Source organism: Lontra canadensis, unplaced genomic scaffold (genome assembly GCF_010015895.1).
Source record: "Lontra canadensis isolate GAN:19392208 unplaced genomic scaffold, GSC_riverotter_1.0 scaffold99, whole genome shotgun sequence".
In the NCBI taxonomy this organism is placed as follows: domain Eukaryota; kingdom Metazoa; phylum Chordata; class Mammalia; order Carnivora; family Mustelidae; genus Lontra; species Lontra canadensis.
The window spans coordinates 1,878,025-1,941,364 of NW_022631093.1; the positions used below are offsets into that span (position 1 = coordinate 1,878,025).

General features: G+C 44.8%; 1 protein-coding gene across 5 annotated transcripts; it reads left to right on the plus strand.

Annotated features, from left to right (window-relative positions):
• Nucleotides 1–7,574: 7,574 nt before the first annotated feature.
• Nucleotides 7,575–48,912, plus strand: LOC116855138 (solute carrier family 22 member 4). Of its 5 annotated transcripts, XM_032837583.1 has the most exons (11): nt 8,108–8,196; nt 21,873–21,942; nt 23,000–23,103; nt 24,476–24,630; nt 32,997–33,168; nt 37,657–37,783; nt 40,864–40,964; nt 42,067–42,281; nt 43,290–43,472; nt 45,966–46,101; nt 47,440–47,878. In XM_032837583.1, exons 2-11 carry the CDS (start codon nt 21,910–21,912, stop codon nt 47,651–47,653), a joined length of 1,440 nt encoding a protein of 479 aa, XP_032693474.1. In that variant the 5' UTR covers nt 8,108–8,196; nt 21,873–21,909; the 3' UTR covers nt 47,654–47,878. The 5 variants fall into 5 exon arrangements, with proteins under 5 accessions (XP_032693472.1, XP_032693470.1, XP_032693473.1 ...); XM_032837579.1 differs by lacking the exon at nt 21,873–21,942 and having other exon boundaries at nt 7,578–8,196; XM_032837582.1 differs by lacking the exons at nt 21,873–21,942; nt 47,440–47,878 and adding an exon at nt 43,606–43,641 and having other exon boundaries at nt 7,579–8,196; nt 45,966–46,038.
• The last annotated feature ends 14,428 nt before the right edge of the window (nt 48,913–63,340 follow it).

The following is a 63,340-nucleotide window of genomic DNA, read 5'->3' on the forward strand; positions in this document are numbered from 1 at the left end:
TTTGCTCTGACTTTCCTTGGCCTCAGAATTAAATCTAACACCAAGTAACAAGAATGTTTAATGTCGAGCACAGTGCAGCCTCTGCCAGCCTTTCCCAACTCATTCCTCTGCCTTCCTCCACTCCTGGTTAGTGCTCACAGGGGAAGGGTCTGAGCTGGATCGGATTGTTCCGGTGCCCAGAGGTAGCCCATGAAGCCACATTTGTCCACTGCAGACCCTCTTGGCCAGAAGGAGCAGAAGCAGGAGTTCATCTTATCAGCGAGGCTGCCGGGGCCTGCCTCCCTCACACTCCCAAGCAGCACCCAGTGAAGGGCAGCACAGGCTGTGTCCTCCCGGCTCATACACAGCTTGGATGACGGAATATGACACCTCCCCCTCACTGCTTCAGTCTGTCCAGGCCTTATGGCAGCCACAGATGTCCAAACTGGCCCAGTCTCAATGCATTGCTCACTTCCCACTTGCTGCTCCTGGGCGTCTCGGAGCCTGAGGCATGGAATACATACAGAAACCTGCTCAACACTCACACGTGTGCCATCTGAAAGTGTGGGGAAGTTAACACCCAAAGCAGCACCCCTGAGCCCAGGAGGGATCGAAACCTATGGATAAATGTTGCCTACTTCTGAGCCTGAGATGGATATTTCTGAGACACTGTCCTCCAGTCTCCCACAACTGGGACAACCCTATGCTGCACCTTGTAGCTTTTCTTCTCTGTTTCACTCTCTTCAGTCCCTTACTCTTGTTTCCGTAGGTCCATTCCCAGATGCAAGACTGATTTTGAAGGGAGGGATTCTACAACTGGAACACTCTCCTTTCAAACAGGGTTAAGGAGCCCATTACTGTTAGTAAGTAGGCTGGTAATGATCCCTGGTACTACTGGGTGGCAAAACTCCCATTCATGGAAGATAAGAAAGAGAGATAAGTGGAAAGTGAATAGTTGACTGGCGTCAGTGTTTTTGAACCAGGGGTAATATAACCCACCCCCCCTCCAGTGGACTTTTCTGATGCCTAGAGATCTTTTTAAAAAAGATTTTGTTTATTAATTTGAGACACAGAGAAAGAACACAAGCAGAGAGAGGGGCAGAGGGAAAAGGAGAAGCAGACTCCTCGCTAAGCAGGGAACCCGTCGAAGGGCTCCAACCAGGGAGATCATGACCTGAGCAGAAGGCAGACATTTAGGGTGCCTGGGTGGCTCAGTTGGTTAAGCAACTGCCTTCGGCTCAGGGTCATGATCCTGGAGTCCCAGGATCGAGTCCCACATCAGGCTCCCTGCTCAGCAGGGAGTCTGCTTCTCCCACTGACCTTTCTCCTCTCATGCTCTCATTCTCTCTCTCTCTCTCTCTCTCTCTCTCTCAAATAAATAAATAAATAAAATCTTAAAAAAAAAAAAAGAAGTCAGACACTTAGCCAACTGAGCCACCCAGTTGCCCCCAAATATCTGCTTTTCAAAAGAAAAATAGCTCTCTGCTACAGAAGACATGACCTTGCTCTGGAACTCTAGAGATCTGTACTGAAATCTTTTATTACAGCTTATCAGAGACCACCCAGCATTCTTATCACCAAGCACCACTGATTTTGCTGGATCATGTGAACCAAATGGAAGGGAACCTTGTACTATAGTTGGACACAGTGTAAAGCTCTATCTTGCTCTGGGCTTCACCCACAACTGGGAGCCTTCCAAGGCACCCAATAAATGGGTCAGAGTAGTATTCTCATCAAGCCCTATGACTTTATTACTAGTGGAGGGGACAGGGTACAACGACTTGACTTTCTCTTACGGGGAATCGCGTGGCATACTCCACACTACTGGTCCTCTGGTAACTTGCCATATTATTTTGAAACAAATTGCTGAAGCTATTAGCATGTGTATGTCTTACTAGGACATCTAGAGCACTTGTTTATTCTTGCTTATTAAGTCCTATTAGCATTATGTCATCAATACAGTGGCTATCATGATGTTTTAGGGAATATCAAGGTAGCCAGTCACTAAGTACTATATTGTGACAGAGAATAGGAGAATTGACATAGCCCAGGGGCAAGAAAGTGAATATGCGAGTGCCTGGGTGGCTCAGTTGGTTAAGCGTCTGCCTTTGGCTCAGGTCATGATCCCAGGGTCCTAGGATTGAGCTACACATCAGGCTCCCTGCTCAGTGGGGTGTCAGCTTCTCCCTCTGCCTCTGCTGGTCCCCCTACTTGTACTCTCTCCCTTTCTCTTTCTCTCTCAAATAAATAAATAAATAAAATATTTGGAAAAGTGAATATGTACTGTTATCCATCCCACAGAACAGCAAATCACTTTTGATTCTCCTTACTGAAGGATTTTGAAGAGAAAATCCATGATGTTGGTGCTACTCTCACAATTCCTCCCAGGATATGGTATTACTTCGGATTTAATAAAATGGTCAAAAATGTGGACATGTTAGAGGCTTCTATTTGTCCCTACCTACCATAATGGCTCTTATTTAATAGGGCAGAGAGTAAATATTAAGTTCTTGATAGAACCTAGCTATCCCAGCTATGCACTTAGGGACCAGGTATACACTTAGGCACTGCTACAGTATGGATCTTTACATCCATTAGACCTGTTTGAATGAGAACTCCATTAACTACCTGGCTTTCATGAGCCTCCAGTCTAACTGGGGGACCATGATGGGGTTTCCCAAACCCTGGGAGCAAGGCTGGCTCATACTCTGAATCCAACAGCTCCAGAAAGGTCTAGGACTTTCCCTTTTCCCAGGCCAGAGTTGTTCTGGTAAAGGATCACCACTATAGACTGAACTGTGTCTCCCCCAAATTCATATGTGGAAGCCCTAACCCTCAATCACATTTGGAGATGAGGATTTTGGGGACTAATTATGTTTAGATGAGATCATGAGAGTGGGGCCCTTATGATGAGAGTAGTGCCTTTAGAAGAAGACACATGAGGGAGCCCATAACAAAGTGGCTGTCTACAAACCAAGAAGACTCTCATGAGAAACTGAATCTGCCAGCACCTTGATCTCAGACTTTCCAGCCTCTAGACATGAGAAATAAATTTCTATTGTTTAAACCTACTAGTCTGTGATATGTTGTTATGACAGCTTGAGCAGACTACGATAACTGCGGATCCCTTGTGGGAAGAGATTAGAGAAATAATTGTGATATATACTTTTGGCACTATAGGAGAATTGGCCTCCTTTTCAATCAATAGGCTCTGAGCCTATGAACTGGCCTACATCTGGGAAATTAATGAGAAAATACTCATTCCCATTGTGGTAGCATCCATCAGCCTTCTGCTTCTTAGTTTTTGCTTTTGGGGGTGAGTTTGTTATACAAGTCAAGTAACACTTGGTCGTCTGCCCATTCACTTAACTCCTAGGAACACTGTGGTAGATTAGCCATCACCATCACATGGCTATGGACCAAGCATGCTGGTTGCTACTTTGGTCTTGTAACAACCTCCACCCTGCCTCTGATGATTGTGTCGCCATCTAGCCTCTGCTATTCTAGAATCTTATCCTCACTGACACTAGGAATCCTCACCTGTGTATTTTGTACTGCCTTAGAGAAGGGAGTATTCTCAGGACGTGCCTTGGGAATGCAATATGGTGATATGTTCTCTGGTCTGGCATGATAAATACAATCTAACATTCTCACTCCCCTGAGCCTTCCTACTCCTTTCATAATCAGTCAAGAAAGTTCTGGCATCTCCAGCTTCTTTCAGTAGGCCATAATTGTGTCCAAAGAGCCATCTTGGAAGCAAATGGATATGTTTTTCTGTATCCTTGCTTCGATGTTAAACCCAGCATTATGACAGAGTGCTCCTACGTCAATAAAGTCCCACATGTTACTCGTGTTCCTACCAAAACATAGGGCTTGTTTTTCTTTTTTCTTTTCTTTTCTTTTCTTTTCTTTTCTTTTCTTTTCTTTTCTTTCCTTTCCTTTCCTTTCCTTTCCTTTCTTTTTCTTTTCTTTTCTTTTTCCCCAATGAGTATGCCACTTCCCTGTGGATCAGGGTCTATATTTCCCCACCTGGGCTGTGCTGAGACTTCACCATAGTTGTTGGTCTGGAGGCAGTGGTGGGGGGTGGGCAGGGGAGGATCTTGAGGAAGATAAGCATCATCTTTGGAGCCCCTTGCCTCTAGAGGAGTCTTAGCAGGGATTCCCATCAAGGAGAGGTTACTCTCATATAGGAAGAAGAAGAGAGCTGCTGCTGCAGCTGCTGCTGAACTTGAAGGTTTAAGAGAATCCAGGAATTCAAAATGCCCACATTAATTTACCAAGTGTTTCTGTTTAGAAATTTCAGGTTTTTCAGGATTCTATGCATTTCCTATTAGGGGCATGACTGTCAGAGAACACCTATCAGACCTGTGCATGCAGAGGTGTATGGGTGACTCAGTTGGTTAAGCAATCAACCCCCCCACTTTTTAAAGATTTTATTTACTTATTTGACACAGAGAGAGACAGCGAGAGAGGGAACACAGGTGGGGGGAGTGGGAGAGGGAGAAGCAGGATTCCCACTGAGCAAGGAGCCCCACGCAGGGCTTGATCCCAGAGCCCTGAGATCATGACGTGAGGCAAAGGCAGGCATCCAATGACTGAGCCACCCAGGTGCCCCAGCAACCAACTGAGCAATTTCTGTTCAGATTGTGGTCTCAAGGTGATGAGATTCAGTGAAACCCCGAGTTGGGCTCCTTGCCAGGTGTGGAGCCTGCTTAAGGTTATCCCTCTCCCTTTCCCTCAGCCTCTCCCACCCCCCACCCACTCATGCTGTCATGCTCTCAAGCTCTCTCTCTTAAAAAAAAAAAAAAAAGCTGTGCATGCAGTCTTTTTATGTAGCTGTCCTACTCTTACAGTTAAATCAGTTAAATCCTGGATTTGATTTCCAGTACAATCTTCCCTGAGGCCACAGGGAATGAGGGCCTTGTTAAGAGCTGCCATGGAGGTTTCCAGGCTTAACACAGTGTGCCTTCAGTTTACAGATGGCTGACCTGGGCCTATCATTTTCTCTGTGTGTGGGGGGGGGGGTTAAGCTTTTATTTATTTATTTGAGAGAGAGAGAGAGAGCACATATCTGAGAGAGAAAGAGAGCAGGAGGAGGGGCAGAGAGAGAGAGAGAGAGAGAGAATCCTGAGATTACAACCTGAGCTGAAGCCAAGAGTGGGTCACTTAGCCAAATGAGCTACCCGGGCACCCTGGGCCTATCATTTTCTTTCTTCAAGGCTCTAAAGCTCTTAACAAAAGCCATTCAACTCCATGATCCTTATAATCACAATACATTCTATGTGCCATAATTGGGGTTTCTTGACTTTGGCACTTTTGAAGTTTTGGGCCAGATAATTTTTGTTTGTAGTGGGGGGCTGTCCTGTGCATTTTAGGATGTTTCATAGATTGCTGGCCTCTGCCTACCAAATGCCGGTAACACTTTTCCTTCATTGTTGTAAAAAAAAAAAAAAAAAAAAAAGGTATCTCTAGGAGCACCTGGTTGGCTCAGTCAGTTAAAGTTCTGCCTTTGGCTCAGGTCATGATTTCAGGGTCCTAAAAATCCATGGGTCTATATAAAAATACATGATCAACAATATCAAAATTTGAAGTAAAGATAGGATCAATATTATTAATTTTTTCCTTTGGCTTTAGGATCTAATATATTTCAGCATAACATAATTACTGACCTGGGTTCCAATAACCTGCTCAGTTACACAGTCTTTGCTGGCCTTACCTTCTTCCCTGTTCACTCTTCCTAGCCCCTCACTTCCTTTTCCTGGGATCACTACTCGAAATTAGCTATCTCCACATAAATTTTTATCTCAGACTTTGCTTTTCTTTTGGGGGAAAAGGGAAGGATGAAATTCAAGGCAAGTAAGACAACGATGACATAGATTATTGTTTAAAGGAAAATTTTAAAAAGATTTCTTTATTTCTGCAGGGGAGTGGGGAGGGCAGGAGGAGAGAGAATCCCAAAGCAAACTCCCCACTGAGTGTGAAGCTCTTGGGGGGTGGGGGAGTGTCTCATGCAATCCCAACACCCTGAGATCATTACCTGAGCTAAAAATCAACAGTTGTGTACCCAACCAACTGTGGCATCCAGGTGCCCCAAGGATACTTTTTAAAGTAAAGAGATGTGCTATTAATAATTTCATACGACTAACAGGCATAAATCAGACCTGTCCTGGTGCAGAAGGACATATGGTCTTTTTCCTTTTTTAAAAAGATTTTATTTATTTATCTGACAGAAAGAGACATGGCAAGAGAGGGAGCACAGGCAGGGGGAGTGGAAGAGGGAGAAGCAGGCATCCCCTCCCCTCCCCACTCTCCTGGGAGCCTGATGGCCTCTGGATCACAGGACCCAGGGATCATGACCCCAGACGCTTAAGGACTGAGCCACCCAGGCACCCCAGACATATGGTCTTATCACAGAAAACAGGTTCCAGGGGAGTGAGAAGCCAGCTTAAGTGGAGGCGTCAGACTGCAAGCTATGAAAACCAAGGAAGAAACGTCCCTCAGTCTCCTAACCGGGGCCTGGAGAAACAAACACCCTTGTACACAATCTCAAAACACCTGCCAATCTCATCTGATTGCCTCATGAACTCCAGGACCCAGAGCACAGTCTCTGGCTAGCTCACGCAATAGCAGAGGGCCCTAAGCCTGGGCACTGAGCAATGTGTCCCTGCTCTGGTTTCCCTGCCAGATCTAGCCAAGCTGGACCTTCTCCTCCCCGCCACCCGCCCTTCCCAGAGAGGGGGTAGTGCCTTTTGCAACCCAGAGGCCTTCCAGTCCAAGAAAACTCTGGCAGTCAGCCCCAGTAAAGAACCCTGGGGCATGGGGACAATGAAGAGATCCAAATCAGACCCCAGAAGTGGTGAGAGGAGAACCACCATGACTGTGCTCTAACGGCCAGGCTCCGTGTGCAAGTCCTCTCTAGAGGCCCCGGCGGGATCATGGGACGACCCGGCGGCCCCTGCCCCCACCTCCCTCTGTCAGAGCCTGTCACTGACGCCGCGTGACCTTGCTCATCCCTTCCGGGCTCTGGGCTTGTTTTCCCCTTTTCTAAAGGTGAGGCTCCGGGCTACCCCGAAGATGTTTTCCCCGAGAGGCGCCGCTTGGGTGACTGAGCCCAGCCCTCCTCCGACTGTGGGGAGTGAGCGCCCTGGCGCCTGGCGCCTGGCGCCGGCCACCTGAGCCGCGTGAGTGCCAGCGCAGAGGTCGCACTCCCGTCACCCCTGCGCCTGCAGAAGCTTGCCAGGAGCACCAACTCCACGGACTCGCCCGCCCGCGCTCCGCTGAAGGCCCCCTGAACTCAGACTTCGGACTGGAAGGGCCAGGGAGAGACCCCTGTCCCGGGCGAGGCCTGGGGCGACGCTCTCCCCTGTGGGACCCAATACCGCGGCTTGGGTCTGGGAGCTCAGCATTTGGGGTCGCGGGCGACGCGCGGTGCGCGGGAGCCGAGTTTCCATTGCCTCAGGCAGGCTACACCCCTCGCCGGGTCAGGCTCGGCAAAGGGGTCGCGGGGGCAGAGGGGCGGAGCACGAGGCGAAGCCCGCCGGGAGCCCCACCCAGACGGCGCTGGCTCCCTCTCCTCCCCGCCCCTGCGGGGATGGGGGTGTGGTCCCGAGAGCCTACAGTGGCTTCCAGCTTTGCGCCTCGCTCCCGGGAGCGTTCGAACGCCCGCAGCCTGTTTCCCCGGGACGCTTACCCGGCCGTGCGCCCCAGTCTCCCGCAGGCTGTCTGGCCGCCGGGAACGCTCCGGGCAAGCCCGCGACCGCGCGACTCTGTCCGGGGGCCGCTCTCAGCACCCCTTGTTGCAGCCGCGGAGCCGCGGTGGGCAGCATGCGGGACTACGACGAGGTGACCACCTTCCTGGGCGAGTGGGGGCCCTTCCAGCGCCTCATCTTCTTCCTGCTCAGCGCCAGCATCATCCCCAACGGCTTCAATGGAATGTCTGTCGTGTTCCTGGCCGCCGCTCCGGAGCACCGCTGCCGGGTGCCGGACACCGCGAACCTGAGCCGCGCGTGGCGCAACCACAGTATCCCGCTGCGGCTGCTGGACGGCCGCGAGGTGCCTCACAGCTGCCGGCGCTACCGGCTGGCGGCGATCGCCAACTTCTCGGCGCTCGGGCTGGAGCCGGGGCGCGATGTGGACCTGGAGCAGCTGGAGCAGGAGGGCTGCGTGGATGGCTGGGAGTTCAGCCAGGACATCTACCTGTCCACCATCGTGACCGAGGTGGGTATGTGAATGACTCTCCATCTGCTTCAGACTCCTGGAGACTCCCTGGCAGTCCCTGGGTGAGCGTTCCCCGCTTTCCCTCAAACCTGAGTGGCTGGCGAGCAACCTGGGTGAGCCGTCTAACATGTGTGGGCCACCCTCAAGAGCAGGACTTCTGTGAGGCTTATTCATGACGGGTTGGAGGAGATGGCGCAGGGACTGTTGTCACCAACTGTCTTTCCTTTACGAGTTTCACAACAGAGGAAATTGTTTCCCAAGAGGCCTGTCCCAACTGCTCAGATGTACAGTCCCTGTCAAGTTCCTGCTCCCCACATGAGGAGGGGTCTGGGGATCTCTGCTGAGCCCAAGTGCAGACACAAAGAGCCTTGCTGCCTGGTGTGCGATAGGCAGGTCTGACCTGTTTCCTGGCCACAGACTTCTCCAAGCAGCAGGGGGTCTACTGTTCTGCCATCCACCTTTTGGGGAGGCTTGAGGTCCTGTCTTGGGGCTCCAATTTCTTTGAAAAGGAGCAGAGGCCCTCCTGATGGTGACTGGGTTCAGGGGACCATAGGAGCCATAAACCCAGCCCCAATGTACTGATAAGCAGACCGACTCACTCAGACCCCTTTGAGCACAGGATCCAGTGGTGGACAGGGGTTTCAGATTATGCCATTAGCCCCTTGGGATTCTAAGTGGTTTGGTGGCAGGTTTTCTAAGTTTCGGGAGTCAGGCTACACACACACTTCCTCCCCTATACTTCTTGCTTTGCATCTGGTAAGGGCCATGAGATGCTGGGTCCATTTGAGGAGGGTATACCTAAACTAGTTTCCTGCTTTTCCTTATCAGGAAGGTAGAATTTTCCCAGTTTCTTTTCCCCCACTCTATGTTCCTCCCAAGAAAAACCTAAGTGTGGTCCCTCGTAGCCCTTATTTCTTTTCCCAACGTGGCAATTGTCAGGCACCACAACTGGCCTTGTGCGGGCACCAGACTGTAGACATCTGGGGTTTGGGGCCTGCTCTCAAAGCTCAGATGCCCATGGGGCACACTGCCGTGTTATAGAGGGGGGCTAACTTCCACCCTGCTTGCCAATCGAGTTCTGGAGCCTGAATTCAAATTCTGGCTGGCTTGCTGTGTGACCTGGGACAATATATATTACCCTCTCTGTAGGGATAACAGGGTGAGGAAATACTCCAAGAAGAAGAGATAAAATTTGACCTGAATCTGGAAATATGAGTAGACCTTGTCCAAGCAAAGAACATGGCAGATTTTGTGGTTGGAATTCCCATAGATCCAGGTAGCTGGTGTTCAGGGAATGGCAGATGTGGCTAGAAATGCCTACAGAAATCATTTCACAGTGGGCATTGCAGGAATGTTGAGGAATTGATTTTACTCTGAGGAGAGTGAGGAAATAGGAAATAATAAGGGTTCTAAGCAAGGGGTAACATGGCCATAGTTGGCAGAGGCTTACTCTAGCTGCTATGAAAAACAACAAGACCAGTGAGGAATCTGCAGGAGTTTCCTTGGCAAGAGCCTGGTGGCCAGCTAGGAGTGGTGACTACAGAGTCTATAGGACCTGTGAAAAGTGGGCTCAGCCTGTGGACTACCTCTGGATCCCCCCAACATTGGCACCACAGCTACCTTGGGCTGTGAATTGACCCTGATTCTCTGGTGTTGATCCCCTAGCAGGGGCTTCTGGTGTGTGCCCATCCTTTGCCCACAGCCTGTTCCTGGGGCATCTAAGATTGGGGGCAACTCCCTCCAACTCAATTCCTGGAAGTCTCATCGGAACTTGAACTGGAGCTAGCCCTAGTAGCCACAGCACTCCCCAACAACTGGTTTGACCTGTCTCTTTTCCCTTCCTTGCTGGTGTCATTCATGTCCGGGAGAAGAGTGGGGTAGCTGTTGGCCTCCAAGGCCATAGCTCTCCCTGTTGTGCTCTGCTCATAGTATCCTGTGAGCACCTCTGGGGCCACATATCATCACATGTTCACACTAATGCAAAATGGTTTGCTTTTTTCAGCAGCCTTTCCCTTCTTTGCTTCCTTTTTTGGGTTGTGGGATAAAATAAGAGACAAATGGGTGCTGCTGTTTGGGAGGAAGAAGGGGAGAAGCACCAGGGTAAGTAGGGGGAGGTGGCTCTCCCCAGAGAGATGGTGGCCCAGGGAGAAGTTCTGGAGTCAGACTGGAGGGCCGGTTCTGATCCCACCCCTAGCCTCTTGGCTCACCTCAGCAGGTTACATCACTGCTAAAAGCCTCAGTTTCCTTAACTGTAAGAGGGGATCCAAGTGTATGAAAATAGGCTCAATATGACTAATCATGAAGGAAATATAAATAAAAAACACAATGAGATGTCCCCTCACATCCATTAGGATGGCTCCTATCAAAAAAATACAGAAAATAACAAGAGTTGGCAAGGATGTAGAGAAAGGGGACCCCCTGTGCACTACTGGTAGGAGTGTAAAAAGGTGTAGCCACTGTGAAAAACAGTATGGTGGTTCCTCAAGAATTTAGAAGAAGAATTCCATTGAATCCAACAATATCACTTCTAGGCATAGATACACAAGAATTGAAAGCAAAGTCTCAAATAAATATTTGTATGTTTATGTTCATAGCAACATTATACACGACAGCCGAAAGGTAAAATCATCCCAGATATCCATCAATGGTTTAATAGATAAAGAAAATGTGGCATATAGATATATTGGAATATTATTCAGCCTTACAAAGGAGGGAAATTCTGACACATGCTAAAATACAGATGAACTTTGAGGACATTATGCTAAGTGAAATAAGCCAGTAACAAAAAGACAAAAACTGTGTGATTTCACTTACATGAAATAACAAGAAGAGTCAAACTCATAGAAACAGAAAGAAGTAGTTACTAGGGGCAGGGGGGAATGGGAGTTATATAGGTCAATGATATAGAGTTTAGATTTGCAAGATGAAAAGAGTTCTGGAGATTGAATAACAATATGGATATAGTTAACTCTACTGAACTGTATACTTAAAAACCATTAAGATAGTAAATATTGTGTTATGTTGTTTGGGTGGCTTTTTTGGGTTTTTTTGTTTGTTTGTTTTTTACAATTTTAAAAATCAGGATTATAAGCGTGCATAGCTTCTTTGGGTTGTTGGAAGGACTCGGTGAGGCCATGCTATAGTCCCCAGCACCAGCAAATGGGCAGCATCCGCCAGTGTGTGAGGAGAGGTAGGGCAGGACCCCATGGCTGTACACATGGGCATCATGGGAGCTATGCTAAGGTCAAGTTGCAGCCAGTATCATGGGTGATGAGTCTTGCCACAGGCTGAGCCCCTTTCCCCCTGAGGAAGTTCCAGGACCTACAGAATAAGACATAGTTCCAACCCCACACTGGCCAGTGCCCATGGGAGAAGTGGCCCTAGTTCAACCATAGGTTCAAGCCCAGGGGCCCTGAACAGGTTCTCTGTGTCCCACCTGGCACGATACAGGTAAAGGGACTGTTATCAAATTGTTTCTGCTTTACACCTCTCTGCAGGATCTCCCAGAGGACATACTCTCTGGGACAGCTGAACCAACACCTGACCCCCACAGGGATGTCAAGTTCAGCCAGGAACCCAAGGATGGCATGTTCTGCTATGGAAATGCCTTTCATAGAATGCCGGGAGGCAGGAGTCTGGTGTTTGAGCTGGGACTTGCTTGAATGCATCTATCTGTCTGTGTATATGTATGTGCATAAGGTGGTTTCCTTCCTCAGGGGTTGTTTGTGAAGTCCAATTTACTATTCTTGTGTAGTCACTAAGAATTACATTTTTAAAAACTTCATTTTGATTTAATTTTTGACAGAAATTTTTAAAAATAGTACAGGGAATTCATATATACCTTTCAACCAGCTTCCCTTAATGTTAATAATTACATAACCATAATTCATGCATCAAAATCAGGAAATCAAGGTTGGTTGAAGTACAATTAACCAAACTACAGACAGTATTTGAATTTCACTGGTTTTTCTAGTAATGTTCTTTTCCTGTGTTTAGATCCAAGCCAGAAGCCCATGTTGTATTTAGTTGACATGTCTCCTTAGTCTCCTCCAGTCTGTGACAGTGCCCCAGTCTTGCCTTATCTTTCATGACGTTAACAATTTTTATGAGTCTATCAGTTATTTTGATGAATGTCCCCTGGCGTGGATTTGCATGATTTCTCTCATGATAAGATTGAGCTCGTATACTGTTTGGTCAGAATATCGTAGAAGCCATATGTCCTCAGGGACATATACTGGTGGGTATATGGTCTCAATACAGCTCGTTTGTCTATTTCTAAGATTTTATTTATTTATTTGTCAGAGAGAGAGCACAAGCAGGGGAAGTGACACACAGAGGGAGAAGCAGTTTCCCTGCTGAGCAAGGAGCCTGTTATGGGACTCGATCCCAGCACCCTGGGATCATGACCTGAGCTTAAGGCAGCTGCTTAGCCAACTGACCCACCTAGGTATCCCTCGGTACAGTACAGTTTGTTAATGGCAATGTCAACCTTGGTCACTTGGTTAAGTTGGTGTCTGCTGGGTTTCTCCACCCTAAAGTCACTATTTTCCCTCTTCATAATTGATAAATATCTCAGGGAGAGACTTTGAGACTCTACAGGTATCCTGTTTATCCTCAAACATTTACCCACTGGTTTTAGCAACCATCTGAGGACCTTCACAGAAACAAGTAGCAGGTGGTGTTTGCCTAGTGGTGATTTTGCATCTCCCACATTCCTTCTACATTCCTTCCAACTTATTAATTGGAATTCTTCTCTGCATAAGAGATTCCCTCTCACTCCACTTATTTATTTACAAAATTATTACTTTATATAAGTAGAGACTCATGCACACTTATTTGATTCCATGAGTCACCATCTAATACTATCCTTATTTATCCTGTTGCTCCAGCTGGTCTATCTTGACCCAAGTTATTTTTTACTTCAAGGATAGAGACGGTAAGAATCCAAGGAAAGGTCCTTCTTCTGTCTCTGGAGTCAGAGCTGGAGGAACCTGTATTTTCCCTTGCAGGGTGGAGTGCCAGGCACCTCTTAGCTACATTGTCTGTAGGCTGGCAGCACAGGAATGGGAGCAGGGACTGGTGAGATCTGGCTCCATAGATTGGGACTGAAACTTCTGGTGAGGAAGGAAGGGACCCCAAGCATCCCCAGTCTGTCTGATATGGAGTCTTTGTTGCTGAGACCTACTGCAGTGGCGAGACCAGTCTCAAGAGTGTGGCTCTCCATATAGCCCTTCGGTGCCACAGACCCCAAAGAGAAAGGGACTTTGTGTGAGAAAACTCAAAGGCCTCCTGCCCTAAGGCTGAAGGAACAGAGAGGGCAGCAAATGTCCTGCTCTCCAGGGGACCTAGATTTATCAGGAGGGCCACAGGGCAAGCAATAGGGGTGAGCCTGGCTGGTGGCATGGGCTCTCCTTCCCCTCAAACATGCCCACTTTTCTCTTGGAACATCATTAGGTAGACCTGACCCCCTTCAGTCCATAGGTGGGGAAAATGAGGCACTCACTTCTGAGCTGAGTACTGCTTCCCCTCACCCCCATGAAAGCCTTTTTGTTAAGGACCAGCTTTCTGTGACAGGTTCCTAGTGGCGCGAGGCAGGCATATTGCTTCATCACATGGACTTCTGTCCTCTCCAGCAGGTGGCTGCCTCCTTTAGGAACCCATGAGTGGAGCTCCTCGTGGGTACACCCTTGAGATTGATACAGCCTTCAGCAAAGGGGCTGGACCTCTAGAGGCCTTGTACCATCTTTCCTGGGACCTGGGGTCAGGGCATGGACAGAGCAGGACACAGTGATTCTCCACCCATAGCCCAAAGGTATGAGGTAGGAAAAAGGGGGTCTCCTCTGTTATCAGGGCACTTATGGGAGGCTTTGGGAGTAGCAAAGGAGGGATGATGAGACAGACCAAGGCCAGTATCTAGGCCACTACATGGGACTGCATAAGGAAGCTCCCAGGGATGTGAATCCTCTGAGGCCTGGGTGGGCTCTGGCAAAGGTAAAAACTTTGAGTAGTAGGCAGTCTTAGACTGTATTCTTTCTGTCAGGCCTACAAGCCACCAGGAAATACTGCTGGCTGGCATGGGGACTGGCCGCTCAGCTGTCAGGACAGCCTGAATATTAACGACATTCATTCTCAGACTTAGCTCTCTGTCCGATTCCAAAGGGGAGAAGGTGTCGGGCCTCCGCTCAGCCAACAGAAGCAAGATTTTCAGAAAGGTCTTTCTAGAAAACAAGTAAAGGACACTCAAGGGTTTTCCTTAGCTCTGGTATGAATGCACTTCCCTGTTTGTTTATCATCTGCATCACCCCGAACCGTTTGCTTGTTGCCTCCCAGCTGTGTTCCTCTGACAAAGGCCACCAGGATCTGGGTGTGCTTTTGTCTGGAGGCTACTTCACCCACATCTCCTGCCAAGTTTCTGGGTAAACAGACTTTGTCCACCCCCCTCCTGGTGGGCAGCAGAAGCCTCACACAGAGTGCAAGAGGTAGGATGGTGTACTGACCAAAACAAAACTTTGGCAGTGTCGGTCAGAGGAGCTGCGGGTGCCTCAGGCCTCTGCATGGACAGGAATTTGTGGCAGGCTAAATTCAGTTCATGTTCAAGGCTAGCACAGGGCTGCTGTCTTATCCAAAATCTCGGTCTAGTTTTAAGCATGCTTCTGGAGCCCAAAAGAAAAGCAAGGATCCCCATTTGGAGTATAGTGACAGTGGAGAGAGAATGGAGGTTCTTGGGAAAGGCTTGAGCCACACGCCCCAGCAATGGGCACAGATAGCCCAAGGCCAGAGGCTTTTGCCGTGTATTTGTAGGACTGGAGGGTGGATTCACAGCGGCACCTTCCAGAATTTCCTCTCCATGCCCTTTATTTATGTTCCCAGAGCGGAACTCGGAGACCTGTTGCAGATCCAGCACCGGGATGGAAGGGGGAGAGCCCCATCTCTGACTGTCCCTTCTCCTTCCCTCCTCCTCTTCCTTCCCTTCGCTACCATCCTCACCATCCCACTCAAACCCTCTGGGTCTTTTGCTTTGGTTCTGCCTCCAGTGACCACAGAGCTCTCCACTGAGGCCTCCCCACCTAGGCTGCCTTTTCTTTATCTCTAATCTGAGAAGAAAGGATACGAAAACATTTTAAGGTTTAACCCACCTCGATCCTGTGAGCTCTGAGCAGTAGAGACTGGATTACTGGTGAGTATAACCAATAGAATCTCTTGGTTCAGCTTATCCCAGATTGTTTGTAAGGGAGATGTTCCACCCAGGAGAGATGATCCGAAAAGACAGGGTACCACCCTCATCCAGGATCCAAGCCATAAAGCAGGGTGTCTCTCCGAGGGCTACTTTGCCTACCACCAGCGCTGGGGCAAAGGTTCAGAGATTTTGTCCAGGGGGACATGTAGTCCATAAGAACAGAGAGTTCTGAAGCTGTCCCCACAGGAAATAATTTCCTTTGAAAGAGGTTGAAGAAGAAAAAAACTAATCTGTACAGCTCAGAAACTCACTGAATTTCAAGTAAAAGAAACAAAAAGAGTTCCAAACACAGACACTTTATGGTACAACTGCTGAGAGCCAAAGACAAAGGGAAAGTTTCAAAAGCAACAAGAAAAATATGACTTGTCACATACAAGGGAATCCTAATAAGTTTTACATTTGACTTCTCATCAGAAACAATGGAGGCCAAAAGGCAGTGGAATAACATATTCAAAATGCTGAAAGATAAAAAGATGTCAACCAAGAATATTATTTCTAGCGAAATTATCTTTCACAAATGAAGTAAAGACCTTCCCAGATACAAAAACAAACAAAAAATATGGGGAGAAATTTTGATAGTTGTGCTGTCTTATAAGAAATACTTAAAGAAGTTCTTCAGGAGTTAAGTTTTTTTGTTTTTTAAAGATTTTATTTATTTATTTGACAGAGAGAGAGATCACAAGTAGGGACAGAGGCAGGCAGAGAGAGACAGAGACGGGGAAGCAAGATCCCTGCTGAGCAGAGAGCCCGATGTGGGGCTCGATCCCAGGACCTGAGACCATGACCTGAGCCAAAGGCAGAGGCTTTAACCCACTAGCCACCCAGGCACCCTAGGAGTTAAGTTTTTTTTTAATGCACAACTTAAGCTCTGAAAACTAAAAAACATCTTTGAAAGAAATTAAAGGAGGGATGCCTGGGTGGCTCAGTCGGTTAAGCATTTGCCTTCCGCTCAGGTCATGATCTCAGGGTCCTGGGATTGAGTCCCACCTTGGGCTCCTTGCTCAGTGGGGAGCCTGCCTCTCTCTCTCTGCCTGCTGTTCTCTCTGCTTGTGATCTTTCTCTCTCTCTCTCTCTCTCTGACAAATAAATAAATAAAATCTTAAAAAAAAAAGAAATTAAAGGAGACCTAAATAAATGGAAAGACATGTCATGTTCTGTTCATGAAGCAGAAGGCATAATATTATTAAGATGGCAGCACTCCTCAATTTGACCTATAAGTTCAACAAAAAGGTGTTCAGCATCATTAGTTGTTAAATAAATGAAAATTGAAACCACAATGAGATACTTCTTAACACCCGTTGGAATGGTTAAAATTAAAATGACATACAATAACAAGTATCGGTAGGAATATGGAGAATTGAAACCCTCACTCAGTGTTGGGATTATAAAACAGTGCAGCCACTTAACTGTTTAGAAAACAGGGAGTTTCTCAAAACTTAGAAGTTCCACTCCTACGGATATACCCAAGAAAAATGAAAACATATATCCATGCAAAATCTTGTATGCAAAAGTTCGTAACATCATTATGCATAAAAGCTGAAAAGTAGAAACAACCCCATTGTCTAGCAACTGATGACTAGTTAAGTAAGATGTGGTCTACCCATACAATGGTATATTATTCAACCATAAAAACCGCAAAGAAGCAGCGATACATGCTAAAACAAGATGAATGAACCTTGAAAATATTATGCCAAATGAAAGAAATCAGTTACAAAATACTACATATTGTATATGTTCCGCTTCTATTAAATGTCCAGAATAGGCAAATCCTTAGAGACGGCAAGTATGCTAGTGGTTGCCAGGGGCTGGGGGAAGAGAGTGGGGAGGGACTGCTAATGGGTGTGGGGTTTCTTTCAGAGGTACTGGAAATGTTCTAAAATTAGATAGTGCTGATGGTTGCACAACTCCTTGAATATACCAAAAACCACTGAATCGTACACATTACAAGAACGAATTTTATGGCATGTAAACTGTATTTCAATGAAGCTATTATAAACAAAAAGAATAAAAATGCCAGGTTCCCTTCCCCATTTGCCCCCTTGCCCGCCCTATCACCACAGTGGCCAGGAAATGTCTTGTTTGTTCACAAAAAAGTTATGAAAAAGAGTGGACATGTGTTCTATTATTAACTACTCCCTAGTGTTGTCCTGGAAAGAAAAAAAAGTGTAAGATGACACAATAGAAACGTATTTTTCATTCTTAAGTGGACTATTGCTAGCTTTTCCTTCACAGTCATCTTTGAGATTGGTATCCATTTATAAAAGGAGTTTACACTTTGTGTCAAAAGTTTTTTCAGTTTTCGGTCATTGACCGAAGTTGTTATTTCTAAGAATTACTGTTTCTTAGTCAGGTTTAAGTGTAACCTGCTTCACTTACTTATTCATGCTGTTTATTCTAAGTCATGGTGTTGCTGTGAGGACAAAGGCAATAGCGCCGTGGAAAGGGAACTACCATTTCATGATGACTGAAATGTGTCAGACGCTGTGTCAAACACTCCACTTATATTTCCTGTGCTGTGCTCACAACCCCAGGAGGGGGTATTTTTTTTAAGATTTTATTTATGTATTTATTTGACAGAGAGAGAGAGAGAGAGCATAAGCAGGGGGAGTGGCAGGCAGAGAGAGAGGGTGAGGGAGAAGCAGGCTCCCCACAGAGCAGGGATTCCGATGTGGGGCTCAATCCCAAGACCCTAGGATCATGACCTGAGCCACTGAGCCACCAAGGCGCCCCACCCAGGAGGGAGTATTATTGTCCTGTCTCTGAAGATGAAAAAGGAGGCCGATCCAGGTGAATGAGTGCCTAAACTCACACAGCCAGAAAGAAAGTGCCAGGGCCCAAAAGAACCTGTGCTCTTCTTTAAGCATCAGACTGCCTTCTGGAGTTCTCAGTTCTACAGAGATCACAGGGATGATTTATCATTATGGTCCTTCAATGTCTTTGGTAAAGGCTAAAATCGCAGGACTGGCTAGTTGGAGAGTTCAAGGTTGAGGGTGATTTCCAAATGTGATACCTCGCATTTCCCAAACTCATTTTCCATTACCCCAATAGTTCAGCATTCAGCACTCATGCATCAACAATTTGTGAAGAATCCACCACCTGCCTAGCCTTGTGCAAGCGTTAGTTATTGAAAATGAGTTCAGGTTTTAGAATTCTGTCCATGTAGAGGAGGATGAGGAGGGGGTGCCTCTTTTCCTGTCTAGCCAGAGAGCAAGGGCACAGTGGCCCAGAACAGAGCCCGCCTCGCCCAGGACAGCCGGGCTCATGCATGCACATATGCACACCTGATCTGTCCTGTAAAGTATGCTTGACCTTGAGCTTTGTGGAGGTAGCAACCATGTCCATTTTGTGCCCCACACAGAGTCTGGCCCAGAGCAGGTGCTCAATGACAGGTGAATAAATAAGCAATTCATTTTACCATCCACTAGAACTTGGGCTAGTTGTTTCATTGCTCTGGGCCTTCATTTCCTCATTTGCAAAATAGGGATAAAGAGAGTACCCATTTCACATGGCGGCCTTGAGACCCCAAGAAATAATACAAGGCACACAGTGAGCACCCAATATACTATAGTTATCATTTCTGTTATTACTGCTAAGCAGCATGAGAGGCATACTCTTCAATGCTGAGAGTGACCTCCTGTCTTCTAGTACCTTGTGACCTGGGTTTTTGTTTCTTAAAGCAAAGCTGAAGGCCAGATGGCCCTTGTACAATTTTGGTTGCACAAAGAGCTTTCTCTGCTGTGTTTATGGAATTGTTGGTCTAATACCCTGAGGATAAAACAGACATAGTAACCCTAGGAAGGCATATCCAGTGCACTACCCTGCATAGCTTGGGGCCAGTGAGTTCCCACAATCCACTCTCTGTCCAGTGTGTGTGTGTGTGTGTGTGTGTGTGTGTGTGTGTGTGTGTGTGTTGGGGGAGGTATTATGTTTTAGAAATGTTGGCGCTTGGCCTGAAAGCACAGCTACAGAGCCATGCCAGCCAGCTCCTCCCTAGACTGTCCACCACGAGTCTCTGAGCAGACCACATGTATGTATTTGTGTGCACATGTGTGTATGCATATACGCAGAGACCCAAGGGACAGCTCTGTCTTATTTAGGAAAAGACTGTCTTCCACTGGGTCTAACACTGTCATTGTTAGCCCCAGGGACTTCTCTGGGCTCTGGCTAGTGGGGCCCCCAAGACACATCCCTCAAATCCCAAGGGGCTGGACACAGGTAGGGCCTGGGCTTCACTAGAATAACCCCATGGAGAAAAGGGGCCTTTTTCAGGCTGGCAGCTGATTTACCAGACTCCAGTCCCATGAGTTACAGCTAGCGTTGGTGGTATAGTGGTGAGCATAGCTGCCTTCCATGAGTTACAGCTGGAATTTGTATGCCAAGCCTGTGTCCTATTCCCATCCTTCGAAGCTTTCCAACAAGATTTTTTGGGCATAGTAAGTTCTCAAGAGACGACCTAACCTTGGAACCAACCATTAGTAGCCATGACATCAGCTGCCTCCCTCTGTTGGGTATGAGCAGGATTTCCAAAATCCAACAGCACCCACCTGGAACAGGTGGCTGCACATGGCTATCTCCTGTGCCACATGATGCCGATGGGGGCCTTCTGGGGCCCTTTCCAGGGAGGCAGAGGGACCTAGGGCCATGGTTGCATAGGGTCCAGTAGGAGAGCAATGGGGAGCTGGCCCATATCTCATTCTTCCCAGCACCCCACTTCAGAATTTGCCCTACTCCATTCCCACTCTATTATCCACTACAGGGGCATCTTTATGGGCGTGCAAACCATGCAGTCACAAGGGCCTCACACTTGATTGTAATGCCCTGCTGCTGATGTCTTGAAATTCTTCATGATTTTTGAGCAAAGGGCCTTGCACTTTCACATGGCAGTGGGCCTGCAAATTAAGTAACCAGTCCTGCTCACTATCCACGCCATGTAATCCCTGCTTCCACATCTGACAGTCTTCTTCCCTTTCTGTCTTCAAGTCTTATTTATCCTACCCTAAGGCAAAATCCTGACAGAATAAATATTCAAAAAACCTACAAAGGAAAACACATTCTCTTTGGAAGAGCTTTTCTGCTTGACTGCAAATGGAATGGTGACAGTGGATAATAGACACATGGATACCCCTACCACACATGAGATTTTCTCAGCTCTGCCCAGCGCTAAAGGCTGTGGTAAAGGTTTTTCACCCCAGTCCTAGCATCTTCCTTGTAGTGGATAGTATTTAATAAGCTCATTTGTCTGTCCTTTGGAGTTCTTGCTCGAAGCATAACATGGGTAAAGATTGAGTTCTGAGGCCTGAGTTGGTACCTAGCAAGCCTATGTACTTGCTATGACATCAGACCAACACTAGTCTCAGAGCCTGAGTTTACTCCTTTTTTTTTTTTAAGTTATTTACTTATTTGAGAGAGAGAGAGAGAGCGTGAGCGCGGGGGGAGGAGCAGAGGGAGAGAGAGAGAGAGAGAATCCCCAAGCAGGCTCCATGCCCAGCACAGAGCCTGATGCAGGGCTCGATCCCACAACCCTGAGATCATGACCTGAGCCGAAACGAAGAGTCCAGTGCTCAACTAGTTGGGCCACCCAGGTGCCCGAGCCTGTTTACTCCAATACAAAACAGGCAAAACAACATATTATGAGGCTTTGGAGTCTCAGTCCCTAATCTCTCTGTCTGTTGGGGCAGATTCCAAGCTCTTTTCTGACACTTCGGCCCATGATTTTTTGGAAGGGTGTGGCCATTACTTTAGGTGCATGTCCTGCCTATGCTTGCTGACCCATGGTGCAGCAGGGCACCTGAATCCGGTCATACAGTTTTGGAGGGTTTGTGCCCTTTCCCCCGAAACCCATTCAGGAACCTCAGTTGAAGCAACCATACTCCGGGCATGGTCTCAGGTGCGTCCTCTGGTTGTGCCTGAGGATTAGAGAGTCAATCGCCTGGCCTGCTGTGTTTTTCCCCTGCAGAGCTGTGCTTAGGCCTTCTGCCTGGAGCCAGCATTGTGGGTGCCAGGAGAGGCGGCCTCATGAATCTTGTTATTGTCTTTAGGACGGGGGTGTTCTCAAGGACATTACCCTCAACATCATGGCATGACCTCTTAGTGGAAGGAAGTATACAGGGGGAGACTTCTCTCAAGTCTGAGTACTTAGAAAAACTAGCTTTTGCAGAATGAGTTTAACACTTTGCATAAAATGGGGATCATGTGAGCTGAATGACTAGAATCCTTGGAACCTGGCAAGCAGGCAGGCCCCTGGGCAGGACAACTGATTGTCAGTCTTACCCTTGGCTTGCTTATTTTGCAGTCCCTCCTCCCCTGTGCTGCTTGCCCTCGTTTCTTAACGTTTTGTTTTACACTTTTCTCTGGTCTGTGTCCTTCTAAACACCTCTCTCTGCTACAGAGTGAAGTGTGATATAAACATGCGAATTCATTTTTGAATCTATTATTTCAGGGGAGCTGTGAGGATTAAGAACTGAATTGCTTCACGAATGTCAGGGAAGCTGCATCACCCCCGAGGGCAGGTGGGACTGGGCAGGAGGAAGGGACTTTTTCCACTAAACGGAATCATCTTGCTACATACAGCAATCTCCTGATCCACAGCCCTCAGAATATTTGTTGGTACCTGTATGTATGTATGTATGTATGTATGTTTGTATGTGTATGTCTATGTATGTATGTATGTATGTCTATATGGATATATATAATATAATGAAATATATATATAGAGAGAGAGAGAGCTCACTGAACACACTTGGAAATGTTTGCAGCCTCCCTTGAGATTCTGCTGACTTGGCTTAACTAAAGAGCTGAGAACTGAAGTTTGTGTTGAAGCCCTCATTTTACAGATCCACCAGCAGGGACTTGTTAGGGCTACAACAGCCCACAGGCCCTGGGGAACAGAAGGAACCACCCTTCTAGGAAGGCTGGGTGGGAAGGAGTGTGGAGGAGTGTTGGGGGAGATAAAGAGCGCTGGAGAGGTGTAGCTACCCACCCTGACCCCCGCCACCCAGTGGGCCCTGGAAGTCAGAGCTTGGCCTGTGGTGTGAATGGAGCAGGGAGGAGAGGGTTTTCTACAGGAGTCAGCTCAGAAGATATCATCACAGACCACTTGCCCTTTTCACCAAGGCAGAGGAAACTTCTATGCCTAGACCAAGCGACCAGGCCTTCTGCCCTGCCCCTGGGGAGTTTCCAACACCTTCCCTCCAGGCTCGGATGCCTTCTGAGGCAGAAATACTACCTTGCTTCACACTGCTTCACAGCTCAAGGGTCACCAGTCACAGCCATGGCCTCGCTAGCTTCTCAATATGGGAGGCAAGCAGAGAGCTGAGGTATCGCTGTCCCTTACCCTCAGAAGAGGAAGGTGGGTCCCAGGGAGGACAGTGACTTGCCCTAGTAAGTGGCAGAGTGAGGTGTCAAGGCCAGAGCTATGAGGTCTCTGCTCTCAGCACAAAGTCAATAGCCTGTCTCAAGGAGGAGAAAGCCCGTTCCAGCGGGCCATGCGAATACTCCCTCAGTTCTGGGCTGGGACTGGACCGGCTGGACGGCTGGGCTCACACTTCATGTTGTCTTCCCTGGCAGTGGAGTCTAGTGTGTGAGGATGATTGGAAGACACCCCTCACCTCCTCCCTGTTCTTTGTGGGCGTGCTCCTTGGCTCCTTTGTGTCCGGGCAGCTATCTGACAGGTAAGTAGCCTGGGAGGGAGGAAAGGTGCAATAGGGCCCCTTGTCAATTCACTGCCTATCTTGGGGTTGGAATGAATTGATGGTATTTCTCCCCAGAGAAAGAGAGGACCCCAACAAGTCAGTAAAAGGAAGAGCCATGACGTCTCATGGTTTCTGGTCTCTCCGTCCCTTGCTTGAACCTCTTTTGTTCATTTTTCCCAGACTCGCCCTGCCAGGGCTTTGGCCAATGGTCAGGAGAAGGCAATGGCCCCACTGCAAGCCAGTCCTTTTTGCACCAAACCTCTCAAATAAATACAGTGCTGCCATCACCACTGCCTCCCCATCCGACCCCTAACTTTTAGATCACAGGGGATCTGTCCATTACAGAGTAAGGGCCAGATAGTGGGTACCCACATTGCTGCTGGGGGTCAGGCCCCTGCCAGGGCCCCAAGGGCGCAGAGCTGACCCATGCTGGTTGTGGGCCTCCTGGAATGCGGAGTCTAGTGGAGACAGCACCACAGCTCCAGGAGAAGTACCATGCTGGCCCCTGAATGTTCTAAGGGGACCAGAGCAGGAAGGTGGGAGTGCTAAATAGCAGTGTTGGGAAGGTTTCCCGGAGGAGTGCCTGTCCCTTCTCCTGTTACAAAGTCCCAAGGGAATGCAAATCCAGCAGCCCAAGATCTGATTTTGGAAAATGAGGTAGGAGACTGTTCTGCTCACACCTGTGCTCCATTCTACCCACTGGTCACTATCTGAAAGTGAAATGAAGACTCAGTCCAACTCCCATATCATGGGTACAGTGTAGAGCTACACTCCCTGTAGAGTGTACATCTGGTTGTACATTAGACTCACCTGGGTAAACTGTTTAAATCCCAATACCCAAACAGCATCCCAGAAAATGAGAATCTCAGGGGAGGGGTGCTGGCCCCAGCATTTTTTGGCACCAGGGAATTTTAAGCGCAGCTAAGATTGAATCCTACTGCCATAGAAGGGGTCTTCATTCTGGATGGATGGAATTCCCATATTGCTGATATTAGATGTCTCTGCAATCTGCAATTTTTCAGAATGGGGTGGCATCTTCTACCTGTGGTTTGCTCTGAGGACCAGATTTCTAGGGGGACCTTGCATGAGCTGCTTTGTGCTTTTGAGATACGAGGCCTCTACAGAAGTTTTAGAATCTCTAAAGGCACCTCCTGGGCAGATGGATGCCTGAGACATCACCAGGGAAGAGCTCAGGAGGACGAGACAAGGAGAAAAGTCTGTCACAGCCCTGAAAACAAAACAGAATAAAAGGAACAAAGTCTGCTGCATTGTGTGACTCGGGGCTTGCCACGTGCCCGGAGTTACAGCCGCTGTGGGCTGCGTGTGCCATGTGCTGTGCTATGTTCTACAGGTTTGGCAGGAAGAGCATCCTCTTCGCAACCATGGCTGTGCAGACTGGCTTCAGCTTCCTGCAGATTTTCTCCATCAACTGGGAGATGTTTACTGTGTTATTTGTCATCGTTGGCATGGGCCAGATCTCCAACTATGTGGTGGCCTTCATTCTAGGTAGGAATGTTCTCTGACCCTCAGAGCTTCTCCTTCCAACCCTCTGAGAGGCCCAGAAAGAAGGGGGGCCCCTGAAGAGGGCCTAGGGAGCATCTTAACTCGTGGGCTGTGTTTCTACAACAGGATCGGCCTTGGATATACATGTGTTGGGCAGGGGGCTGTGGTCTCAGGATCTTTGATCTGGTCACAGGCATGGCAGGTGCCCACAGGGAGCCTGCTCTGTGCTGCCCCTGAAATGTGGTGGTGAAGAGAAGCTGGAGCTGACCAGAACTACCCACACAATAATGGAGACACATTTCAGGAGCACAGGGCTTGGGAAAGACACAAAGTTGGGGTGCTGGGGGAGGAACCACCTAAAGAGGTTTTTGATCTGAGTTGTGAAAGCCTGGAACTTCTGCCTGGGCCAGGGCAAAAGTGTTTCTGACAGCTGTGCACAGCCCATAGAGGGACTTAGAGCAGCTGGTATGGCTGGTACACAGGCGGAGGAGGCAGGTGTGGACAGAAGTTCAGAGCCAGGTCCGCCATCACCGGGCAGGACTAGTCTCCCCCTGAGTCACCGCGCACCACAGAGCCCATCAGCTGTGTGCAGGGCGACATATTCTGTGGATAGGAGTCCTGTCTCCTCACTGAAGCCTTGCTTCTGGAGTGTAAGGCAGCATGAAGGGGACGCACAAGCTCAAGGACATGAGGAGGCCCCCAGGGCCCTCGCCAGAGCTTCCTGGGAGAAAGTGAGGTGAACTCCAAGCAGCCTGGCCAGGATCAGTCATAGGAGCAAGTGTCCCCTGACAGGCTGTCTGTGCTGACCTGCTCTCTGACCAGCTGAGGGTGGGGGGAAGTGAGGACCACCTCTGGGACAGCAGACACCCGTTCCCATAATCTCTTGTGTGATGGTATACCCCTGTTAGCTCAGTGGTGACCCAGTTTGTCCCTACTGTCACAGTGTAATTATTAATAATGTCCTTTTATTGTCAGTCTAACAATTCTTCCTGTCTCAAAAGTCTAAATCTGTTAAGATGGATTCTGATTGCTTTTAGGATTCTGAAGGACTCATTAGCTTTGGAGATGCTGTGTCCTCTTAGTTGAGGAGGTGTGCACTCTCCGCGAGGTTGCCAAGATGGGATTTCTCACATTCCGCTCCTGTAATCATTTGTGAAGAGCTCCTTGCCACAGCCAAGGTGTCTGAACGGGGGGGTAGGGGGAGGGGAGAGCATGCTGAAACCACATGGGCCCAGCAGCTAGCACCCTCTCTAGCCGGGCCTCAGCAGGAAGGGGGCCTCTCTTCTCCCTGCGGGGAAGGAGGGGAACCAGATGTTCTTAAAGAAGGTCCTTTGTGTAGACGACACAGAGCTTCAGGCCAGTGGCACTAGAAATGAGGGACTAGAGGAATTTGGGATGGAAACTCTAAGTTCCTCATGCCTGATGGCCCCAAGGACACAGGGCTCCTGAGTAAAGCCTATTTCTTCTCATGGGCAAAATCTCCAGGCCTCCATCTTCCTAAATAAATCTAAATTTATTTTGCCCAGTTAACTGCCTTCCTGTCTTGACCGATCCACTAATTCAATATTTTCCTAGTAATCCTCCCTATACCCAAAAAGTCCAATTTGTGGCTCTGCCTCTGGAGAGAGATATACCAACATACAGACACAGACACATAGGGGACTGTGCAGGCCTCCTCAAAACAGGATTCTGCCTGAGGTCAGCGGACCCCTTTAAGGAGGACCTAAAGGACTGTCTGAAATGCAAGGGCAGAAAAACAGCAGAGAAGCCCCATCATTAGGACTGGGACGCAGGAAGGGTTTGTGCCAGGTATGACATCCCCCAGGTTCTACTGAATGGCCAAGATTGAGTCCTACCTTTCCAGGGGCAGGGGATGCTTGTGGGGGCCTTGGAACCTCCCCTCTGGGAATGGCTGAGGCTGGGAAAGCCCACCCAGGGCCTCCTGCAGGGAAGTCCTGCCCGCGCTGGCACTGGCGCTACAACCTGCTCCCCTCCCTGCTCCCCATGCCAAGGGGAAAGGAAGATCTTGCAAGATCCATCGGAGCCCAGATTTACAAGCAAGCCATCAGTGAGCTGGATGCTGGGTGCAAGGGGCTCCCCATTAGCCTGGGTCCCGCCCTGGCTGTTGATTTACTCCACTGTGCTCTAGGAAAATTGCTCACGTTTTTGTTCTTGCATGAGACTCTTTGTGTTGGGTTCTCGGGTTTGGGCATTTAAGAATGTCACTGAAAACCTACCGGCTCCCCCGTGCCGCCACCCTCCCCCAACTGCAGACTCTGGAGTCAGGGCCTGGGGCGGGGCGGGACGAGGCGAGGCGGGGCAAGGTTGGGGCGCGAAGTGCCAACGCTGGGCGGTGCCCGGCTTCTCCGCAGCGCAGCAGTGCCCTCTGGCGTCCCAGGGCTAAAATAGTGAATTCTGGGTTCTGAGTAAAATAAACGAAACGCTTGGGGTCTGGGCCTTCTCTTTTGTCTTCTGGCTCTAGCGCAGGGTTGGCAAGACTCTATGATAATAATCTCAATTTAAGGGACTTCCCATTAAATTGGGAAACTGAATTACTCCCATTTTCAAAACGATGTAGCAATGGATCCTTTCTTTCCTTGTTCTACTTTTTTAAAAACTGTAAAGCTTGCCAGAGTCATAGGAGACAAGAAAAGGGAGGGAAGAAACAATGCTAGCCAAAGAAACATAAAGAGGATTCACCTGGTAGTGAGTACTCTGGCAAAAAGATGCTGATCTAGGAGGAAATTACCACTCAGGACCAATGACACTGACCTTGCCTGCTCTTCAGCTCCCCCTCACCATCTCCTACCATTTCCCAGAAATAGTGCCTGGAAGCTGTCCACCGCCTTCTGGGTAAAATGCCAGGGGCTCCTCCTTTGGCCCTCGTAACTATTTGTTCAAATTTATTTTGCACAGTTAACTGCCTTCCGGTCTTGACCGATCCACTAATTCCGTATTTTTCTAGTACTCGTAACATCAACCTCCTGTGCACTATTTGTGCCAGCATGCTGACCTGTTTCAAACTCTGCTTCCTCTGGTGAATAGATGCATGCTTCCTTTCCAAAAGGATGTAACTGATGGAATCCTCCTTTACAACTCTCCCCGCCAGAAGACTGAGGCAAAATTGAAATTTAACTCTGTCAATTGTGCAGTCTTTCTCAGTCACGTATATATTTTTAAAGTACTTTTAAATTGAGATACAATTTGCATACCATACTATTCACTCTTTTAAAATGTGTAGTTTAGTGGTTATTAGTATATTCCAAAGTTGTACAACCATCAACTCTGTCTAGCTCCAGAACATTTTCATCACCTCCCCAAAAGCCCTGTATCCATTAGCAATGACTCTCCATTCTCTTTTCTTAACCCCTGGCCACCACTAATCTACTTTTTGTCTGTATGGTTTTATCTATCCTGGACATTTCAGATAAGTGGAAATATACAACCTGTGGCCTTTGTGACCGACTTCCTTCAGTTTGATGGTCCATGCTGTACTGTAGCATGAACCACTATTCAGTTGAATGGATTTACTTCATCTTCTTCATCCATACATCAGTTGATGGATATCTGGGGTGTCCCTACTTTTTAGCTATCAAAAATAATGTTACTGTCAACTTTTGAGGGCAGGTGTTTTTTGGATAAGTGTTTTCAGGTCTCTTGGACATGTACCTAGGAGTGGAGTTGCTGGGTCATATGTTAATTTTGTTTAACCATTTAAGGAACTGCCATACGTTTTTCAAGGGGATCAGTTGCATAGTTTTTTCTTTCCTCCAGGGCAGAACTTTTGCCTTTCTTTGTATTTTACTTTAATGCTACTGTTACCTTATTGTGTTTGAATTATAAGGTATGTCAAAGATGTCAAGGGAATGAGATGGGATATAAATACATTAAGAGGACGTAGAAATTTGCTGGCACCCCTTGTTTGCACTGTACTGTGTGAAGAAAGGCATTTTGGGATATATGCAAAGATAGCAAGGGTCACTTTTAACTAGAATGATCTCTAAGTTCATGAGAGGAGAGAGGAATGCCTGAGTAGAGGAATGTCTGTTAATTTGGAGAGAGTTCTGAGTATTTCCAGGGAGCAAAGAGAGGTTCTACTGTCTTCCACTGGGTGTTTCAATCAAAAACACTGTACTTTCTTCATTCCTCTGTCATTCAGCACATTTCAGCTGTTGGACCAAGGATAGAGAATTAGCTATTCCTGAGCACCTGCCACATGCCAGATCCTCTACTAGGCTCTTTACACATGGTATCTCAGACCTCGTAATAAAGACCTCCATGAAGTAGGACTTATCAAAATCACTCTAGTAGCAAATGACCGTCGAGGAGGCTCTCTACATATGCCTCTCTGCACATGGCCTTTCTACTCACAACCCACGGGTCCCTGGGTCCTGGCAACTGTACCATCTTCTTATTTCTTGAGCTGGGGTCTGGTGGGGTCTGCTGCAGGACTCTGTTGGTCATTCATGGAGATGCACATCCTGCCTTGCTGTGGAATGGATCCAGTGGTTCCTGGGATGACCACCAGAGAAGGGCCTCGATCAATGTTGATGTTTTCTACAACATCTCTGTGTTGAGTGACTCTAGCCCTCTCTGAGTCACTCCATCTCAAAGAGAGTACTTGGATTGAGGTGGTGGTGACAGACAATAGACAAACACTCCTGATCAGGACATGCCTGTCAGGCTTAGATGACAGAGTTCATTCCCAAGAGACACTCTGAGGCCCAACCAGACCAAGACCTACTAGGAACAAAACCCTAGGGGGCAAACAAACCCAGGACAGGTATCCCCAGCCAGCAGAGCCAGAAGTCACTGCTGTCATCTGTTGGACAGCTGCAGGCCATGGAAGGTTTGCAGGAATCTGGGCTCCTCTCCTAGCGCTCCTCACAGGGGGCTGGTCGGCTATCAGTTGGTTCAAAGACTAGCCCAGAAAATCCTCATTTCTTGAAAGGAGGGCCTGTCGTGCCCCATCTCCCATCAGCATCTCCTTTAGGCATCACAGCTGAAGGACTGCTTGGTAAGGCCCAGTCTTTGCCTCCCGGTGATTTTTTTTTCTAGATGGTATCCATAGTTCAAACAGATCAGGCTTAAATCCTTACTACCCCCACCTACTCCCTCTATGTGAGTTGAGGCAATTTGCTTCAACTCTTTAAGTCTCAGCTGATGATGTGCAAAACAGGTGTAATATTAGTTCTTTTTTTTTTCTTTTAAGATTTATTTATTTATTTTGCAGAGAGCAAAAGAGCGAGTAAAGGGGAGGAGCAGAGGGAGAGGGCCCCCAAGTGGGGCTCCATCTCACGACCCTGAGATCATGACCCTAGCTGAAAACCAAGAGTAAGACGCTTAGACGACTGTGCCACCCAGGTGCCCCAGAAGCAATCTTAATTCTGACATAATTATTGTGAAGCTTCAAAGAGATGATGTATGTCAACAGTCTAGGACCGGCTCAAACACAAATGTTAGCTAGGAAGATGACGCTGGTGACGACGACCACGATCATGTGTCAGGAGGGGTGGTTGTCTAAAGGTCAGAGGGCAGGAAGTCGTGTTGACAAGGTGCTCTTCGGGGTCGTACCATCTGTGTTGCTCCCCGGAATGGCAGAGGGGTAGATTTAAAAGGTTCTGTCCCCCATGGGTACTGTACAAAGTCAGAACAACTCTGTTCTGGCCTGAGACTCAAGCTTAGAGACAGAGGTTATCCAGGAATCCAGTGGTGTCTCTTCTCTCTTCTCTTACCAGGGTCAAGGAAGCAGTGGGGAGCTCCCCTGCCCTCACGATTCTACCAGATTCTCACTTGGTCCCTTGCTCTTTTCCGCAATCAGATCCTCTGCTGCTTCACTTCTGAAACTCTGCTTAGGAACAAAGTGCCCCCTATTCATTCCCACATCACGATAATGACAGCCAAAGTGTTTAGAAACGTGGCATGGTGAGTCTGCCTCTGGAGTGGTAGGAGGGCCATTACTGAGGTAAGAAAAGATCTGGAAATAACTCATGATCCTCAAAGAAGTCAGGCCCCGTCTTTGGAAATTAGCAGAGAGGCTGAAAAGTGCCCAAAGGGGTTAGGCCTATTGCCTCCAGTCCAGAATGGGAGAAGCACACATTGTTGGCCATTTCCGTTAGTCTGGGCTTTAGAAATGGGCTGTTCAAGAGGGGAACCACTGAGGCACACCTCTCATTTATGATGAGTGAAGAAGAAATGGGCTGGGGATAAGGAACAAGTAGGCGGTGATAATGGGAAACTAGCTGGGTATAATTGATCCATGAACAATGGGGGGTTGGGGCAATGACCACCCTTCACCCACACAGTCGTAAATCCACATATAACTTTTGACTCCCCCTGAACTTAAATACTAATATAGCCTACTGTTGATCAGAATTGATCAGAATGATCAGAATTACTGATGATGATGTGGAAACAAAGGCAGAAGGAAAATTATTAAATTTCCTTACAGGCTGCAACCCATTGACAAGTCCCTGAAACAGGCAGAGGGACATTCCTCTAGGGACTCAGCTGCCTCGATGTTAATACTTTGCTGAGGGCGAAAGACAATCCCAGCCTGACCCCTTCCTTCCCCACCCAGGATCCTATAAGTCTACTTTAATATATAAAAACTCCTTTAGAAATTTCCTTTACCTCTAAACCTCCCAAGATATGTGTTGGCAATCACCCCCTTTTCCAAGCATATGGCCCACTGATATACATCTGAAGGGTCTCATGTCTAAGGTTTTATTAGGTGATAATAAATGACTTTTTCCCAACAATAGCTAGCCCTTCAATGTCCTAGAAACCTTGTTTCCAAATTCCTTAGAGACTTACACTATCCCCAACCCCCTCACAACTTAAAAGTATACAATAGGCCACTCCTCATGACCCTGGTGCAGCTCTTTCTGCCCATGGGTCCTGTCCCATGCTTTAATAAAATCACCTTTTTGCACCAAAGACATCTCAAGAATTTTCTCTTGGCTGTTGGCTTCGAACTCTAACGTTATTTCCTACATCAATAACATAGAGTCAGTGAACACATATTTTGTATGTTATATATATCATATACTGTATTCTCAAAATTAAATAAGCTAGAGAAAAGAACATGTTATTATAAAAATCATAAGGAAGAGAAACACATTTATAATACCATGCTGTATTTATTGAAAAAAAAAAAATCTTGCATAAGTGGACCCAGGGACTCTAGTAATCAAACGGCTCCTCTGGAATTAGCCCTTAGTTCCTTAGCCTCTGCTCAGGGCATATAAACACAACTGAGAAAATACCTCCTGAAAGACAAGACTGAATGGTCTTTTGAATGGTCTGTTCTGTGTTTCCTGGGCTACTTTTCTGTACTGGTGGGCTGATCTCAAACAAAAAGCAGAGCTATTGCCATTGGCCAGATCTGTCAGGGGAGCGGGGAGGCGGAAGACCAAGAGTAGGTTCTGGAAAGGGCCTGGAGCTCTGTGCCAACAGAGGAGCTTATTCTTGGGCTCCCGCATTGCAACCAGGAGCTCCAAGAGGTGGGCACTACTTTGGAAGACCCGTGGCACTGAGCAGAGCCAGAGCCAACAGCCACCTGTGTGTCCTGTGCCCAAACAGGGCCCAACACCACCAAGCAGTCTTGGGCCTTTGTGGTGTTCTGGGAAAGCTCTGTGAAGTTCTCTGGGTGTGTGGCCAACTCTAGGGCTGCCTGCCACCTGCTGGGCCTGCAAAATAGCTCCTTCTTTCTTTCCTTGTTCTGAATAGACTGTGTCTGCCTGGGCCTGATCTCTGGGTACAATGAGGCTGCAGGGAATTCAGCTCCGGGTGCCTGCGGAGGGGTTGGGGCGGGGCAGCTGCTCTGTGTACCTCCCAGGTCAGCTGGATCACAGTTATCATTTCTCAGGGCTCAAGAGTTGCTAATGGTATCCTAACACGACTTTGTTAACTATGAACTGTCCACTGTTTCCCAAGACCCCATGGCTGTCTGTTTATAGTGGGGAAACCTGGGAAAGGCTACATGCACTGTGACCTCACAAAGCCCTTTGGAAGAGCCCCCACCATCTCCCGGGACACCCTGTCTGCTCCTCACCCTGGGCATTTATTTTGGAAACAGGGCCTCCTCAGAAGAGATGACCTCTCAGGGCTGGGCATTGAGACAGCCTGTAAAAGATAAATCTGTGGCTCCTTTAAAATGTCATGAAAACTCATCCTCTGAAGGGACAAGTCTTGGGTCGCCTCCCACTTTCCTTCACCCTAATCTCACCTCCTCTGGGCCCAAAGGCAAATGCCTTTCCCCTTTTCCCAGCAACTGTAGTTTGAACTTTTAACTGCCAGGTAATGATAGAAAACGGCAAATATTAAAGTGAGCTAAAATGCTAATACTCCTCCCTTGTTTTGAACAGGAACTGAAATTCTTGGCAAGTCAGTTCGTATTATATTCTCTACGTTAGGAGTGTGCACATTTTTTGCAGTTGGCTACATGCTGCTGCCCCTGTTTGCTTACTTCATCAGAGACTGGCGGATGCTGCTGCTGGCGCTGACGGTGCCCGGGGTGCTGTGCTTCCCGCTGTGGTGGTGAGTGTGGCTCTGTCCCAGACAGCCCCCTGCCGCGGGCCAGCATGCCCGGAGCCAGCACCTGGTGCTGACGCTCTTTCGGGCTCCGTCATCTCCTTCATCTCCATGGAGCTGGCCGGGGCCCAGGCTTCCAAGCCCAGGGCATGTTTGCCTCTCTGCAGGCAGGCCTGCATGCTGCCGTCCTCGGATTCTCCACGGTCCCACCCAGCACCATTCTCGGGAAGCCCATCCCTGCGGGGGCCCACCCCACTCTTGTCTGCTGTTGGTTGTTGATGTTGTTTGTGGAGATGGTACTGGTGGGTTTTGTTTGTTGTTTCTAACTCTGCCCCATGCTGCTCTTTGGACACTTTTCTCTCTCTAGGAAATCTCTTTCTCCTTATGGATTCAATTAATGTAATTTCCTCAAACTTTCCTATCACGGGGTGATTCACATCTAGGATGTGCCTCTTTATCTACTTTGTCTTTTAAAAAAATATTTATTTATTTGTCAGAGAGAGACCACTCACAGGCAGGGGGAGTGGCAGACAGAGGGAGAAGCAAGCTCCTGGCTGAGCAAAGAGCCCCATTTGGGACTCTATCCCAGAATCCTAGGATGATGTCCTGAGCCCAAAGCACTTAATCAACTGAGCCACCCAGGTGTCCCTCTGCTTGTCCTGAAGGGTGAGAGAATTACTTTCATTTAATGAGAGAAATGTTCTCTCCTTCCTCAATCCTGCCACCCAATTTTGACACATCAGTGTGGGATTAACCAAGTTTGGAGATACTGGCCCCAGTTTCACCCAACGGGATTATGTGGGAATTTTCAGGTGAGAGAAGAGATTAGAGTAATGGAATAAGGTCCCAGCTGCACCTTCTTTGGGGGATTCCCCATTTCTTTTTTTTTTTTTTTTTTTTTGTTTTGGGGTTTTTTTTCCTCCCATATTTAAGCAAGAGGAAAGGGGATTTCTTCTATTGGTGGGTCTCTTTCTCTCTTGCTCTCTCTCATTAATTCTTCTTGCTTTGGTTTCATGATATCAATATCAAATCTCCCAACAGTGATAAGTTTTACCAAACTGCTTGATCTCCACCTACTTAACAAACAATGCAAGTCTCTTTGACCATTTTTTAAAAACTCATGGTTTAGATTCGCCCTCATGGTCCTGTCCTTTGTATACAGCCTAGGAATTTGTCAGAAGGTCCTTTATCTTGCCGCAACTGTTAGGCAACCTTAGAGGCTGACAGGTGGCACATTTTGGCCCTGTTGGACTAGTTAGCTCAGGTTGGACCACTCCCAGTCACGGTCTTTTTATCGTGTCTAAGACTGCTATCGTTTTTCAGTGTAAACTCTTGGCATGGATGTGCCTGGGAGGAGAAAGCACTTTTTCCCTCAGTTGCCTGGAATTTGAGAGACAGTGTGTTAAATGTTAGATACTGCTCTGGTTTGGAGGTTTCCTCTGCAATCCAGTCTGAGGGTCAGGAAACCTTATGGTAAATAAGGGCAGGCCATTAACTCCACAGCTCTGTCTCCAAGGAAGCACCCCAGGTTTATAAGAGCAGGGCAATTTTCTGGAATGAGAGCCATCATGATCATCATCATAATCACCAGCATCAGCTTTGTCACATCTTCTGACCCTCCTTCCACAATTCTCCTGCTGACTAAATTTGTTGTAAACAAAGTTCGTGAACAGAGTTTCTCTCAAGACACAAGACAAGATTGGGGCGCCTGGGTGGCTCAGTGGGTTAAAGCCTCTGCCTTCAGCTCAGGTCATGATCCCAGGGTTCTGGGATCGAGCCCCGCATCGGGCTCTCTGCTCGGCAGGAGCCTGCTTCCCTTCCTCTCTCTCTCTGCATGCCTCTCTGCCTACTTGTGATCTCTGTCTATCAAATAAAAAAAAAAAAAAAAAAAAAAAGACACAAGACAAGATTATTCAAAGGTTATTTTCTGCCTCCACAGATGAATGATGTTAAGAATCTGTGATCCCTGGCTCTAGCTGTCATTTTGGCCCAAGAGACCAGTACTTCTATAATATGTTATAACCAACCTTATTACTGTGTAATTCTATCAGAGAGAGAGAGAGAGAATAAAAATAAAAGAGCCCTGACTGACTATAAGAGGTTAATAAAGATTTTAATTTCTAGGGCCTGGACCTTTGCTTCGGATCCCAATATTGCCGCAAGGAACAGCTCTGATAGGTCAGCCCCTGTGGTTTACAGCAAAGACAGTGCATCCCATGAGGAGCTGACTTACCCTTGCCCTAAGGAAAGTTCTTCCTTCTGGCCTGGCTTGTGAATGCTCTGGGCTGTGGGCACACTGTACAAGGGACAGAGGGCACACTGTACAAGGGACAGAACTGCCCCAGACAGAGGGCAGCCCAGGGGCACTACAAAGCCGTGTGCTTGTCCTAAAAGTTTAACAACAGTCTCGGCATTTTCCTATAAAAACAAAATAGCTTTCTTATGAACACCTCGTTCTTGAGGGTGGGACTTCCTGAAGCCATGCTCATCAGTCTAAGTGGGCTGGGGTCATGAGGGGTTGGCTTTGGGCTGCCGTGCTCCCTGCTGCCCGCTCAGTGTAAGAGACTTTCCAGCAATGCCCTGCCCCTGCTCTATCTGAATTCAGTCTACAGAGAGCCTGTAGTAACCTTGTTTGGTGCTCCACTAACTTCTACAATGATCAACTAGACTTGATTCTCCATCCAGCACAAAAGCCATGGCCAAAGTAGAAATCATGGCACCCTGAGCACCATGGGCTGAAAATGGGAGTAAGCCCTGCAGGTGGTTTGGGGATTTTTATATCTCAAGTTCCCTTTAAAAGGTTTGGCAAGAACAGACCACAATCGTGAATGGAGTATATGTATAGGGGTTGGGGAAGGAGCCCATAGATGCAGCATGGGGGAAGCTTTGCAATGTCTAGCCAGCTAAACATTAGGAACTTGAGGTCCGTGAGGGCCCTTAGAGCCTGTGGGCAGAAAGTAGGGTATTTCTAAGAACAACCCAGTGGAGGAAAGACATGGCTCAGAATTAGAAGTGTGGTATACATGGATATAGGTGTGAAGTACACAGTGGCTGGAAAGCAAGAGCTCTAATTCTGCACTAAAGCAGTAGCCACTAGCCACATGCACATACTTTGATTAAAAGTAAATAAAATAAAAAAATTCCTTTGCTCATTCACACCAGTTACACCAGCTCAATAGCCGAACGAGGTTATTGGCTACGATATAAGGCAATGCAGCTCTAGAGCCCTGCAGAAAGCTTTCCTGGATAGAGCAGCTCTGATTATGGAAGGTCAGTGACCTAACATCATCAGAGTTACTACAGGGACCAACTAAGGGCATGTTCCAAAGTGACATAAACCTGGTTCCTTTTTTTTTTTTTAAAGATTTTATTTATTTATGAGAGAGAGAGAGAGAGAGAGAGCACAGGCAGACAGAATGGTAGGCAGAGGCAGAGGGAGAAGCAGGCTCCCTGCCGAGCAAGGAGCCCGATGCGGGACTCGATCCCAGGATGCTGGGATCATGACCTGAGCCGAAGGCAGCTGCTTAACCAACTGAGCCACCCAGGCATCCCCCTGGTTCCTTTTTTAACCCATGTGCTAGTAGGCTGGGGAAGGGAGTTGAGGCTTGGCCATTTGACAAGTTGTGCTTTACTCTGAGGTTAATTCCTGGTGAGGCTTTGGAGGAGCCCCTTTAATGAGAGGAGGCCTCTGTGTCAGCTACATGTGATGTATTTTCTCAGATCACTGAGTACTGACCGATAGGTAAGAAAAACAAGAGCTGGTAGAGGAATGGCTAAGAGATACTGAGAAGCAAAAAGTAAAAATAGAAAATATGTAAATAAATATAAGTATGAGAAAAAGAAATACTAATAGAAAAAATAGAAAAATTAGGAAAAAATAGAAGTAAACTCTGTGTAATAAAAAGTTTCTAGACATTTAAAAAAAAAATTGTCTCCCAAAACCTCATTTGGTGACTCAGTGTCCTGGGGATCTGAGAGTCAAGGGACAGCCCATGGGGGTGCTGTCCACGTTTCCACCTTTTCCTGTGACTACAAGAAAAGCCCAAAGAGCACAGATGCCTTGGCCACCTTTACTTGGTAAATTTCTGACCATTATCAGCTGGGCACCAGAAGTTCTCCAAGGGATGGATGCACTGAAAAGACACTAGATTGTGTTTCTTTAAGAGCCACATTGGTTATTAAGTTTGAAATGACTTTCTCCCCCTGCCCTGGCTTACAGCACCTATAGTTAATGTTATCCTTTATTGTCTGATCCAGTCTTCCAGTCCAACTGATGATCAGCCTTGTGATTTGATCAGAACTTTGAAACTTGGAGGTGCTTCTATTTATTCCTATTATCAATGGAAATCTTATGAGGCCTCCTTCCTGGTTTTTTTTTTTTTAATAGACAACCTACAATCTGACAGAATAAAAATTGCTTGGGGGCAACTTACGGTGACTAGTATTAAACCCCGCTATTGTGAACAATTATAAACAATTACAAATTTATTCCAGGTTTATTCCCGAATCTCCCCGGTGGTTGATATCCCGGAGAAGATTTTCAGAGGCTGAAAGTATCATCCAAAAAGCTGCAAAAATGAACAACATAGCTGCCCCAAGGGTGATTTTTGATCCTATGGAGGTAAGCATTTGCAGATGTGTCCTCTTAAAGTCAGCAATGCATTTTTGTTTTAATTGAATGTGACATGTGCCCACTGTGCACCAGGCTCTGTGTGAGTCCTTGAGACCCTGTGATGATGAAGTGCTGACGTGAAACCTACCTCAGAGGGCTGCGAGGGAATGAGATGCAATCACATATGTAAACTGCTTAGTTTACAACATGTGTTGATTAAATACTAGTCCCCCTTCCCTTTGGCAAGTTTTATCTCCAACTTTATGTTGGTATTGCTCCATACCACTGGTGCAGTTACATACCAGTGATTTCTCAATGTCCAGATGAAGTGGAAAAAATGTGGTTGAGGGGTATGCCATCTATGATGTCCCCACCATACTCTGAATCATGCTGCAGCTGCTGAGGAAGCTGTGTTTGCCTTTGGTTTGCTGCGCCATGTCTACACCCTAAAGGCGTGAAGGCACAGGCTCAAGGGGTCACCCCTGAAAACAGGAGGCCACAAGGGAAAGATGATATTCTGTGGTAGCGGCCGTACTCGCTGACAGTCAGTGGGGAATTGCAGCATCCCTGTCCACGCCCTCTGCTGGGTCCTAGAGAAAATAAGAAAAGTTAGCTATAGTTTCTATGCTTAAGGAGCACAGCGGGTAGCTAAGGTGGTCAAGAGGATTAGATGTAAACATAAACGGGAGGAAGTGCTAAGTATCCAAGGTAGGGATGCTGTGTAGCAGCAGAGAAAGGCAGCAGATGGACTCCAGGCTGAAGAGGCAGGTCCAAACCAGGGTCTGGGGGCTTAGATGAGTGGAGAGGAGGGGGGCAGTGCATTCCTCGCCAGGAGAAGGGCAGGGGACTATTCAGGATACCCCAAGAAGATGGGGACAGCTGCAGCAACAGTACACCTGCTCCACATTCAAGTCTACAGACTCAAGTCTGGCCTCCCCAGAAAGCAGGACTCTGTGGAGGTTGGGAGGCACATGGAGCCTGAACTGGACGAGCCCGCTGAAGGAAAGGGAGCTTGTGCTCCTCTCTGCTGCTCACCTCCTGGCAAAGGTGTATACGCCAGCACATACAGCCTGCTCGGAATGACAACAGAGAGTCTACCAGATGTCAGGCATGGTGTTAGTTTCTTTGATGTTCACGCAAGCCAGAGCTAGTGAGCTCCAGGCCCTTTTTCCAGGAGTGGACACTGAGTGGAAAAAGCTCCAGGCCCTTTTTCCAGGAGTGGACACTGAGGTACAGGGAAGCTAAGGAATTTGCCCACAAACACATAGCTAGAAATCTCACTAGGTCTCTTGGTACCAGAAGACATGCATTTAACAGCATGTCATTTCCTAACTCATGTTAGAGGCAGTGGATAGGAAAAAATACAGAATAGTGTCATGTTAGAAAGCTATCTTGGGCTTCCCTGGCTTTCTTCCTGAAGTACCTTCAGCCTGCTCATGGCGTCTGGTCCAAAGGTATTTTGGTGACTCCATATAGGCACAAGCCCTGGATATAAGACTATGCTTGTCCTGAGTTTTCTAAAACTGGCTGTTATCAAAATCACCCAAGGCGGGGAGTGGGAAAAATCACCCAAGTAACTTTAAAAATACAGAGTTGTAGGCTTCAGGGCCCCAGGGAGGATTCAGAGTCAGCACGCCCTGGGTGGGACCTGGCAAGCTGCATTTTCATAAGGGCCCTGTGGAAGCAGCAAGTGTGAGCATGGGCCTGATGCACAGGTCCTATCCATGCATGACCCCACTTCCTCCATGAAGACTTCCAGTTCCTACTAGTTTATGCAGGGGCTTTACTTTGGTTGTGATAGTAGAGTTTTGCTGCCAGGGGCATTGTTCTAGGACTGTTCACTCCAAACTGTGTAGAAGAAGAAAAGTAAAATGTCTGTGAGCAGCAGGTGGGAGTGTCTGGTTATTCTTGGAAAGAAGGATGCTCATATGTGGGGAGCACCTGCTACAAAAGCAGGTCTGGCAGTCTTACTCCTTCACAGCAGACACTCCTTCCTAAGCCTCTTATTGCATATACCTCATGTCCTAAAGAGATTCCACACCTCAGAGCCTTGTAACATTTTTTACAAGCTCCAACAAACTTAGTTATCTAGATTTCTACCACATGGCAAGTTAACTTTAGTAAATTAAAAGTAGAGGAAGAAAGCCCATTGACAGCAATGAGAAACTGCCACCAACCAGATTGTTAGCATATTTTTCTCAATGGTGCAGTCATAGTAATAATTATAGTTAAAAAAAGTTGGGCATCTATCATGGTTCAAGTACTATGCTAAGCTTTATATATTATATATATATATATATATATATATATATATATATATATATGTATATGATCTCATTTAATCTTCTCAACTCCCAATTATTAGATCTTTTTTTTTAAAAAAAGATTTTATTTATTAACTTGACAGAGAGAGAGACAGCGAGAGAGGGAACACAAGCTAGGGGAGTGGAACACAAGCTAGGGGAGTGGGAGAGGGAGAAACAGGCTTCCTGCCGAGCAGGGAGCCTGACGGGGGGCTCGATTTCAGGACCCTGGGATCATGACCCGAGCCAAAGGCAGATGCTTAACAACTGAACCACCCAGGTGCCCCTATTTATACCTTTTTAAAGGAGAAGTGAACTGATGCTCAGACCTCTTGTCCAAGGCCCTCCGTGAATCCAAATCTCTTCTGACTCTGAGACAACAACAAGAAAAATACAAAAAGCAGACATGGACCTCAAGGGAGCTGGGGCTATTTGGCTCTGTCCACTCAACAGGTCCTAAGGATCACAGCTCAATGTGATTTGAGTCACCACAGTGGTGACCATGAGTCAAGAAAAGGCTATTAGCAGTCAGGGTTTATATAAAGAGGCAGTGAAGCCAATGTTTCATATTTCAAAAAGGCTCAGTCTAAAATGGGCCACAAGTATTTTAAATAGTTAGGATAAGCATCTTATATGTAGATGCCCTTATTCCCCTCAAATTCTAGGCTTCTGAGCATATTCAAGGTGAAGGAGCTTTACAGGCATAACAGGTCTTTCCCACAATGCCAATGGTTGAAGATACCTCCTCATTACCTCTTAATCTCACAGTGATTTACATTATTTTAGCTACAGGAACTAAAACTCCCTGGTCAGCAGAAAGTTCTCATTCTGGACCTGTTCAGGACTCGGAATATTGCCATAATAACCATTATGTCCTTGCTCCTGTGGTAAGTAATAAATGATCTATGGATATGACACACAACACCTAAGGACACAACTGATTTTCTCTAATTCACAGCAACGTCAGGGCAAGGGTTGAGTCTTCCTGAGACAAAACAGAAATTCTAGAATTCTAAGTTATTTGGAAATGGCTCCATTCAACTCATGGAACTGGATGCTGAAAAAAAGTCACAGGGAACATAAAAAAATAACATGACATTTAAGCCTGCTTACTGTGGGCCACAGGGAAAGGGTCCCTCCCCTCCTAAAGTCATTGGGATTCATGCTAATTATGTTGCTGGTTCCTGAAAGTGAGAGGCTAATTCAGCTCCTGCTTCCAGAAGCTATACCGTCAACAGAACGGTGACATCAGAGTAATAATGTTCCTGAAAACATTTTTCAGATATCCTCTGCTTTTCAGTCATGTTAATAGTAAGCAAACTTCTGCACAGAGGAGTCTGCAAGGTGCAGTTGTTTTTGCACAGAAGAGTTTTACAGTTCTGCAGAAGTCAACTGTAATGACAGGGTGTGCAGTGTGTACTATGTTCCATGGGACTTTCATTCTCTTCCCTAAAGTGAGTTTTAATAAATCGATTGGAATTCACCAAAAGAGAATCCTGCAGTATTACCTATGTGTCCTCATTTTTCTTTTGGGTAAGAATAAATCTGGATTTTGTGTTCACTGACGTGACTGATGCGCTTTCTTCAGATAATAGTTGTAAGGGAACAAGGATGTACGAACTGTTCAGGAAATACTGAAATTTGAAATTAACTAGACCAGGGTAGGTGTTGTTAAATGTTGGCAGATCTAGACTAGTGCTGTCCAAGAGAACTTGCCACAACAATGAAAATGTTTTATATCTGAGTTGTCCATTGTTGCAACCAGTAGGCACAGGTGGCTCTGAAGCAGGTGAAGTGTGGCCAGTGTGACTAAAGAACTGAATTTTTAATTTAATTTAATTTTAATTGACATACTTTTTAAATAGCCATATGTGGCTAGTGGCTACTTGTAGGACAGAAAGACCGGGACAATTTCTTGACCGTCATGGAATCATTGAGTGGTTCAGGCTATCCTCTTGGCATTTTTGCCTTCTTTCTTTTGTCTTTCAGGATGCTAACCTCAGTGGGTTACTTTGCTCTGTCTCTCAATGCTCCTAATTTACATGGAGATGCCTACCTGAACTGTTTCCTTTCTGCCTTGATTGAGGTTCCCGCTTACATTACAGCCTGGCTGCTGCTTCGAAGGCTGCCTCGGCGTTACATCATCGCCGGCGTACTGTTCTTGGGAGGAGGTGTGCTTCTTTTAATTCAGTTCGTACCCGCAGGTAAGAAGTTAACTAATATTAACCGCTTACTGGAAAAGAGCTGCACCTTGACTAGACTAATCATTAGTCACTGTGCCCTCTTTGTGTCGCCTTTACATCATAAGCCCTTCTTAAGTCAACTGGACAAGCGATAGCTAACTACGGCATTTCCTGTGTTCACAACAACTCCCCTGACATGGGAGTCAGCCTTAAGGGATCAGAAATCACTGCCTGAGAGGAAGCCTGATGCCGTCCATCATTCCCTTGGTACTTTCAGATCTCTTCCCTGAGGAACATTTTCTAGCGTTGCAGTGCGTAGGACTGCCAGTTCCCATATAAGGCAGTGATTTTTAGGGCCTGTAATCCTTAAGCAGTTGAAGAGCACACGAAGACATTTGCTTCTTTTTTCTCCTTATGCCTAACTTTCTCATATTAAAATGTTGTCAATAGATCATTAATAACCTAGTATTATACATAAAACATATATCTCTTTGATAATTATAAACAGGTTAGAAAGGATAGGTCTTTCTCTTTGAAGATTAAACTTAACTATATTAACATGCTAACAACTTACAATGAAACTGCTGTAACGAATGAAAGTAGGCAAAGGTCACTGAATGCACTGAAAAGCAGTAGAGCAGAACAGAAAGCAACCCGTCACTCTCCATCTTTGTTTGTGTCCAATTATTAAGATATTTGAAGACAAAGTGTTACTTGGGGAATATCTCCTTCTTTTTTAGAGAGAGACATGGGGAAAGAGAGGGGCAGAGAGGAAGGGAGAGAGAGAATCTTAATCTTAAGCACACTCGGTGCAGAGCCCAGGATAGGGCTGGATCTCACGATCTTGAGAACACGAGTTGAGCTGAAATCAAAGTTGGAGGCTTAACTGACTGAGTCACCTAGGTGCTCTGGGAACATCTTTACATTATGAAAACATTGCTGTACAAGCAAAGAGGACAATGAAAGCAACTGAGTTAACAAAGTCTTACTTCTAGGAGCACCTCTTTTTACACGGGGTCTCTTTTCCAGATTACAACTTCTTGTCCATTGGTCTGGTGATGTTAGGGAAGTTCGGGATCACCTCTGCTTTCTCCATGCTGTATGTCTTCACCGCAGAGCTTTACCCCACCCCGGTCAGGAACATGGCCGTGGGGGTCACATCCATGGCCTCCAGAGTGGGCAGCATCATTGCTCCCTACTTTGTTTACCTCGGTGAGATGCATCTTGTCAATTTGTTCTGTTTTAAAAAATATAAAGGAATAGATTTTTCATTGTGAAAAAATGCAAACAGCACAGAAAGTACTGGAAAAAGTACAACTTCACTTTTTCTCCCTTGGCTCCCCAGACTGCAGCCCTAGAAGTAGCTAATATTAACACTTTGGTGAGTAGCCCTGCAGACATTTTGTTTTGCAAAACATATAGTTTTGCAAAACATATATATATACACACAATAAAATTAAACATATAAACAAAATTATATATATTGTTTCACAACTTTTTAGATATAACATTGTATCAGAATATCTTATTAGTGTATAGAGCTTTTTACCTTCTTTTTAGTTAGTATATATTCTTCCAATATATGTATATACATAATTTGTTTAACTAGGCTCAATGGATAGACATTTATGCTATTTCCTGGTTTTTGTTATCACACATAACACTGCAATAATCATTCCTCTATCCCCCTAAGACCCTTTGTTCATTTAATTACATACACTTGGATTCATGGATTGTTGGAGCAAATTAAAATTTTCATAGATATTGCCAAACTGGCCTCTAAATATTGTACTAATTTACAGTCCAACTGTCAATATATGAGAGGGCCTATTTCTCCATATCCTCACTAACAATGGGGATGACCCAATTTTTTAATCATTGGTAATCTGTTACCTGAAAAATGGATGTCATTATTGTTTTCATTTCTAATTCAATTATAAATAAGGTTGAATTTTTTTTTTTAAGATTTCTTTATTTATTTGAGAGACAGAGCACAGGAGAACATGCTCACGTGAGTTGGGGGGGAGAGGCAGAGGGAGAGAATCTTCAAGCAGAAGCCCCACTGAGCACAGAGTCCGATGCGGGGCTCTATCTCAAAACCCATGAGATCATGACCTAAGCCGAAATCAAGAGTCAGACATTTAACCAAGGGCTAAGCCACCCAGGCGCCCCTGATTTGTGAGAGCTCTTTGTAATTGAAAGAAACTAGCCCTTTGCATATATGTAGTAAATATTTTTCTTAGTTCATCATATACTTTGACTTTATGATATTTTAAGAAATTTTAGTTTTTCTATGGTCAGATTTTGCAATCTGGAGTAACACCACAGGGGGGCTTTGGTGGGTTGTTCAATGAATGTAGGATCTCCTACTCCAAGCCTAAGCCTCATTAAGGACTCTGACGGTGAGAGATGCTGATACACCTCCTATTCTTCCTAGTCATCCGTTACCTACTGGTTCAAACACGCATGCAGACAAATACTATATCTGAATTCTCACGAAAGGTACACCCTAATTTTTGCAGAGAAAGTGAAACATTTTCTTATCTTAAACATACTCTGCATTGCTGCCCTGAACAAGCCCTAAGAAAGCACATTAAAATATTGAATGGTGTCGGGGCACCTGGGTGGTTTAGTGGGTTAAAGCCTCTGCCTTCGGATCAGGTCATGATCTCAGGGTCCTGGGATGGAGTCTCGCGACGGGCTCTAAGCTCAGCAGGGAGCCTGCTTCCTCTCTCTCTCTCTGCCTGCCTCTCTGCCTACTTGTGATCTCTATCTGTCAAATGAATAAATAAAATCTTTGAAAAACATATTGAATGGTGTCATTTTCCCTTCATTCCTTCTTCTTTCAAGCCATGCTCACTTGGTCTAAGGGCAGACCACCGGTACAGATGAAAGGGAGGAATCTGAGGCAGCTTTCTGTTCTGCAACAACTACTCCTGTTAGTGACACAGACACCTCAGAGGAGCTTCCAGATTAAAATCCATCAAATAAAATTCTTGGGTGTGTTGTTCCTCTATAACCTCTGTTTGCAGAAAGGAGGCAAGATGAGGATCTGTTATTCTCCTGTCCAAGTAACGCCACATAAGGAAGAGGTGGAGAATGGTTCTTATAAAACCAAGACACATAAACGTTGCAAAAAGAAACCAAATCCAGGTATATAGTGCATTCACTATGCCTGACATTGAGTGATTGAAATTGGATTAAACATATTACTTAGGTTTTTTTTCTTTTAAGAGTTTCATGGCTCTTTGGACCTAGCTGTCCACTGCAGCCTACTTCACAGTTCAGGCAAAAGCAAAGTTCACACCACTCATCATGGCCTGTACCTGTCCCTGTGATGTCCTTTCTCCTCCTTGATGTCCTCTCATCCCCATCTCCAATGACTTCCACCTTGAGAGGGAAAACTTGGTTGGCAAAGACTTTCATCAATGGAACATCTGTCATTCATGGTTCAATAGTGGCTTAGAGATTGCCAAATGGCATGAAAGACTTTACAATATTGCAAAAGCACATAGGGAAATGATTATGGAAATCACGGAGGCAATGGCTTCTGCCAAAAAGAAACTGTGATCTTTTGCATACCTTTTTCCTTCTGAAAATGTTCAGACTTGAGTACTCTCAAATACTGTTTGCCACCATGACAAAACAATTTCCAGGAGTATCTGGAGAATCCCTGTATCCAATTGATGGTCTTGTGCCTTGTAGGTGCTTACAACAGAGTTCTGCCCTACATTGTCATGGGTAGCCTGACTGTCTTCATTGGAATCATCACCCTTTTCTTCCCTGAAAGTTTTGGAATGACTCTACCAGAGACCTTAGAGCAGATGCAGAAAGTGAAAGGGTAAGTGAAACGTTAAAAACTAGTAGCAAAATCCCTCAGAAGGAATAAGCATTCAATAATAGCCAGGAAGTTTCTGAAAAAGCAGAGTAGAAAGTAGAGAGTAGCTCTATCAGATAATAAAGCATATTACTAAGCAAAGATAATTAAAACTATATGATAAGGGTATAGGAATAGAACTCACTGGAATAGTATAGAGTTCAGAATTAAATCCAAGAAACTATGAGAACTCAGTCTATGCTAAAAAGTAGCAATTTGAAATCAGTAAGGAAAATTAGATTATTCAGTAAAGGGTGTTAGAGAATTCAGCTAGCCATGCTGGATAAATTAAAAACTTACATCCTATTTCAGAGTAATACATCAATAAATTGCAGAGTGTTTAAAAATTGAGGCCTAAAGGGGTGCCCGGGTGGCTCAGTGGGTTAAGCCACTGCTTTTGGCTCAGGTCATGATCTCAGAGTCCTGGGATCGAGTCCCACATCGGGCTCTCTGCTCAGCAGGGAGCCTGCTTCCTCCTCTCTCTCTGCCTGCCTCTCTGCCTGCTTGTGGTCTCTGTCAAATAAATAAATAAAATCTTAAAAAAAAAATTGAGGCCTAAAAATGTAAAGTCATATGTGTACCAGAAGAAAACACACATATTTTTGTTATGTTTTGCTCAGAGAAGGCCTTTCTGAACATGATATGAAAAGCAAAGAGACGTAAAGGAAAAGATTGCTACCACTGATTATGAAACTTTAGAAATTGTTGGCACAGCAAGAAAGGAAACTGTAAATAAAAACAAAGGTCAAAAAGCCGGGGGGGAAATATTTGCAACACACAATATACACATGGGGTTTATACAGCTAATATACACGAAACTCTCAGCAGTCAGTGGGAAAAAGACAGACAACTCAGCAGGAAAACTAGCAAAGGTTACCAACAATCAGTTGACAGAAAAAAATCTCATTGGCAGGTATATACATGAAAAACAATACTTGTCCACATTAATAAAGAAATACGAAATGAAACAATTTAATCTTTTGGGGGGCCTATGAGATTTATGAGAGTTTTCCCTCCTGATACCCACCATTTCTGACACCAACTAGGTGTCCTACAATATCATTCAATTCCAACACTAACCACCAGTTTGCATCAGAATCCACAGGTTTTAGAACTTAGTCCCACAAGACTGCCCTCCCTTCAGATGCCAGTGGTAAATATCAGGTCCCCAGGTTATTCCCACTTCTATCCAACTTGGTTGCGAAGTCTGGTGTTTCCACAACCTCCCCTCTCTCCACTCAAGTTCAGTAATTTGCCGGAATGACTCACAGAACTCAGGTAACAGTTTCCTTACCTTTTCAGGTTTATTATAAAGAATGCACATGAACAGCCAAGTGAAGAGGTACAAAGGGTGAGGTCCAGAAGGGTCCAGAGTGCAAGAGCTTCTGTCCCCATGCATTTGGGGAACACCACCGTCCTCACACATGGATGTGTTCACCAATTCAGAAGCTCTCCGAACCTCAGTGTTCAGGGGGTTTTATGGAGGTTTTATCATCTTGGCATGATCCATAACTAATCCAACCTCTAGCCCCTCACCCCTCCTTGGGGGTTGGAAGGTGGAGCTGAAAGTTCCAGGCTTCTAATCAAGGCCTGATCTTTCTGGCAACCAGCCTCCATCCTGAAGTTATCAAGGGGCCCTCCAGGAGTTGCCTAATTAGAACAAAACACAAGATGCTCCTATGCCCCCTATCACCCAGGAAATGACAAAGGATTTAGGAGCTTTGTGTCAGGAACTTGGGACATAAATATCTTTCTACAGTATCACAGATTGGCAAACAATTAAAGATGAGTGGATTCATAGAAGTTGAGATTCTAGAGTGAAACTGCCTGGCTTCAAATCCCAAATCTAGGGCGTGAATTTGGGTAAATTACTTAATTTTCACTAAACCTTGGGATTCACATCTATTATATGGAAATAGTTCATATGACTATCTTGAAGTTCTATAAGATAACACGTTTTTAGTGCCTGGCCAAGAAGAACATAAATCTATGTATGAGTGGATGATTCTGATTTCTGACAGAACATGTATAACAAAGTATGCCCCAAAAGTTGTTTTCTTCAAATGATATAACTATTTCAACATTAACTTTAGCATGCTGAGAAGTCATATTTACCATTCCATCCTTTCCTTGGGGAAACTGTAGAATTAGAGAATACAAGCTCTAGACTCCTGAGCTATTATTAGAGTTATATTCATTGACTGGATAAATGTCTTTCTTTTTTCTTTATTTCTTTTTTTTTTCAGTGTTGGATAAAAGTTTTTTAATGTCAGTCTGGCATTATAAAGAGGAGAATCTTGAATATTTAATTTTCTTTAACCCTTATTTTATTTTCAGGTTCAGGTTTAGGAAAAAACCAAGAGATTCAGTGGAGAAGGAAGAAAATCCCAAAGTTCTAATAACTTCATTCTGATAAGATCTCCACCCCATTTGGTGACCTGAAAACTAAATGCATCAGTCTCTGTGAGGAAACCATAGCCTTTCCTAAGGAACTGGAGCAAGCCTAAAGATGAACACTAAGATGACTCTGCTGTTGAGAAATACTTGTCATAGAGCACACTCTGGGCCACTCTTCCAGAAAATCTCCTTGTTTTAAAAACCATTTCCAGAGAGTCTACCATCCTAGTGAATTTGATGAAATGGGTTCATAAGATTTTTTGAAAATCTTATGGTCAAGGACTGATAAATCCATACAAATATTGACACTCATTTCCAAACATACAAATACTATTCAAATAAAAAGAATGTCATTGTATTAACGCAACTATCAGGTGACAACAGTATGTGTGTGTGTATGTGTATCACTGAAACAGCACATTCAAAATTATAGTCGTGTTTGAGGCAAACTCATATACTGCTGTAACTAAATGATTAGATGTGGTATTCCCATCCAGAAAATTTTGTACAGTCCTTTGAAGGGAATTGATGGCAGATAACAGTAGTGTTTTGCAAGTGAAATGCCGCAGGAGATCAAGTAGCTTGGGTCGTATGACCCACTGGCCTTTAGGAAGGAAACCCAGACAGTTCCCTGCTACAGTTTCAGAGGCTATAACTCACCGGTCCGCATTCACTGTGATCTTTTTGAGCATGTGTTTAAACCATCTGTTTCTTTAGAGCGGCTGAAGAGGTATTTTGCTAGTAAACAGAGAATCAGGAGAGCCACAAACCAGTTAGGTTGGTAAAGACCATTTGTATGCGCTGCAGCCAAGAGCTACTGGCCCCCAGGAAGGGAGCTGTTCCAAGCCAACAATCTGGAGAGACTTTTAAAACAGTTCTTTCCATTAATAGATTCCTTCCTAAGTGTCGTCTACAGGTGCTAGTCTCCTCAGCTGGGGCTGCATCTGGTTTCAGTTCCACAAGTGAGCGGGGGAGAAGAAAGCTGGGGTCGTGTATTATAAGCTCAGGAGAGACACGTCCAGTCTCTGTCTTAGCATGTTTTAGGCACACTGAGATGACAACAGAGCAGGACATTACTCCTGGACACCTGGGCGGCATGCTTTCATTGAAAGTGGCCTCTGTGACCACAGCACAGTGGTAAGCTCCCCTTTCCTATACCCAGCACTATGCTGTGTGTATAGAAACAGGTAGCCACTGGTTTTAATATGATGCTTGATGGCATCAGCTCCGGAAAAACAATTATCCTCAAAAGTAAATTTTCACAAACTATTTTTTAGAGGAAACTTGGATGTAATATTTTTGATAAATAGTCCTTATTATTTCAGGTTCCTTATCTTGAACTTTTCTGATTAACCCCTAATTTTTTTTCTCTCTATTGCCATATTTCTAACACATATTTTATATCCTACTGACACACTGATCCTACCTTTTGACCGTTACTTTAAAATCCACCAGAATATCCTAGAATAATTTATGTTTCTCATTGGAGACGGAAGCATAGCTTCTGGCATCCACCCAGTGCTTTCATCTCCCCCATGGATGCAGCCTGTCTGGATCAGCTTTCCACCTACCTTGCTGAGCACTGGGCAGCCTGTCCCACAGAGAGCAGGCCATGCTGCCTCCCAAGAAGCTCTTCTTGAACTTTCTTCCCACCCCACCGGCAGTAGCTGTTCCCTCCTCTGAGCTCTTCAGGTACTTGTTAACCCTCACTGAGCTGGACTCTTGTCTTATTGCCCCCACAGCCTCTTAGCCTCTGGGGGGCTAGGAACCCTACCTTGTTTCTCTTTTTATCCTCTATAGATCTGTTTAGCACAGTGCTTTCTTGCATTTAACAAGCATTGATAAATATTTTTTAGTTAAGAAACTTTGTAACTCCAGTTTGGTGGAAATGTTTGTTTGATACATAGACATTAAAAATTTTAAATTCCTATTTACAAAATGCTCTTAAAGCTTTTTCTAAATATAAGAAGTAAGGATGTGATAATTACATTTTACTGTTGTTTATACATTAAAATAATAAGAGATGGCTTTTTTAAATGTTTTTATAAAGGCAACAAGTACACAGATGATTATCTCTTTGATAGCTCAAAGACCAAGTAGATCAACAGATGTCAAAAGATCATTTGATTAAATTCAAGATACGTTCCTGATTTTTAAAAACTGCTTTTAAAGTTAGATCTACAAGGCAACATCCCACACTGGCTTATGAATAGCACTCAGACTGGCAGCCAATCTCATATTGCATGTTCTAGAATCTAGTGTCTTGCCTGGATTCTGTTAGCTTCTGAACCAGACCTTCCTCCTTAATTATGCTCCTGCCCGCCCTGAGTCTGTCCTCGGCACAGCAGCCTGAGTTATCTAAACAAGACCATGTCATTTTTCCACTCAAAACCTTCCAAGAGCTTCCCATCTCAGGTACTCTTCTTCCCCCCTTTATGGTCTCACGGCACATGCTTTTATTTACGTGAGTTTCGTCTTACTTCCGTCAGGTTTTTGAAAAGTTAAAGTCTTTTCGATAGTCTATACATAGAAGTTTCATATGTCCCAGTTTTCCCAAGACAGTCATAGTATCTATCGATGGGCCTAGGGTGATTATTAATACCCCCCAAAACCTTTCGCTCTAAAAATGTCCCAGTTTGGATGACGAATTATATATGCTCACCGATTATAGGGTCCTGCTCTGTGTGTCCCTACCCTATGTCTTTGTTCAAATGTCACCTGCTTGATAAATACTTACCTGACTACCCAATTTTAAATTGTATCTTGTTCTTTCTGTCCCAAACTCACCTGTACCTGGTTCATTTTTCACCATAGTTTTTATTACCCTCTAACATCCTAATTTACCTCTTCATTTTTTTTTAATGTCCTTCTTCCTCATGGAGCTTAACATTCCATCCCCAGCAGTTAGAAGTGTGTTTGGTACATATACATATTTGATACTTGATAAATATTTGTTTAGAAATGAATGAATAGGCGTACCTGGGGGGCTCAGTCGTTAAGCATCTGCCTTCAGCTCAGGTCATGATTTCAGGGTCCTGGGATCTGGTCCTGCATCAGGCTCCCTGCTCAGCAAGGAGTCTGCTTCTCCCACTCTCTGTCCCTCTGCTTGCTGTTCCCTGCTCATGCTCTCCCTCTCTCTCTGTCAAATAAATAAATAAAATGTTTTTTTAAAAATGAATAAATAGAGGTGCCTGGGTGGCTCAGTGGGTTGAAGCCTCTGCCTTCGGCTCAGGTCATGATCTCAGGGTCCTGGGATCGAGCCCCACATCGAGCTTTCTGCTCAGCAGGGAACCTGCTTCCTTCTCTCTCTCTTCCTGCCTCTCTGCCTACTTGTGATCTCTGTCAAATAAGTAAATAAAATCTTTAAAAAATGAATAAATATATTATTACAATCATTATTATAGTTAAATTGACAAAAGTAATTATTAGTTTTCAAACAAGAAAAGATTAGCCAATAAACATACCAAAAAAGTGTTCTGGGTCCCCTGGGTGGCTCCACTGGTTAAGTGTCCAACTCTTTTTTTTTTAGAGAGAGTACATGCAAGTGAGAGGATGGACAGAGGGAGAAAATCTTCAAGCAGACTTCCTGCTGAGCACAGAGCCTGATGCAGGCTCAATCTTTAGGACCCATGAGATCACGACTTGAGTGAAAGCAAGAATCAGAAGCTTAAGTGACTGAGCCACTCAGGGGCCCCAAGTGTCTAATTCTTCGTCTCAGCTCAGGTCTTGATCTCAGGATCGTAAGTTCAAGCCCCGTGTTGGGCTCCAAGCCAGGCACAGAGTCTACTTAAAAAAAAGAAAAAAAAAATTTGCTTCATAAGCAATAGAAAACCATACTAATTGGTGTGAAAATGTGATGCCATTTTCCAGTTAACACATTAGCAAAGATTACTAAATAATGATATTCAGTAATAATGAGAGTATGACGAGATAAATTTTCATATTCCTCTGGTGAGAATGTAAATTGGATTATTTTTTCTAGAAAAGAAAATGGCAGTGTTTCCAGGGCCTTAAAACGCTTGGGTATTTTTTCTCTTTCCTTTTCTTTCTTTCTTTCTTTTTTTTTAAGAGAGAGAGACAGTGTGCACATGGGAGCAGGAGAGGGCATGGGGTAGGGAGGAGGGGTAGAGGAAGAGAGAGATTCTTTTTTTTTTTAAAGATTTTATTTATTTATTTGACAGACAGAGATCACAAGTAGGCATAGATGCAGGTAGAGAGAGAGGGAGACGCCCCGCTGAGCAGAGAGCCTGATGTGGGGCTTGATCCCAGAACCCCGGGATCATGACCTGAGCCGAAGCAGAGGCTTTAACCCACTGAGCCACCCAGGTGCCCCAAAAGAGAGATTCTTAAGTAGGGTCCATGCCTAGCACAGAGCCTGATGCAGGGCTCAGTCTCACAATTCTGAGAACATGACCTGAGCTGAAATCAAGAGTTAGACGCTTAACCGACTGAGTCACCCAGGCACTCCACAAATAGTCTGATTTAAAAATGGACAAAAGATTTTAATAAGAAGTTCTCCAAAGAAGATATACAAATGGTCAGCAAGCATATGAAATGATGCTCAACATCACTAATCATGAGAATCTCAAACCAAAAACACAAGACACCGCCTCATACCCATTAGGATGGCTGCTATAAGAAAAGCAGAAAACAAGTGTTGACAAGGATGTGGAGAAATTGGAATACTTATGCACTCTTGGTGGGTATGTGAAATGGTGCAGAAACTCTGGAAAACAGCATGGAGTTCCCTCAAAAAAATTAAAAATAGAACTACAGTACGATTCAACAGTCCCACTTCTGGGTGTATTTCCGAAATAGTTCAAAGCAGTATCTCAAAGAGCTGTTTGCACACTCATGTTCATCACAGCATTATTAACAATAGCTAAGAGCTGGAAGCAACCCAAATGTTCATCAACAGATGAATGGATAAAGAAAATGCAGTGTCCATGTACAATGCAACATTATGGAGCCTTAAAAAAGAAGGAAATCCTGTGGCATGCTCTAACATGTGTCTCAAGAATGCTGTGCTGAGTACAATAAGCCAGTCACAAAAGGACAAATACTATATGATTCCACCTACATAAAGTATTTAAAATTAGTGTGGTTCGTGGGTTTCAGTTTCACAAGATGAAGAAGTTCTAGAGATCTGTGCATAGCAATGTGAATACTACCGAATGATATGTCATACTGTTGAACTGTACGCTTACAAGTGAGTAAGATGGCAGAATTTAATGTTATGTGTTTTATTTTTTACCACAGTAAAAACAAAGCTGTGTGGAAATAGTTAAATAAATAAATAATAGTGTGCTCTTCTGAAAGAACACAATTCAGCCTTTAAAAACGGTATTTAAGAATTTCTTTTTAAGTTTTGTTTTTTTTTTAACTAATCTCTACACGCACTGCGGGGCTTTAACTCATGACCCCAAGATCAAGAGTCACATGCTCTCCCAACTGAGCTAGCCACGTGCTCCTAAGAATTATTTTTCATAACATGATAAAATATTTATGATATAATGCAAGTATTAAAAACAGTACATAATAGTATTAACTAAATAAGGAGCATATGCTTGAAAAAACTATGTTTAAAACATCTGAAAAAGGGACGCCTAGGTGGCTCAGTGGGTTAAGGCCTCTGCCTTCGGCTCCGGTCATGATCCTGGGGTCCTGGGATCAAGCCCCGCATTGGGCTCTCTGCTCAGTGGGGAGCCTGCTTCCTCCTCTCTCTCTCTCTCTCTGCCTGCCTCTCTGCCTACTTGTGATTTCTGTCAAATAAATAAAATCTTAAAAAAAAAAAAAACATCTGAAAAAACAACTAGAAGAAAAGATCTCAAGGTATTAACAGTAGGTATGTTTGGATGGGGGATGATGGATAACTTCTGTTTCAGGTTCCTTTTTGTAGTTTTCCATACTTCACAAATGTTCCACAAAATGCATTACTTTTATAATCATAAAGAAGTTAAAACATAAAAACTTTTATTAAGTGTCAACTAAGCGTGAGGGCTCAGGAAGCAAAGATGAAGAACATGAAGAACACAAAACTCTTGCTCGCAGTGGGCTTGGTGTAACCAGATGATAAATTCCTATCTGTGTGACCTCAGCAGCTAGCCCAGTGCCCCAGCTTGGGGCTGAGCTCTGTGGAGCGGAAACCCCGGTCAAAGTCATTTTTTCCCATCCAGACCTGGGCATTTTTAGATCTCTCCTCTCTGCTTGAACAGTAGACACGTCTCCCGTGATTGGGTTTTACCAAGCCACACTCATTCTTTTGAAGCTAATCACCTTATCACGGGGGTTATCTTTAACAGATTATAAAAATGGATTATAAAAATTATGAGGCTTTGCCAAAAAAAAAAAAAAAGATTATGAGGATTTGAATGACCGATGCCTCTATGTTGGCACAGAAAAGTCTTAAACCTGAGTGTGAGAACCTTGAGAACTCCTTTCTCAAACACTGCAAATTTGACCCTCCTTGTCACTCTGATTCTAACTTCCCTCTGTGCTCCCTGTCCCTGCAAAGCCTACCACCTCACCCTCCCACTGTTGCCTTCCCCACTGCTGTGTTCCACTGTGGACAAACGCCTGTGGCCCTTCACGTATATCCCTGGGTGCTTTTATCACATCTCTCCTGACAGAGATCTGGCTGCCCCCTGAGCACCCCCACTTCCCTCCAGGTTCTGTCCCAAAGGGAGGCTATTTACTTTCCCCTTCCTGTGAACTTCGGAGCCACTAAATTCTGAGCATTGTCCTAGTTGCCCACTGCCAGTTCCAAACCACAGCTCCTTCACCTTCATATATTAGAAATACTTCCCTCAAGGTTTGGGCTGTACCCTTCCTGTTGCTGTTTCCAGCAATCTGCCTGGTTGCCCATCTACATTCTATGAACCCTCTGGAATCCAGCCACAGGTATTGATGACTTTTGTGCTCAGGAGCATGAGTAATCCTACACCTCAGTCTCAGAGTACTTGACCTTTACCTGTACCTTTACCTTTACCGTTCCTCCCTGCCAACGACACACTCTGGACCCTGTCAACCTCATTCCAGTCCCTTTTATGTTCCTCACAACCCTTCAGCTCTGACATAGACACAGTTGGTTCCTTTTTCTTCTAGCTTCTACTTTGTGATCCCCTCAACTCACTCACCCATGACCCTGGTCCATTTGTTTCTTTTTCTTGCAATATCTAAACCAAAAATAAGTCAAACTATGTTCCTCTTAACTCTCAATCCAAGCTGCTGAATTAAAATATAGGAGAGAGGAGGTCATTCATGGGCTGGAGGAACATGTGGATTGAGAAAGGGACGAGTGGGTTGAGGGTCCAGCTGTGACTAGAAATGTCAGTGTGCAGAAATACCAATTCACATGGTTGTGTGATTTTTTTCCAGAGTCCCAGGGTAGGAATAAAATGCACACATGGCTGGATTTGGGGGTGGCAGTACCAGGGAACAGAATGATAAGACAGTGGAGGAACTGAGATTGATGAAAGCAAAGGACCACAGCATTTAGATTGAAGAGGAAAGAGAATGAAACATGACAACCTCTGTTATCCTAGTATGCTGTGCCCATCTACTTTTTTTTTTCTTTATTTGGGGTATATGAGAACCTGGCACATTAAGATCCAGAGTGTTCAAAGGAAAAACTTACAGATCAGCCCAAGGTGTAGAATCTGTCCCATCTCTCTTGGACTATTCACCAAGGATGTGACTGTGTTGATATGAAACCTGAGGAGACTGAAGGCAATTACTCAGTAGGGGCCAAGGGCTAGATTTTATTTTTTAGCATAATGAGATGTAGCATTAATAATTAAGATTGTAGGCTTGGAGGCAGACAAAGCAGAGTTCTACTTTGGACCTGCCACATAAACAACTGTAGCAACTGGGCAAAGTAACTTCTTGGTTTCTTTGTCTATAAAGTGAGGACAATAAGAATACATATCTCAGAGAGCCATTGTGAGGCTATTGTTAGTATTATTGTTGTAATAATACGATAGCAGAGAGGACGGATGCTGGATCAGGAATAATTTCCACCCTAATCTGGCATCTATCTCAGAAGATTAAGATCATCAGTAACTTTAGATTATCTAAATCTAGGGGCGCCTGGGTGGCTCCGTGGGTTAAGCCTCTGCCTTCGGCTCAGGTTGTGATCTCAGGGTCCTGAGATCGAGCCCTATATCGGGCTCTCTGCTCTGCGGGGAGCCTGCTTCCTCCCTCTCTCTCTGCCTGCCTCTCTGCCTACTTGGGACTTCTCTCTCTCTCTCTGTGAAATAAATACATTAAAAAAAAAAAAGGATTATCTAAATCTAACTCAGCCTCCTGATATTTTCCTATGGACTTTTACTCCAATTTGTCACATAGCCCATCATATCTCATAAGGAGACCTACATGTTCTTATGTATCTTTTCTCTTGGGTTGATCTTGTCCAGACCTGTGGCTTTAAATACCAACATATGCAGATAACTCTCCAATTTATATCTCATTCTGACCTCTCCTATGGACTTCATACTTACATGTACAACTGTCTCCAAACTTATACTGAAATATAAGTTTAAAATATTAATATACTTAAATAATTTCATTTTTATATTCAAAATAAAACTCTTCTACAGGCAACAAAAGAAAAAATAGATAAATTGGACTACCCCAAAATTTAAGATTCTTGCACATAAATGTACATGATCAAAAGAGTGAAAAGACAACCATGGAATGGGAGAAAAGATTTGGAAGTCATGTATCTAATAAGCAGTTAACATCCAGTATATAGAAAGAACTCCTACAACTCAACAACAACAAAAACAAACAGCACAATATAAAAATGGGCAAAGGACTTCATACACATTTCTCCAAAGACAAGATGCAAATGGCCAATAAGCACATAAAATGATGCCCAACAACACTAAAAATCAAGTAAATACAAATCATAACCACCATAAGATATCATCTCATACCCATTAGGATGGCAACTATTTTAGAAAAAGTAGAAAATAACAAATGTTGGTGAGGATGTGTTATAACTGGAACTGTTGTGTGCCGTTGGTGGGAATGTAAAACGCTGTAGTCCCCAGAGAAAATGGCACGGCAGCTCCTCAAACAATTAAATATCGCATTGCCATATGACCCACGCAATCCCACTTCTTGGTGTAGACATAATGGAACTGAAAGAAGGGACGCGAAGAGATATTTATGTACTTGTGTTCATACAGCAACATAATTCATGATAGCCGGAAGATGGAAGTGACCCACATATCTATTGACAGATGAATGAAAGAACAAACTGTGGTATATACTTATAGTGGAATATTATTCATCCCTCAAAAGAAGGAAAATTCTGACACATGCTCTGGCAACACACGTGAACCTTGAGGACACTGTGCTTAATGAAACAAGCCAGTCACAAAAGGACAAATTCATAGAGACAGACAGTAGAAGCGTGGTTGCTGGGGGCTGGGGGTAGGAGGGAAGCGGGGAGTTATTGGTTAACAGGGACAGGGATTCCGTTTTGCAACATCAAAAGAGATGGATGGAAAAAGATGGATGGCGGTGATGATTGTACAATGGTATGAATGTACTTAAATGCCATTCATTTGTGCTCTCAAAAATGGTTAGAACCAGTGCCTGGTTGGCTCAGTGGGTTAAAGCCTCTGCCTTCGGCTCTGGTCATGATCCCAGGGTCCTGGGATCGAGCCCTGCCTGCATCGGGCTCTCTGCTCTTCGGGGAGCATTTTCTGCCTGTCTCTCTGCTTACTTGTGATCTCTGTCTGCAAATAAATAAATAAATAAAATCTTCCAAAAAAATGGTTAGGATGATAAATTTTAAGTTAGGATGATAAATTTTATTAGGATAAATTTTTAAAATAATAAATAATTTTAAATTATTTTTAAATTTAAATTTTTAATTTAAAATAAAAAATTTTAAATTAAAATGAAGTAGAACTCTTAATTTTCTATGCCCGCCACCCCACCCAATTTCTTCATTCTAAAAACTGGCACCAAGTTGGTTAGGCCAAAAACCTAGGATTCATCCTTCATTTCCTTCCCTGTCGCCTATATCCAATAATAAGTAATGTCACCTTTTGCTTTTGAAATAATATTCTGAATTCATCCATTCATCTCTTCTACAGATACTGCTGTCCTTCAGGCCGTCACATGCTCTGGTCCGTGATGTTGTAATGGCTTGCTAACCAGTTGGCTTGTTTTCATTCTTGTCCTCTCCAGTCAATTCACAGAGCAGCCAGAGCAGGGCTTAGGGTAGAAATCACACCTTAATCTTTCTCTATTTAAAAATACTCTGATAGCTTCTCACCACACCTAGGATAAAATTCAAACTCCTCGCCAATGTTTACAGAGCGCTAGATGATCTGGTGTCCATACACACTGGTCTCCTGCCAACATCTCTCACCTTATGTCTATCACCATTCACTTTGATCACTATGTTCCAGTCACGCTGGTCTTCCCTCTGTTCTTCCAACACCCCAAGCATATGCCCTTTCCTTGCAGCCTTTGCATTTGCTGCTCCTCTGCTTGGTACACTCTCTTCCCACATCTTCACATGATAGGTTCCTTCTGATCCCTTGCGTCTCAGCTGAGTTATTACCCTCTCAGAAAAGTACTCATTTACTATCCGATCGAAGGTAGCCACCCACTGACTGTCACACTTGACACCGTCATCCTCTTTTCTCTCTTCTTGGCACTTACCATTATTAGAAATTCGCATTTGTTGTCACAAGTTTATCAACAGCTTCACCATCCCCCCAACTGAAGTGTGAGCTCTGTGAGAAGAGATATCTTGTTTGTTTCTTCAATTCCCAGAACCTGAACACTGTTGGGCACATAACTTCCTAGTCAAATATTTGCTGACTGAAAGAAGTGAATAATATTAATGATCCAATTTTCCTTCTGTGTCATATATATATATGAATATGTATGTATATATGTATATCTATAATATGTATACATGTGTGTATATGTATACACACAATATATGTTTGCATGTATTTACATATATATGTATGTATGTATATGTGTGTGTGTGTATATACGTGTGTGTGTGTGTGTGTGTGTGTGTGTGTGCCTTTTGAGAAGGGGTATCTGGATAGTTTAGTCAGTTAAGTTTCCTCTTGATTTTGGCTCAGGTCATAATCTCAGGGTTGTGTGATCAAGCCCCAGGTGGGCTCCGTGGTGGGTTAAGATTCTCTGACTCCCTCTGCCCTTCCCCACCACTTGTGGGCCCTCTCTCTCAAAAAACAAAGCAAAACAAAACAAAACAAACAAACAAACTAAAAAAACCCATCTTTTGTGTAAACTGGTATTTCTAACATTAGACATCACCAGTGTCTTTTCTATCTATTCTAGAATGTGGTAACCAGTCTTTAAAATGTAAGCAGCATATCTGACATTTCATTTTATGTAGGTATACCCTGAAGAGAACAAGTTTACATTCCTACTCTGGCCCCAAGTGTAGCAAAGTGTAATTATTTATATGGAATTTCAAAATTGTCCTGTATTTCTTAAAACCAAATTGTAGGCTTTCATATTGGAAATTACACTCAAAGTAGAAGTCTAGACATTGAAGTCTTTAAAAGATTGTTGAAAGTATTTCATCGTATACTTTTTCTAGTCTAAAGAATGTTTCAAGGTTCATTCTCTTTATGGTTATCTAACTGCCCAGGCCAAAATAGACTGGGATTAAAGGGCACGACCATATAGCATATAGCTTCATAACAAATCACTCCAAAATGTAGCCACTTAAAACAACAAACATTTATTACCTCTCTCAGTTTCAGAGGGTCAGGAATCTGAGAGCCACTTAGCTGAGTGGTTCCAGTTCAGGTCTCTCATAAGGTTGTGGTCAAGCTGTTGGCTAGGGATGCAATCATCTGAAGGCTCAATTGCGGCCTGCCTGGCTTTGTAGTAGAACATATGACTCTTGATCTCAAGGTTGTGAGTTCGAGACCCATGGAGGATGTAGAAATTACTTAAAAATAAAATCTTAAAAGAGAGAGAAAAAGAAATTCAACAGATGCTGAAGTCACCGCTAACAAGCTCTCTCACACAGGTACAGAGGGCAGCAGTTCCGCATTGGTTGTTGACATTAGCCTCATTCCTAGGCTCCACCTGGGCCTCTTAAAGGGCTACTTACTACATTACAGCTTGATTGTCCAAAAGAAATAGAAAAGGGGCAGGGGAGAGTAAAGAAACAAAGAGGAAACACTCAAGATGGAAATCTTGTAAAACATAATCACTTAAGTGATGAAACATCACTTCTGCTCTTTCTCTTGGTCACAGAGACCAATCCTGGTACAAAGTGGGTGGGGCCTATGCAGGATATGAATATCAGTAGACAGGGATCACTGGGTGTCATCTTGGAGACCAGTTGCTGTGTCTGCTAGCACTTTAATCCATTTAAACTAGGGTTCTAACCTTGAATCTGCTATCTGCCATGTAAATCAGTTTTACTTTATATTATTTATAAAATGGGAACATCCTAAACTCAGAATCTTGAATGTTGGAAAGCCTTATGTAACTGATTCTCTCAGAGTCTAAGTTCAAATTCTCTTTTAAAAGAATCAATTTCAATAATAATAACATTCAGATGGTAATCATGGCCGCACCTAGAACTGGAAGATGCTCCTTCGCTTTGTGCAGTGACAAGCGGTTTTTGGCAAAAGGTTTCTTTTCTTAATATCTGCAACTTCTCCCATAACCTATCGAATTGTTTTCAGACCCCTTCAGGAGTGTTTTCTGATGTCCAACTGATGTTTCTTTTTTTTTTTTTTTCAACTGATGTTTCTTTTTTTTTTTTTAAATATTTTATTTATTTATTTGACAGAGATCACAAGTAGGCAGAGAGGTAGGCAGAGAGAGAGAGGAAGGGAGGCTCCCTGCTGAGCAGAGAGCCCGATGTGGGGCTCATTCCTAGGACCCTGAGACCATGACCTTAGCTGAAGGCAGAGGCTTAACCACTGAGCCACCCAGGCGCCCCATCAACTGATGTTTCTTTTTTTTTATATATATTTTATTTATTTATTTGACAGACAGAGACCACAAGTAAGCAGAGAAGCAGGCAGAGAGAGAGGAGGAAACAGGCTCCCCGCTGAGCAGAGAGCCCGATGCGGGGCTCGATCCCAGGACCCTGGGATCATGACCTGAGCCAAAGGCAGAGGCTTTAACCCACTGAGCCACCCAGGCGCCCCTCAACTGATGTTTCTTAAAGTAAGACTTTTTCACATTGTTTGGTCTGGACACAAGTCAGCATTCTTCTCATAGAAGCTTTCGTTTATTTTGAAATATTGAAACAATTTTGAGAATTGATACAAGAAACAAGTTTATTTTCAAGACGCTTGGTTTTCCTTTTTTGTTAGTTCCAGAAAAGGACTGTTACTTGAGATAAGATGTTAGGAAGGATTAAGTGTATTTCTGAAGCCAAAGTCAGCCATCTTCTGAGGGCAGGAATATTGAACAGTAAGTATAAACAAAATGACCAATACCTGTGTTAACATTTTAATCTTCATTTTTAAAAAATTCTATTACGCTTTAAGGAAATTTTTATATTTCCCTGCATAAAACATGCTGGCTTGCTCTTCTTTATTTTTATTTTCAATTTAGAATATAATCACTATTAACTAGTGTTTATCCAATAGATCACATTTAAAAATGTACATTTAGTTCTCCATCACTAAGCCACTGTAATTACAAAAAGGAATATGCTGCAATGTTAAATTTACAGCCCTCATTCTTAAAGGCTTTAGAATAGTGTTGTCCAATAATGGCCACTAAATAGCCACTAAAGTTACATGTGGCTACAGAGCACTTAAAATGTGGTTAATACAAACTGAAATGTGCTGTAAAATACAAGGTGGATTCTTAAGATTAGTGGAAATGAAAAGGATGTAAGACTGTAAACTATCTCAATAACTTCTATATTGATTACATGATGAAATGGTAAAGTTGGATATACTGGATTAAGTATCTTAACATTTATTTCATCCATTCCTGTTTACTTTTAATATGCAGGGTTACCAGATAAAAATACAGAACACCCAGTTACATCTGAATTTCCTATGTCCCTGCTCATATATTAACATTATGAAATTATTCCTTGTTTAACTGAAATTCACATTTTAACTGGGTTTTTGTATTTTTATATTTTTATTTGCTAAATCTGGTAACTTTTTAAATATGACTACTAGAAAAATTAAATTACAAATGTGTTCTATCAGACAGTGAGGCTTTAGAATTATCTGGTTTTTTGTTTTGTTTTTGTTCTACCGACTGAGTTAACTGTGCAGAAATGCCTAATCTGAACATTTAATCCTAGACTGGGATCGACAATATGCTCGAAGTTGAATTTTTACATTTGTTTGAACAAGTTAAAGGCCAACGAAGGGGATATGTCGCAGACCAAAGTATAGAAAGGGCATTTGGATTAGAATTAAAAGGCAATGCTTCCAGCCTCCCGATCAGGGTACTTAACGGTTCCGGTTTCAAAATAAGCCCTGCCACTCTCACACGGATGGGCGGTGTCAAGGGCAGCTACCTGGCAGTGAAGACTCTGGGCTAGTCACAGTCCCTCAGTAAAAAGCTGGCGGGGGTGGAGGAGGAAGTGTTTTTAATACTTGAGCCTCGCACCCTGCTCGTCTACACATCCCTCCTCTGCCTCGGTGCTCGGCCAGCGACCTGGGCCTCGGACGCCGGGGCTTCGACCCTTACTGCCTTCCTTTGCCAAGCCAGGGTTACCTGGCCTGCAAGCTGGAGGGGATAGGCCACAGCCAGCCGGACCCCTTCGGTCGCGGCCCAGCACGAGACCCAAGTCCGCGCG

Excerpts from the sequence above, each read along its gene's own strand:
- LOC116855138 (XM_032837579.1), top strand. The coding sequence starts at position 7,804 with ATGCGGGACTACGACGAGGTGACCACCTTCCTGGGCGAGTGGGGGCCC. Across the intron at positions 33,169-37,656 it reads CTGTGCTTCCCGCTGTGGTG|GTTTATTCCCGAATCTCCCC; the intron begins GTGAGTGTGGCT and ends AATTTATTCCAG. Across the intron at positions 37,784-40,863 it reads TGATTTTTGATCCTATGGAG|CTACAGGAACTAAAACTCCC; the intron begins GTAAGCATTTGC and ends ACATTATTTTAG.